A 72,089-nucleotide genomic window follows, 5' to 3' on the forward strand; every position below is an offset into this window, starting at 1 on the left:
AACACTACATGTGTTTGGGGGGGGGCAAGTCATGTTATAGGTACACATAAATAATTACAAACAAAAATATATAAACATAAACATGGACATATTACAAGAAATTATGATCGATGAACAAAACAATTTTAGACATACCACGAGATAGAAACAACCTAGAAAACGTCCTTGTACAAGAAGGCTTGACGAAATCAAGAACAACTGGGGAATAACCTGAAAAAGAATTACTCAAGATAAATAGTTGTATTGAAGACTTGCAAGGATCTTCATCCAGCAGTGGGTTATTTATGATTATAGTCATGATTTTATTATATCTGGACCTCAGAGATAAACTAAACCAAGTCATAATTCCGTAATTTTACAGGAGAAGCGGAAAACCAGTTCCTTAAGTAAGACCTATAGTACTATTTTTCAAACTATACGAAGTAGTTACAAAGTAATAGGATGCTTTTAGACTTACTACTACACCACTAGAAAGAACATAGTCTATTAAAAATATATTGTTAACTCAATTTCGACCAAAAAGTGACTTAGCATAGTCTATCTCTAAAGTTCATATATATATATATATATATATATATATATATATATATATATATATATATATATATATATATATATATATATATATAAATTTACTTGGTAAGGTAGGGTAAAAACGGATCCAAAATTTAACGAAATTCGTACAGGGAAAAAATATTTTTGATTCTTCATATTGCAGCAAAACTACGAAAATTAATAGAAAAGAAAACTAGAAAGTTAAGAATCACTTGTTTTGCCGGGACAGAGAAAATAGATACATATAGCTCGAATTACCTATATACTTATATATTTCCATGTTTCGCAAGTAATTTTCAATCAATATAAAATTTCAACATAATGAACGCACGATTTGTTTTCTCGAATAAATACCACATGCACGGCTGAGAGCTCAGGAATAAACTTAATCTATGTTACGACACTGCATATATGTTTATGTAATACATTACGACATTATGAACTTGTATAAGAAACAGAATGTACTTAAAGTGAGACGCGTACTATACGAAGCATCGGACTTTGAATATATCTTGTTTGTTGATCCAACCAGAGACCACAGACAGCAAAGATGAGTACCGTAGCTTCCACCACAAGGTTAAGGAAGTGCCTGTTTTAAAGTGTCAATTAAACACTGATGTGTGAAACGATAGTAAAGCATTTGGTCAATTTGAAACAAAATATAATGTAGTAATAATTTACTCTATTTGTTAAGATAATGAACGTTATATTCTGTTTTTAAAATGACAGTCAAAGCAGAATGTATTGGATAACAACTGAGAAATTGTAATTTTCAATTTCGGCGCTATTAAATACATTCGTGCTTCTTTGTGTTGCGTTATCCGTTAGGAAGTATTGAACAATTTTGATTCAAAGGAAGGAAATAAACTACTGTATAGTACTGGAGTTAATTTAATAGAGTTTAATTGTATAGGCAGTACTGAGGCTATTTGAGACAAAATCTATTGCTAAAAGTGAAATATGGGTTACTATTATTGCTTTATCCCAGGTATGTTATACCCTCTGATGATTGAAGCTGGAACACACACATGGAAAGCATTAGTGCTAACAAATTAGCTACGAAGAGGTACATCATACCACAATTCTAAGTCAAGAATAAAGGCAAAAAATAAGAAGCGGAAACGACAGACTGTACGATAATAATACTTTCACAATTTTAATTTCACACTATTTATTTCGAGACTTTCGAGACGAGACCGAGACTTGGCCTTCGAGACCGAGACCGAGACCGAGATCAAGACAAGCATCTGTTGACCGAGACGAGACCGAGACGGCGATTTTTGACTCGAGACGAGACCGAGACCGCTACTTATCAACCGAGACTGTATAAAGTCTCGTCTCGTCTCGTCTCGATACCATCCCTATATTAGTAGCAAAATTTAGTCATAAGGACCACAATACACTTGTTTGCTCTGGATCATAATACGCTGTTAAAACGACACTAAAGAGTACATTAGACTGAAGACTGGATAGTAGAGTAGACGTTACTACCGCGGGGCACCCTTAGGCGCAGGGTCCGATTGGGAGCAATCCGTCCAATCGGCTTAAAGCCGGTCCTGTAGTGTAGGCCATATGACAAAGAATCATGCAAGCGGCTACTGTATTAACCTTATTCAGTCCATCCTGTTAATTACTCATCGATTCGATTGACATCGTCAAAAGCGTTCAATCAGTCAGAGATTCTGCAGCTATCTACGTGAGTTATTTGGTTTGATCACTCCGAACGGCTACATTTTGCACAGCGAATTCCCGTACTGTAGATGTCATCTATCAGGGATGTGGGCCGAAAAAGTGCAATTTGTTTTTACAAGTCATATTACGGTGCAAAAGTTGCAAATTGGGAGACTAAAATTAAGTAAACAATGAAATAAAATCTGTTTATATTTTCGGGTCACACATGTGCTCTAAAATTTGTCAAATTTGAAGAAAAAAAATCATATTTCTACTATACTTCTTATCTTACTTAACATGTCAATATTTAAATGTAATAGCCACAGTCGAATCTTACTCAAACGGATAATGATTCGAAAAAAAAAAGAATTGTTCAAATCGGTAGAGATCGCTCGCGATTTTTAGTCTCCCCAAGTTGCAACTTTTTCACGGTATTACGTCTTATGGAATGAAACACAGGGGCGGATCCAGGGGGAGAATCGCCACCCCCCGGAAGAGGAAACTTTCTTATTTTATATATATAAATAAAACCCATCCCAAAGTTTGGAGCCCTTAAAAGTAGCAGTATGACAACCCACCGCGCAATGTCCTTTATGTATTTCCAGAGTTATCTAACGTTGTCAAGTGCAAGCTTCTTGCAGGTCATTTCATGAGCACCGGGAATGTTTCAGAATGGCAGCTTGAAGGATGTGAACAGTCTCCTTCTGTTACGAAGTGTCATTCAGGTAACCGTGCACGCAGAGGTCATAATAAGTCGGAACTCTATCCTGTTCTATCAAAACCAAATCTTCTCTCTAATTATTCTAAGTTCATCGAGTTTCAATATAAACCATTGTTGTAATATATTGAGAAATGACAGATTGTTTAATGACCCACCAAAGAAGTATACACCCGAGTATAAAGTGCTACCCGAATAAGCATTTGCAATAGCACACAGATACACTCGATACATAAAATGTATAATAAGAATGGATATGACCAGTGGTACAACTAGCTATGAGCTTGGGAAGCCCAGCCCCCTCCCCAAACTGACCTGGGCTATCTTATACAGCAGCACTGCAGACAAATTTTGGTGAAATTTCCAAATATATATATATATATATATAATTGTTTGTCATTTGTCCAATCTTTTTGAAATGAAATGAAATCTTTTAAGTTTTACGTCCCTCGGTTATGCCGGTTAGGCCAAAGGAGACGGTGATGATGAGAGATGAGTAAAATGGTGGAATGAAGAAAGTGGAAGGAAACGCGAGAACCCCGAGAAAACCCACAAGCACGGTGTTTGCTCACCACAAAGTCCACACGGCCCGAGTTGGGATCAAACCAGGGACCCCAAGCACCGGAGGTGAACGCTCTACCACTGAGCCACCGCGCCTCCTCTTGTCATTTGTCCAATGTCTTTAAAAAATTGCGTCGTTCGTGAAGAGGGCTCTTAATCTGCATTGAGGCGTGAAACATCATGTGCAAAATGTCGTCTTACGAGAGTTTACTGTTGTCCTTTTCGAATAATTGGACTTCCAAAGAAGCCAATGAGATTTGATATCAAACTGTAAATACGGAAAACTTCTTAAATTGTAAATTAATTGTAGACTGTACTGAACACCTTTAGTGATCATTTAATAAGAAATATATTTCATTGATTAACAAGAATGTGCTATGTATAAAATTGTTAATCTGTCGAGGTTTATATGCCAAATGATAATATCCTTTTTAACCTTTGTTACGTAATTTTCTGATGTTATATACGCGAACAATAATTAAAATTGATAGCCTATATGTTCTACATTGTATCATTTAACTGTATTTTCATAGCTATTAAAGTGTTTGATCTTGGGTTTGAGATTTTGCACTTGTATCATAGAGTTTGAACATTTCGATTGGTTCATGACTACATTTAAAAGTTCGGCGTTATAAATTGAAGTTGTTTTTTTTTTTTTTTTTTTTTTTTTTTGCATATACATTTTGTTGAATAGTATTGCAAAGTTTATAACATACCAATAAACCTAAAATAGATCAATGTATAAATGAACATTGAATTAAATCAAAGCACTTGTACAAACAGGGGCGTCATTTAGGGGGGACAGGGAGGGGCATTTGCCCCGCTGAGTTTCAGATTTATATAGATTTTATCAATAGAATAGAAGTAACTCAGTGAAAAACGCGAAATTTTACTTATTTTAAAGGGTCTTGCCCCCCGCCCCCAAGCTAAATCTGAAATGACGCTACTGTGTACAAAAGGAAACGCTCAGTGAAAACCATGAATTAATTTCTTAGAACAATAAATGTTAGTAAGGAGTGCGTGATAACATGGAAAACTAAAGATGTACAAAATAATAATTAGAGTACAAATTTTGAAAATTATAACTGTTAATAATGGGGAATTTCTGAATTTGAATTTTTATTTTAAGGCCTTTTAGCATGTTAATAATAGGGATAATTAAATTTCTTGTAGTGGAGAGAATTCAAACTTTCAATTCAAGGTGTCCACTCTCAAAGCGTTTTGAAATTCCCGGGTAATTCCCGGTTTTCCCGGCTTTACTAGATAAATTCCCGGTTATAACGGGCACTAAAAAACTATTATTTTGCGAAAGAGGCGGAAGGATTATTATTTAGTTCCCACCCGAACAATATAAAATTATGCTATCGAAAGAAATTATATTTTCTTACCTGTTTTCATTACTTCCCGATAAGTGCATTGATTTTTTTTCTTCCAGAAGAGCAGCTTTTTTTTTTTTTTTTTTTTTTTTTTTTTTTTTTTTTTTTTTTTTTGCCTCAGCAATTACTTTTGCCTTTACAGCTTCCAATTCCAGTCTTTCTCGCGTTACACGTTTTCTCTCTTTCCATTTTTTTTTCCTTTTCACTCAAATCCTTCGCCTTTTTCTTCAAATGTTCAGTGTACCGAGCATGTGCATTTCTGTCCGCATGTATCATATCTTTGCTGATTTTAATTGACTCCAATCCACCTAATGCACTCACACCATCATACACTTATCTCATGACGATAAGCTTCTTCTGTTTGATTCTCAAAAATACATTCAGAATTCACAGAAAATCCTCTCTCTACTGATGCATTTCTGTGTGACAGTATCAAAATACATGGTATAAAATCATTGAGTTCTCGTACACTGTCTTCACTGAATACGCTAAAAAGTTCAACATAAAATGCATCCAGACGATTCTACTTTCTTTTAAACGTTTTGCACTGATTAATAGATTCAGGTGACGGTCCCATCATTTTATCTGCTTTGCTTCCCTTAAACCATCGTTTAGCTACCATCTCCTCCAAAGATAATGTCAAACGCTTCTCCGCTAGTGTCAGGTTGTGACCAATAAGCACAGGATAAAGAGACGAAATAGCTCGAGTAGGTTTGTATTTCAATGGTGACCTATCCATTATTTTGCTAATCATCGCTGCGATAGCTTCTCTGCACGTTCGTCGCAGTGTTAGCTTGTCTAGATCCGTTATTTCCTTGATTCCACGCATGGCATCCCTAGTTGCAAAGCTTATGTCCACATCTTTAGTAGGAAGAAGATTGTTTGGATCTGATATATCTATTTTTTGAACAGATATATCTATTTTTTGCGTTTTTAACTTTCCGCCTTCTTCGACTATTATCGCTGTGTTTCCCGGTTCTTTGGAGAAATTCACTGCTTATTCCCGGTATTTCCCGGTTCACGAAATTCCAGGCTATTTCCCGGTTTTCCGGTTTTTCCCGGTGGGTGGACACCCTGCAATTTTATACAAATCAGATGGTGCAGTACGTCGTGTGAGACTATTGTACTAGGTGGTCATTTATCCCCCCCCCCGAAATAAAATCATAGTTGTGCCACTGGGTATGGCACATTTATTTATTTATTTATTTATTATTTAAAATGGCGGAGTTAAGGCATAACCTTTTCTTCCACTCAACCATTTACATTTTTCTTGTACAGTCGGAACTCGCAATAGTTTTTCTTTTTTTTCTTTTTTACGACGAGAATAAAAAGGATATACACTTAGGTACGTTAAAGAGTTACCGACATACAGAACAATACAGAAAATAAAACATGAAAAGTGAAAATGAAACTTATTACATATAAAATAAACACTAAAATAAACAAGCGACAGTGCTGAAGACATGTTAAACTATACAAGGAGAAACAAAGAAATCAATCCTGATTATATATAACATAAAATACATTCCTATGATTGACTATGTATAGATAAAATGATGCACATACTTAAGTGATTGTGTATAATGTATACGTTCATACACATGTATGAGAAGGGAATAGAAAAGAAAATAAGAAGAAATAGAGAGAAAAAAAGAAAAACGAACAACTGCATGGTAACGCAAGGAATAGTTTCGTGTGTAACTTTTAAAAAAATACTGAAGACCTTCATTAGAAAGATATTCTTTAAGCCGACGTTTAAAAGTCAACACTGAACCAGAGTTTCTGATACTTTCAGGGGTGTCATTCCAAGCTTTGTTGGCAAATAGTGTGAAAGATTTGAAAAAAAAAAAAAAAAGAAAATAGATTTGTGCGTTTGAACGGCGAGTGTTTAATCGTTTCAAAATTAAATCGTTCAAATAATATTATGATTTTTTTCTGATATTTGTCCCTTCTTTCGGGTGTATACTATAAATATTGCATTTTTTTAATGTTTTGTCAAGTCATTGATTAACTTTGTTTTGGAAGAATCGTACGGGATCTAAGTTCAACATAATCTATTCTTCACATCTAGTTATTTAAGAAGAATCAATAAATCATGGCGCCGTTTGTAGATAACTGTTACCTACAGAGTTTACAATATGACGAGTAAATAAACATCTACTAGAAGGAAGGAAATTCCGTTCATTCAAAAAAAGAAAAACATTAGTATTCGAAATGTCGTATTTACTTTTTTTTTTTTTTTTTTTTTTTTTGCAACGTATACGTCATACAATTTCTTCGTATTGCAGATTTTGAGATGACGACTTCCGTCTTATTATGTACTCAAGTAAGTACAAGAATTGAAGAGGTGTATTAATACTATTTTCTTTCTTTCTTTCCTAAAGAAGGTCAAACTGTGAAGACGCAATTATCAAGTAGACATTCGTTCAATACTTTTGTCTTATCTCTCGTGCTATTTGTCCCACTTCGCGCTGCCATTATCAGCGCAAAGTCTACGTTCGCCATCTGAATGTAAATACAACAGGTATTCACTCACATCAGCTACCGCAGTGTTTGACAGCGATGAAGACGAAAGTGGAGCTTCTAGTGTTTAAGGACGGATTTCTTTAAATTGTGTCATACACGTTCATTCAAATATAATTGTAAGTATAATTGTCTATTTTGTAAAAATTAGGAATATGAGCGCCACTATATTACGACTAAAATTAAATTTATTATACTTGTTTATTTTTATCTTTTCTTTGAATTCTGTCAACCTTCAAAAGTTATCTTTTACTGGGGCATGTAAACTTTTATCATATTAAGCGCCTCATTCCATAATAGTCTTCGCAAAATTTAGGTATTGCAACTCGAAGTAAAAATACAAGAAATTATAACTCCCGTGTCGATTGTCGCAAACTTAAATGTAAATTTTGCGTTAAGTTGACGCAAATCTTCTCGGAATGAGACTCCCTACTACCCACGTGCAGATTACTAACGATAGCTCGCATGGACGTAATGACCAGTGTGACCATCGCTAGTACTTTCGTACTAGATCTAGTACATTTTATAATGTTTTAGTGTTTAGTACGTTCACAAACAGATCTAGTACTTTTCTTCTCCTCTTTTTTTTTCGTAAATACATTTGGGAGACAAAAAGGAATTTCATGTAAATTTGGCATTGTATAAAAACTTTACTGTTCTCTTCCTGTTTTTTTTTTTTTTTTTCCTTCAACAGTGGTATTTACAAGAGTGGACTTGAAATATAGGTGCCGCCCAGTCGCTTCCTCCAACGAGAAGGAATTCTGGCAGTGGTTAGTTGTTCCTTGCTTGATAATTCATAGGACTCGGGAAGCGGGATGATAGACCTAGTGCTTCTTTATGAATCGCGGCATATGCTTTTGGGACAAGTGTAAGGGTGGGAGAAAGGAGTTCTAATACGGCAATTAAGCAGGGTTTCTGCCAAGATTTTAGTTTTGGGGGCGTAAAGTCAAAATTGGGAGAGTCTAAGTTGTTTGCACAGTTTGTATCGAATTTTGACCGAAAAAAATTAAAATTTGGGGATTCTTTCAAGGAAGTAGGCATGAACAACACCGCATGAACAGGGACAGGGGAAGGGAGCTGCCGGAAACCTTCCAGAAAGATATTTATATTGTAAAATATCATAAATAAGAGTGAAACGGGAGCAGATAAAATTTTAGTACTTTTCCCCCAGATCTAGTACTTTTTTCTGCATACGTTAGCACGAAATATTTTTGGTGGGTGGTCACACTGGTAATGACTAATATATTTCATTTTTGAATTGGAGAAAATATCACTTGCTACCTCATTCCGTATCGGTCTTCTTAAAATTTGCAGACCTCAAGGCAACATTATACTTTACTTTAATTTTGGGAGATAAGAGTGTGAAATAATTTGTTGGTGAAAAATCAATCCAAAATTTAAAATTTGGGTCACGTTCATGATATCTCGAAATCAATGTACGAAATCGAATACCGCAAGCTTAAAAAAAAAAAAAAATCCTTTGTGTTGTGTTGATGTCTATTGACCCTAAATGAGGTCTGTTGGACATGAATATATTCCATTCATAAACAAATCCTAGTTTATTTTACCAGCATGTTTATTTTCTTTTGCATAAAATCGTCTTCTAATTCTCTATAACTCTGTTTTAGTAGCAATTTCCGTTTTGGCTTGTTGAAGTTCAGCGTTCTTTTACAGTGGGATGCTACATGAAACGGAAACCTACAATTTAAGATGGAATCCGAATCATTGTAACGCGTTCAAAATTTTCAATACTGTTCAACCAAAGGTGCGCACAATACCTACTAAACTAGCGTGAAGGATCCAGTTTATATTAGATAAGCGTGCACAAGGAAATATAGTATATATTCTAAGAAATTTCGTCAAACGATCATATTGTCAAACACTCAAAGCAAGAACACATAGTCAAATGATCAAGATAGTTCCTCACACTGGCGTCTCTGGCACGTAAAATTTGGGGAGGACATCAAAGAAAGTGATTTAAATGGTACTACCCAGCCGAACCTGTTTATTGACTTCGATTCCATTTGTTACCTTTCTGCTTACCTTCACGGACCCCTAAGGTATATCAAGAACTCGATTACAATCGTTTCACAGCCTGAATATTATATTCCAAATAAATGTAATTATTATTATTTACCTGATATTCTGTCGGTAGTAAATAAATTAAATTAGAATAAAATATTGAATATTTTGCACTTCAAAATATTGGGGGGACGTGTCCCCCTCGTCCCCTCCCCCGCCAGAGACGCCCGTGGTTCCTCAAATACTCTCGCAGTTTAATGTCTTTTTTTCTTTTAAAGAAATGACTATTTCTTCTGACAAAGTGATCATTTTTGTTTTTGATTATAGAATTCATTCTGTAACAGTTTGCGGCATTGCGAAAGATAACACAGCAGTCATAAATGCTTACAGCACTTTTGCGTTGTGATCCAGAAATTTTGCCAAGATCCACACAGAATTTGGCCCGATGTACCAATTGACATTTGAAGATTACCATTTCCAAACTATGTGAGAGTAAAGGACCCTACGAGAGCGAAAGCAGGTTAATAAAACAGTGTTAGGGCGCGAAACCGCTCTTACCAGGCGTTGTCATTTAAAATACGTTGGAGAAATGCACAGAACCATAAGTGTGTGTGTATACACTGCGTGAAAGAATTTTTCTTGCAAGGTATTACATTGTAGTGTTCCTTACATTAATTATTGTCCATGTCCACGTTACTACTTTAGTTAGAGGTAATATGATCCTTAGATCTGATTCCTATTCTTCCTTGACGAATCAATTCAAGATAAGTGTTTTGAAAATTTCGTATCCATATTCTTAATCCACGACGTTTATTTACTAACAAAAGTTCTTACCCCTCAAATATGTAGGGTGTTCGGAAACATCAACTAAAAATCTTGAGGAAATGAATCTCTCACAAAAATATTTTTTAAAAACTATAGGCCATTATAGGTGCACATATTTGTTATTTCAATTTTACGTTTACAAAAATAGTACATATGCATCATATGACCATGGAAAAATGAAATGAAATGAAACCTTTAAGTTCTACGTTATGCCGGCTTAGCTAGAAGAGATTATGATGGTGATGAGAAATGAATGAAATGGTGGAATGAAAGTGGGAAGACCCCGAGAAAACCCACGCACACGATGTTTGTCCATCACAAAACATAAAACCATGGACTTTCATATTGCTACTTCAGATAACTTGGGTGTCATACAGTTAGTATTTATGTATATGATTCGATTATTTAAAAAATAATAAAGTCAAATAAATTTGAAAGAATTCAATACGAAGTTCATACGTACAAAAATTATATCCATAACGAAGAGTCATTTCCCCTTCAACTTACTGATATTGCCATAACATATTTTACAGAACATATTTTCATAGTCAGAACCAAAGATCTTTTTAATTTATTACTTAGAGAATTTGCGAGATAGGAATAAAGCCGTACTTTCTATGTACACCAAGTTACGGTAAAAATACGTACATATAATTTTAATAGGTGTATAATCTTAAACTTTAAATGATAAAATGACGTCACACGTATGCGATGACGGTCATAACACCGTCTTTACTGCCTCATTTAAAACACAAATTACACACTTTAAATGTTAAAAATACCGTATTTATAAATATTTAAAATAAATATATTATTCCAAGATATATAATATGGTGTTATTGTGTTTCTGAGAATGTTACCCTAGAAATCCCAGGGTAACCCATCAAGTAGTCTTTGTTTAAAATTTCTATCAAAATATTATCAGCCAGTTATTCTGTTTTGGTTATATGTTAGTTACGATTACTTAGACAATTTACCATAGTGATATAAATAATTAGTTCATAATTAACTTAGAAAATAGGGGAGTAGGTCCGAACACAACCCCTTCTTAGAACTACTTAGAACCGACCAATTTGAAGATCATAGGCCTTATGCAGAGTCGTTCTGAAGCGTGATTAGAGCCATACTAAAGAGTTCGACTTACATATGTTTCCTGTAGTAGTCAGGCTTTTAGTATGACATTAATCATACCTCAAAACGACTCTGCATAAGGCTCCATGAATGTAAGTACTAGATTATTATCTAGCCAGCATATCAAAGTCAATTTTATCTCCCATGTCTTCGACTTAATAAAGTATGTATCTGGCCACACTGGACAAGCAGACAACAGTTTTGTACTATAATTAAATAAAATAAATAAATTATAAAAAAAGATGAAGCCTCTATAAAACAAATCTTTTTAGATATATGAGATAAAAGTACATTCATTTATTCTGCAGAGACTCTTTTTAGTACAGTATAAAGCTCGTCCAGCGTTTAGTCTGTACTGTGGCTGCTTATGGGCTTTTACTTCTGCGTACTTACCCCCTTAAAGAGAACAGATTTCACTACTGTAGTTTATCTTTAAAAATGTTAAATATTTACCGACGATACAAAAATAATTTTCATAACTTCTCTTTTCCTTATAAAGTATGTAATTAGCTTTTAATAGCTAGTTTTTGTTTTTCAAACTTGAAGGGGGAAGACACGATAAGCGTAATGGCTGCTAGAACGTTGCCGATCCATTTGTACGTGACTAAAACTGTCTGCTCCAAGATAGCGTTTCCAACTGCCGAAAAATTTCACCGTAGTGTCAACCTACATTCGTGAGCTCATTAGTATTGTCACTTCCACTGATTTCATGTAGCTAAAAAGACATAAAAGTACAGCCAGAAAGAATTGAATGAAATCTTTCTGATTTTTGGAAAAAAGTAAAATTTCTTTCCATCTCCTTTTCTTTCTTTCTTTCTTTTTTTCTATCTCAACCAAAGAGAAATATTTTAATCAAAAAGGAAAGAGAGCAGAAAAGGAGTTGCAGCTTAACATGAGATTCGAACAATTTGTGTCCGCACCTGGAATCGAACCCGTGACCCTTTACTTACATGGCGACGAGCGTAACCCTCACCCACGGGGGACACTGAATAAAAAGGCAGTAATAATTTCAGGGGATGATCTGCAGGATGATTTTTCAAGTACGAAATTACCATCTCAGGTAGTTCAGTTTTATTAGGTCATTATTATTATTATTATTATTATTATTATTATTATTATTATTATTATTATTATTATTATTATTATTTAACAAAGCTACAGCCATAATCCATATTTTTCCAAAACTATTAACTTGCTTTGTATTAAAAATAAACGCTAAATATAAAACTTCTTAAGGCCTAGCACTGATCCATGAAATTTTTCTCGGTACATCTGAGTTCGATTATTTAGATATATTCCTCGTTAGGAAGGAAATTTTTAGCGAGCATTACTGTAGGACACATTTCATATTTCTTCTTTCATCTTTCTTGTATTGAAATTTCTTTGGGAGTTCGAAACTGACCGATTTTTGTTGGGTTTTATAATAGTATTGGTTTCAGAAACTACACCAGGAAATAGGGAGACGGTTGTTGGGTGGGTAGGACTAATGGCTTACCTACTGTATCATCTATTGTAGCGCTAGATGACTCATCTGACTCCAGACAAAATTCTTCCCTGTTGTGTCTGCTATTGTGCAGTGTGTGGCGGAGTGTGGTCTCTGAACATTCGGCATTTTGTTGATTGTGTTTATTTACGTACTGTGCTGTTCTGGGAACAAAATCGGGTGTGTCTGTGTGTGTAAGAAGTTACAGCCAGCACCTCTTTTAAGCGTAACAGTGGCCAAGTGTTGAAGAGCAAAGAAAGGGCTATTGTTATGAACGTGTTTAATTACTTAAAGCAGAAAAAAACGGGTAAAAGTATAAGCTGGTTCGCGAGTGAAACAGCTGAAGCCACGAAAACTTCCAGGACAACTGTTTTCAAAATTCGAAGCGAGTTATAACGTGGACCTTTAGTAACACCGAACAAGAAGCGATTAAGAAAGAAAATTGCAAAGAACAGTCGATTTGTAAAATATAATAAATTTGTTAACAGTGTGATCAGACAAAAGGTCCATAAGTTATTCTTTAGAAATTTGCCACCAACACTCAATTCCGTTCTCAAACAGGTGAATTCGGATCAGGGGCGGATCCAGGACCGACTTCTGGAGGGCGGTGGGTTGTCATACTGCTACTTTTAAGGGCTCCAAACTTTGGGATGGGTTTTATTTATATATAAAAAATAAGAGAGTTTTCTCTTCTGGGTAGGGGGGCAATCGCCCCCCTGGATCCGCCCCTGATTCAGATCCCGATTGGCCGAACTTTAAAAGATCCATGTTCCACGTACGTTTAAAAGAGCTTGAATTTGTTCATGAGAAAAGACAAAGTAAGGCCATGCAGAGAGAATATTGTGTCGTTGCGTCACAAATATCTACGGCAAATAAGAAAATTTCGAAACCAAAATAGAAACATAGTATACATGGGCAAATCGTGGGTAAATATTGGGATAGCCGTGGATAAAGAGTGGAAAGACAAAACATATGGAAGGAATTGATCCTTTGGAGTGCAATTGATTCAATGTGATAAGTTGTTTATTATTATTATTATTATTATTATTATTATTATTATTATTATTATTATTATTATTATTATTATTATTATTTATTAATCGTCGTGGTGGTGGATATTTTACTACGTGAGTTGGCAACATCAGCCGGCAGTATAATAGAAGCGCGATCTGTTCTGCATTTGTTTTTAAATCTCAACTTGGCATCGCTGTTCCCATAAGACCAACAGTCCACTCTTAACTCTGGATAAGCTATAGGAACATTATTGCATGTTCTATTATTTTGTTGTGTATAGTATTTTTTGTGTTTTGTTGTTTTATATTTCTTGTCTACATTATCAAATCGTTATTGAAATGACTGTTTCTGTCGAATTAACGTTCATTCATAGTGAGTATTTCCTGTATACAATTTTGTGATAGAATTTGGTATTATAGAAACAAATATTGCAAATAACTACATATGGTTTTTAATAACAAGTTTACTCAAGTAAATACTGAAAGTTCTGAGTCTAGGTTGCGTCATTTCTCTACGTCTACGCTACGCCTGACAACTTCGTAAATAATATCGGTGTGGAGATTTATATTGAAGGCTTGATTGGTAAGTTTTCGATTACGACCCTAGAGTGTTGTAGTATTAATATTGGTATTCTTATTCAATTTGAGTTCACTGTGTCTTGATACACTTTGTTTTCGGGGCGTGTGCTCCTGCTACCGAGATTCCGGCTAACGGGAGGTTGTTTAAAAAAAAAATCTCGTTCCATTTTTTAACCACTAATAACCTCCACCGTTACCGTTACAATGAAAATAGTTATTGTGTAGTAGGTCATATGTTGTAGATATCATACAGCCGTATCTACGGAGAATAGTGGAAAACCTGATTGTAAAGATCATCCTATAACTTTATGAAATGCAAGTTGCCCATAAAATTAAATGATAAATTTAAAATCCTCTAACACAAATCTACAAGTCTTGGAACATCAAATAAATATATTAATTTCAGACTGCTCTTCGCTTCTAAGACTTTATTATGTAAAGTACAATTGAGGGGGTGAGAGCAACAGTGGTCAAACCCGCATTTTTAAAAATGGAAAAAAATTAAGTTAAACTTCAACACATCTGGTTTTTCGTACAGTATACCAAAAGCAAGCACAAGTGGTTGAATGTGTCATATATTGTAGATACATACATTGTACAAAAACACATGTATTTAAGTCTAACTACATGTATTTAACGCCCTACGGTGGTTCCCTTTAACGAAACAAATGATTACTGAAAGTGAGTGATTATAGAGAATTAGCCTGGTGGGAAGAAATCAAAATGTGGGAGGAAATAGAAGAACTCCCAGAAAATCCACGCATATCGTTTTGTACGAGACACTGTTTGATAACACTTGTTTGAGATATTGCTTTCATAACACTTTTGAGACATTACTTTCATAACACTTTTGAGACATTACTTTCATAACACTTTTGACGCATTACTTTCATAACACTTTTTTCAGACAGTTTCATAACACTTTTTTAAACATTACTTTCATAACACTTTCTTTAGATTACTTTCATAACACTTTTGAGACATTATTTTCATAACACTTTTTTCAGACATTACTTTCATAACTTTTTAAGGCATTACTTTCATAACACTTTTTTAGTCATTACTTTCATAACCCTTTTTTTAGATTACTTTCATAACACTTTTGAGACATTACTTTCATAACACTTTTTTGAGACATTACTTTCATAACACTTTTTAAGACATTACTTTCATAACACTTTTTGAGACTACTTTCATAACACTTTTTTGAGACATTACTTTCATAACACTTTTTTAGACATTTCTTCCATAACACTGTTTAAGACATTACTTTCATAACATTTTTTAAGACATTACTTTCATAACACTTTTTTAAGACATTACTTTCATAACACTTTTTTAGACATTACTTTCATAACACTTTTTTAAGACATTACTTTAATAACACATTTTAAGACATTACTTTCATAACTCTTTTTTAGATTACTTTCATAACACTTTTTTGAGACTACTTTTATAACACTTTTTAAAGACATTACTTTCATAACACTTTTTTAGACATTACTTTCATAACACTTTTTTTAGACATTACTTTCATAACACTTTTTTGAGACATTACTTTCATAACACTTTTTTTAGACATTACTTTCATAACACTTTTTTGAGACATTACTTTCATAACATTTTTGAGACATTACTTTCATAACACTTTTTTAAGACATTACTTTCATAACACTTTTTTTTTTAGACAAGACAACCTCAATGTCTCGGAAGCATTCTTAAAACACGGAAACGATGCTGCCCTCCACAAACGTACGTGTCCTGGGATAAACTGGAGTTGGTCGCACACCTCCTGGGTTTATGCTCCGAGGTTAAGGAAGATGGTAGTGATGATACTGAACAGTATCAGGTCTAGCCTGGTGCCGGGAGTCTACTCCCCCAGTTTTTTGAGCAACACAAATGAAGCTATTCTTCATATATTTTTGAAAGTTTATCGTAACCGTTGCCTTTTTTCTTTATTTGAACATTTTGAAAACATTATATCTAGCTTCAGTTTCAGTTTTTCGGTCGTGCAATATGTAAAACAATACTTGAGGTGCACAATGTCAACGTCCAACCTAGGTATACTATCCATCGGGAGAGAGTTAAGTTGGAAAATTCTGCAGGATCCATGAAATATTGTAAACTCACGATATCCTACCTATCATACTCTAGGATCTGGCTGCCCTCAGTTTCCGCCACTGAAAATGAACGAAATGATGGAATGAAAAAGTGGAAGGAAGTAGGAATATCCCTAGAGAACCTATGCTAGGGAGCGTATTTGTCAACCAAAATGACCACGTGGTGTCAGGTGGTTTAAAGTAATAAATACCTGTCATTGTAATCGATTAACAAAATGATTTAATTTGACAAGAGGATCCACAGGTACAGTTATATTTTGTGCTGAAATAGACGATCTGATACTTTTAGTACGCATAGTTAATGCATATCTTGTATTGGGATTATTTCCGTACACATGTCCTTGCTTCTTTGACACGTTATTAAGTTCTTCCTGAAAACAGTGTTATCTCCGTTTCGTATCTGTTAGATTAATTACTAATCCCTAAAAATGATTATGAATAATTCTTGCCCAAAACAATAATAAGTTGCGTAATAAATAGTAATTAATACTTCTTTTACGCTGAAATGAAATTTTACGTGGAAAAAGAAAACAAAAAATACCTTAACACATGCCAAATAATCTATCATGATACATTTTCAGTGTAAATAAACTCCTTTTCGTTTTATCACGAGGCGATGTATTATGTTAATCTGATTTATTAAAACGTTAATTCTTATCGAAACTATCAATCATTGATACTAGTACATATATAGGGTGGACTATTTATCATGATACGCCCTTGTAACGTTTTCCACTAATAGATAAAAATCGCATGAAATTTTGTAAGATGCAAATATCGACAATGATGTCACAGATAAGGAGTTGAATGAGAAAATGAATGTAACCAGTGGCGTTTAGACAGATTCCGGGTTTAACCCTACATCTTTGAATAAGAAGGCAAAACAAGACATTTACTATATTAAGTTATGTACACAGAAACAATATGAACCTGGAAACAAGAACTTCTCTCTTGATAAAATTCTGCATACGCTACTGAATGTAACTGATTGCAATCTTGATGAACTTAGTATATCAAATTTTACGAAAACCTGTTTACGTGCTTTTTCATTTTATTCTTGAACATTAGTTGCTTTCTAAAACTGGTAAGTATTATTAGCAAGGAAAAAATACTCTAGGTGAAATACATTGTAAAGCATACACTTACTAGTTCCCACGTATTCTTTATTTCTTCCCAGCACATGTCCAAACCATCTCAATCTCGATTCCTGTATCTTCATTTCCAATTACGTAATCTTTGTTGATCCTCAAATGCGTTCGTTCCTGATGCGATTCTTCCTTGTTAGCCCAGACATCCACCTCAGAATTGTCGTTTGCGTGTCTTCCATCCGAGTATATTCTTCTTCAATGCCATTGTTTGTAGTGAGTACATCATGGTCAATCTCACTGTTCACTTATATACTTTTTTTCTGAGCTTGATCGAGAGTATCTTGCCGCATAATACTCTTGAAACTTCTATCCAGTTTAATCATCCCGTCGGAATCCTGTGCGCTATATCCTTTTCCCGTCTGTATCCTGCGTGCTATCTCCATTTCCAGTCTGAATCCTGCGCGCTAGTCCCTTTTCAGCGCCTCTTTGCTCATCCACTTTTGATCCTTCGCCCATCTTTAGGTCGTCTTTATCACCTCCTCCTTCCTTGCTATACATATATTCTGTCTTGCTCCGGATCCATTTCATCCCTCATTCTTCCGAAGTCCTTCCCCATTTTTCCATTCCACGTCCTATCCTTTGTTTTCTCACATATGACAATGTAATTTGCATATAGCATGTTTCATGGTGCCTTTTCCTTCGAATTTCCCGTCCTCTGATGAAGGTAATTTGGCTACCCTAAAATAGTCGTTTTAAGGGAGAATGTTTGGTTTGGAGAATGTTTTCGAATTTAAAAAAAAAAAACGGTATTGATTTGAGAGTAAGAAATGATAAGAAAATTTAGTGGAGTGTATATCAATGTATGAACCACAGAGGTTTTGCATTGTGGTGAAACTTTATTTGTATATTATGTAGATCTATACTATAGTGAATAAAAAAAGTTTGCACTCACTTTCAGATGTTGATCATATTTTTCTATCTGTTCCTTTGTTATCCTCCATAGTGTACAACAAACGATCTTTAATTTTTCCTGATTCGCCCATCCCACCCACTTCCCAAAATATTAATGAATTCCTCAACATTGTGTACAATGATGAGAATCGGTTCTGACTCGGTGCTAGTGATGGCCATTTGGGGGTACGGTGCGGAACGGGTAGGAAAAACCACCCATGTTGTGTACGGAAGTGACACACAGGACTTATGAAACCATCTGGCGTGGGTAGCCATAGCCTACGGTAACTATTCATCTCTTCCGTTCATACAGTGTACGTCCAGAACTTCGTTCAACTGTTCTGTAGCTGCTCCTGCACCATCAGACACGGCAATGCTACGCACACACCGAATACTGTTAACGTTACCCAACGCGCTTGCAATTGCATGCGGCAACTCGTCGATGCTGCATCTGTGAGACTCGATTGCACGTGTCTATATTCCAGTATACAACGGTGGCGACAAACTTTGACAACTGTGTCACCAGACGAAAGAAATGTAGAATTCAATTTCTTCGACATCAACAATCATATTGTTTGCTAGAGTGCAGGACTTCATTAAAGCCAGAAGAGGGTGTATAATATACTGACAAGATTTTTGACACATCCTGTGCATTTTCTCTTAGTAGCAGGCCCGTATCCATGGGGGCTTAGGGGACCGCCCCCTCTAAATTTTTGCTGCTCCCCTAAAATTTTGACGGTAGACTTGCAAATGAACTATAATATCGTGTTGAACTATAATATGGTTGGATCGGGCCCCCTAACTTCTTCCGAATCCCCCTACATTTTGGCTACGGGCTCCTTTAGTAGGTGTGGGACACTGTATTCATAATTGTGTATAGTATTATACAGTAGACCAGGGTATCCTAGTGATCATTTTCCGACTCTAACCAACATATTTTAACCACCCATTATATGCTGAAAAGAGATGTTAATTACAAGAAACGCACATTGTCTGTGCCCAATGTTTCTTCCAGATATACATAAATAGATCCAGGGTGGCAAAAGGTCGTTCTCCCGTCCTCCCAGTGGGACAGACACCAGTGCTGCAAAAGACTGGTGAGAGGGTAAAGAATCTTTCACCGGACCCCTCAGAAATCCTTTCTGGATCCGCCTCTGCAGGTATACTTCTGGAGAATCAGCAGCCTCGGAGGTAGCCAATCGTCCCACAGAGTGCGATTACATGCTACTTTTGTACAGGGCACATCCTCTTTTCTTGTTTCAGTGCACTCCCTCACATTCTGATTTTCCTTCCCTCCAGACAAACTTTTCTGGAGGAAAGATTACCCGAGGCTATAAGTCATTAAGTCTATTAAGTCACTCAATTGAAATGTTACATTTTCTTTCCATTTTTGGAGTTCGGGTTGGTTCGAGTTTAACATCCCTTTTCGGCACCAGGGTTATATGAGATGAGAACCTACAATTTAAGGTGGAATTTGAACGATCCGGAAATCGAACCCGGCACACCGTGTTCCAAACCCGCGTGTGCTAGCCACTAGACTGAGTGCAGAAGGGGTTCTCTCCATTTTTGTAGACACTCTACCTGAAGAGTTCTTTCGGGGACTACTAGAATAAAGAAAACACCTATTGATCAAACATTATAATGCGAAGTTCTGTTAAAGCAAACATACGTTTAGAGTGGGCTCTATGACGAAGATTGCTTTTAAAAAGAATCGCAATAGGCTGATATCGGTTCTATAGTGGCTATTGTTGTTGCTTCTTCTTTTCAAATACATTTTTTTTCGTCCAAACACTTGTGTAACCTACGCAAAACTAATCGTAAGTTCATTAATCTTTCGCCTTTTTCTACATTTCAAGATGGCGACTTCCTTCACGTTGTCACGTAGAGAAAAGAAAAATGTTAAATATGCTTTCTGTACAGATTCATGATTAAGATGACCGGGTACGTGATGTTAAGATAAAAAAAAACTACATGCAAAACTGATAAGATAAATGCATATAGTGGCTGTTCAGAACAGTAAGTTAGTAACTTAAAATGTGTTTTGCTTGACCCAAGGAAGGAATATTTTATCCACAAGCACAATACAGTATCTACGAAATCTTAGTAGGGTTGCAAACTGGCCGGTATTTCACCGGCCTCGTCGAAAATATTGCTTTTATTTTGATTACGACCGGTGACTGGTACATACTTCTTACCAGCCCCTTTATGAGCTGTATTTTGAAATCTGCAGTTTTTTCGTTTATTTAACACTAGCTAAAGCACCCATTCTTTGCTTTAGCATGGGTCAGATAAAATATCTATGTAAGCAAACTGAACGACGAAAGGAATACATATTCCGGCAAACGCCCCCTGAGAATTTTGGAATTTTAACGCCTCTGGCCTCAGCCGATGGGGGCTGTATTTGGAAGTCAACGCCTGTGAGGATATCACTATTCATCTCAGCGACTGCGGAAACTATGGATTTGATACTACTATCGGTCATTTCGAATTATTTTTACATGTCTCGGTAACCCGCAGGTGACCCCCGGCCCGTGTACAATGATAGCTGAATTTGAAAGTCATTGCTAATGGAAATGTCACCATTGATCTTAGCGACCGCAAAAACTATGGATTTGACACTAATATCGATCATTTTGGATTTTTTTTTTACATGTCTCGGTATCCCGCCTCGGTAACCCCGGCCCGCAGCTGAATGGGGTGAATTTGAAAGTTAATGCGATCGAAGTTTAATCCCCATTCATCTCGGTAACCACGAAAACTTAGAACTTGACATTAATATCGGTCATTTTCTACTACTTTTACATCTCCCGTTAAACACTCTCGGGACCAGGCCCGTATCCAGGGGGGATCTAGGGGGCCGGCCCTAAATTTTGACTGCCCCCCCTAAAATTTTCACGCCAGGCTGGCAAATGAACTATAATATGGTGATTAACTATAATATGGTTGGATCGGGCCCCCCTAAAATTTTCACGGCAGGCTGGCAAATTAACTACAACATGGTGATTAACTATAATATGGTTGGATCGGGCCCCCCTAACTTCAGCCGGGCCCCCCTACATTTTTGGGCTGGCTCAAACCTGCTCGGGACCCTCCTGGTTCTTTTTTTTTTTAAAGCGCTTTGTCTTGGTCTGGGACCTGGGCCGGTTGACCAAAATTTGTTAACTCTCGTCTGGTTCTCAGGCCGCACACAGACACATAGACATTCAAACACTCAAACAGACTCTATTTTATTTATATGAGAGATAAGAACTTTGATAATAATTAGATTTTGTGAATCAACAATAGAGACAGAAGTGAATAATTTATCATAATTGTAGGGCATAAATATAACAATACATGTAAATTATAATCGATTATTTGCAAATAACCTTAGGCATTTCGTTAGTACAATGTTTCTTAGGTTGTTTAGTTTAACGTCCATAGCTGCTGCATATGATAATTTTCCTTAAACTTCCCACTTTTTTGAGGACTTCTTAAAGCAATATCCTGTAGCTAAAATCAGCAGCGCAAATCTGTCTTCTACATTGAGAGGACGAGGAAAACCGTCCTCATAATTTTTTTTTTTTTTTTTTTTTAAGCGGTGTCCAAAATATTTATGAAGTTGAAAACAATGTTGTGGAGGATCAGGGGAGCAGAGTTGTCTTCAACATTGGGAGGCGAGCAGATTTGAGGCTTATTCTGAGGGAATGTCAATTTCATCTCACTTTCCTTTGTTGCAATCAGACACAAATCATCACATTTCTCCCCCCCCCCAAAAAAAAACACATTTCAAATCGGATTATTGGTGGGACAATCTCCCTAGTTCCAAGATTGGAGGAGACATGTCCTCCTCATCCCCACGGGATTTGCGTCAGTGGCTAAAGTAAGAAGTTTAAGGAGTAAATTACATTTTGTAAATCCAAAAATTGTTACGTAAGGATTCATATAAAACACTTTTGTTTATCTGATTCGATAATTGTAAAGAAATTACTGGTAAATACAATGAAAAAAAGATCAATACCGACTTCAGTTTCTCATTTTTAAGCACAATGTATTATTAGGGTTATTAGTGAATATACTAAGAATACAGGTGCAAATGCACTTCTGTCCACGATAGTACATTCGCTTCTCATGAATGGGTCCTAACAGATATACTTCACACTTAGACCTATATCATCATGGAGAATTTTGAAGGAAGTGCCGGTAATTTTATTTTCCAGAGTTGGCAACCTTAAATAACAGCATCTACGAAACCTTAGTAGCAGTTACTTTTGCAATGACTGTCTATTTTCGTCAAGGAGAATTCTTCTTATCTTTTGTTCCTTATCTTATGTATGAACCTTGCTTGCTTGTTCACACCAGAGGTAACACTCGACGTTTCCCCCCCCCCCCTATTAATTCCTACTGCTGATACATCACGCTCAAGTACTTTTTGAGATTTCTCCTCCCGTGATACTTTTACGTAACCGCATATTTCTTAAATAGGGTTAAACCACATCTGAAGTTAGGTCCAAAGTTAATGAATACCATGGCTGACTGTGAGACGCGTAAAAGTACTTAAATTTTGTGTTAATTTTCTGATATGTTGTCAAACTATATTTCAGTAAACGTTAACTTATCCTGCCCTAAACATGTTTCCCAGTTTCTTGTTCATAATCATATTTAGCAGGCTTGATATCGGACTAAGGAAGAATTTGGTGTTATCTATCTATCTATCTATCTATCTATCTATCTATCTATATATATATATATATATATATATATATATATATATATATATATATATATATATATATATACAGGGGCGGATCCAGGATATGATCAAGGGGGGGCTAAACCATATTTTGCCGTTTTATCCAGTGTAAAGCAAAATTGAGTCCCATTTTATCCAGTGTATATCTGAGCGTCAAGGGGGAGGGCTATAGCCCTTATAGCCCCCCTGGATCCGCCACTGTATATATATAGAAGATTGGACTGTATGGTTCAGACAGTTAGACACTAAAAAAGTTAGAGAAAATATTTAGAGAGCTTTGAAATGTGTGTTAGAGGAAGATGGAGAAGATCAGAGAAGGTAACAATCGAAGATGTTTTAAAACGGGTAGGAGAGAAGAGGACACTTTTAGCCTGCATCCTTCGTAGGAAGGCCAATTGTATTGGACGGATCTCGCGAAGAAATTGTCTTCTTCATATCGCGATAGAAGGAAAGATGGTAGGAAAGCGAGGAGTAGCAACTGATCGATGATTGGAAAATCAGAAGAAAATTTTGGGAGTTAAAAGAGGAAGCTGAAGATCTCGAGAAACGTGGAAGAATCATCTCCAGGCCAAACCAAAATTAAAAAAGAAAAGAAAACTAATTAATCCCAGGACGTGCCAAAAGGCAGAATATAGACTTAATAATAATAATAATAATAATAATAATAATAATAATAATAATAATAATAATAATAATAATAATAATAATAATAATAATAATAATAATAATGCCTTTTTATCACAGATTTATGTAGACTTTAGTTCAGTGGACTCTAAGAGTAGAGTAGAAACTGAGATTGGAAGCTTTCGAAATATGGTACAATAGGAAGATAGTAAGACTATCCATGGCTTTGGATTGATTATTTTAACCAAAGAAACACTGACCAAAGCTTAATACACACTTTATTTTAAATTATTACAGCAAGAAGGAGTTAGAGAAGGAAGAAGAACGCAGAAGGGGCAAGAGAGGGAGAAAGAAGAATGAAGAGGATGAGAGTGGAAATTGGCATGGTATAGAAAGTATGGGAGAAGAAACGGAGAAACTGAAGAATTTATTGAAGAATGGAGGGGTCAGAACTTATAGAAAGAGTGGAGAAAGTTTATTAAGATCAATAAAGAAGAAAAATAGAAAAGGAACTAAAAAGATTAACGAAGAGGAAGAAGGAATCACTACTGGGTATGGTGTAAGGACTGAGATATATCATATATAGGAGAGACAAGAAAGAGAGTGAAAGAAAGATTAAAACAACATGAAGATGATGTTAGGAGGAAGAAAGATACCAATGCCATATATAAACATTTTAAGGAGACGAATCACGGAATTAATTGGGATAACACGGAAGTATTGGAGATGGAGAAAAGAATGATAATAAGGAAGTGGAAAGAAGCAGATTGGGTAAAGAAGGTAGGAAGAGATAAACTGATGAACTGGACAGGAAGCTTACTTATTAATGAATTATGGTAAGGAAGTTTGCATAGCATAGACAAAAAGAAAATAAAACAGGCCCTTATTAGAAACAAAAATGGCGGAACGTGATAGTTAGAGAGTGAACAAGAAGACTTAGGGATTGGCTGAAGGTCTCAGCAAATAGGAGGAAAAAGAGTACAACAATAACTATATTTGTCTCTGTAGTCTGTTAAAAGAATTTAAATGTTTTGATAACAATGACTATATATATGACTGTTAAAGGATTTAAACTTTGTCATAACCATAACTATATATATGTCTGTATTTTCATTTATTTTCGATATTGTCTGAAGAAGAACATGTTAGATATCCGAAACCGTTATTATAATTTAAAATAAAGTGTGTTTTAAGCTTTGGTCAGTGTTTCTTTTGTTAAAATAGAAAGATGTTGTAAACTAGATGGATGCAGTGGTATACGCAGGTTTTCATTGAAAGGAAGGGCTCAAACTCCCAAGTTCATACCATTTCAGGTGTTTATGCATCTAAATATGGTAAATGTTTGTGTTTGCACAATATCTTGCTCAAGAAGGGAAGTAAACCCGGAAAGTATTCCTCCTGAGTACGCGGCACGATGGGACAAAATATCAAATAAAAGTGTGTTAGAAATGGTAGGAAAAAAAAGAAGTTAGAAATGGTAGGAGAAAAAGAAGTTAGAAATGGTAGGAGAAAAAATTAGAAATGGTAGGAGAAAAAGAAGTTAGAAATGGTAGGAGAAAAAGAAGTTAGAAATGGTAGGAGAAAAAGAAGTTAGAAATAGTAGGAGAAAAAGAAGTTAGAAATAGTAGGAGAAAAAGAAGTTAGAAATGGTAGGAGAAAAAGAAGTTAGAATGGTAGGAGAAAAAGAAGTTAGAAATGGTAGGAGAAAAAGAAGTTAGAAATGGTAGGAGAAAAAATAGAAATGGTAGGAGAAAAAGAAGTTAGAAATGGTAGAAGACGATGATTAAGGCAAATGAATGATAATGGAAGAATTGAGGAATAAGAATGTGGGAAGACGTGAGAGTACCCCGAGAAAATTCACGGATAATGTCCACCGCAAACTTACTTGGTCAGGGATCGAACCAAGGACTCAACGCACGAAAAGTAAGCGCTCAACCACTAAGCCACACAGAGGAATCACGCTATTAGCTATAGAGGGAATGACAAAAGAAAAAATACGTAAAAGAATGCTGTAATTAAAAAAAATAGAGACGAAATAATAGGAGATGTAGCGAAGAGAAACTACTTGGAAATGAAATGCCTGTCTCACAATAGGAAAGTGTGGAACTCTGCGTCACGCCAATTGAAAGATTATTGACCTTCAAGAGAGGAAGATGTTAGCTCAATCAGGCACGTAGCCAGGATTTCATAATAGGCTGGGTCCGGGACGAAATACTGTGGTTATCACACCAGGGGCTCGATCATTCTAAACTATTTTACTGACAACTTATATTTGTTCGTTTAGCCAGGATTTCGTAATGGGGGGGGGGATTAAATACTGTAGTTACACACAATGCAAACCATTTTACTGGCATCATACCGATATTGATTTGTTAGAACAATAAAATGAAGATATGTTAGCCAGTATTTTAATAACAAAATATGAAGAATTCTTGAGTAAAATAATATTTTTAAAAGTATTGAAAAAGTCTTCCGAAATCATTAGAATTCGATTCTCTTTGTCTTCTTTTTCTTATCTTCGTTTAACGCCGTCAAGGATAGTAACGAGATCTGTTTTGGCAGTAAAGACATCCTATAAAATGAATTAGTGTTGCCACAAAATTGAAAATTTCTTTAACAAGTGTAGCTGGAATCTATGTTGCCAGGTTCATATTATTGGTGATTGGGGGAGTTTCTTAAGTTCTACCTGAGAGTCTCTCTAATCGAACCCATTTATCGATCGTCATTTGTAGTCCATAGGATTAGCATGGAGCTAGATGGAATTCGAAATGCTCCGTTACAATAATATCCATTTTTAACTTGAACGCCCCCCCCCTGTTTCCTCCACACAAAGCTCCTTATAAGAAAGAGTAACAAAACGATTGCTGTGTGTTTTTTTTTTAACGATTCTTTTTCTCGTTTCTTTTTGTTTCATCCTTCCTTAATTTGTTTTTATTTCTGGTTTCGAAGGGGGGTCCGTACCCGCCGGACCCACCTCTTGGCTACGTGCCTGGCTCAATGACTTTATTCATCTGTTCATTGCTTTTCGCCAGGTAGGTTCGCTGGGCAAAATTCAAGTCAAACGCTTAAATAGTTTTTTTTTCCTTCCTTCCTTCGTGTGAATCTAAATATTTGTCCTTGTGTTTTGTTAATTGTCATTGCAAACAGAATTTCAATAGCAAACAATGATCGCTTGAAAGAGTTGCTAGAATCTAAGGCTAGTTTTAGACAGAAGCATTTCTCATAGCAGATGTGCTGCCAAAAATCTCATATAATATTCTATGGCATCAAAAGTATATTGTGCTTTTACACGGTAGCAGCTAATCGCTGACAGATGGCGTTGGAGCAGGCTCAGGACCTCAAATGGGTTGTAACGGCAAATGGTTTATTTTAGTTGGTATATGACTAAAAGCATACTAAAATATAAGCCAGTGTCACTAAGTATATATATTTTTTAAAAAGTAACGATGAATTTTCAGTCAAACGTTTAGAAAGTCACTATTAGCTCATACCAGAAGTGTCTACCCGATGATGCTTACGAAAGCTCCAAAGCTCCTGATATGTAATGTATGTTTCAAACAAAGAGACAGTATAATCGTTTAAGTGATTTAAGAACCGAAAAGAATAAACAAGACTCCTCAATTATACGCAAGAATTAATTTTAGCATTTAATGATTTAAAAAAAAGAATGTTTAAATATCAAACACAGATCAATCGATATATCTCATTGAGCTAAACTAAATACTATGTGTTGATTCCAATCCTCATGAGTAGTTTTCGAGAAAAAAACATTTTTATAAACCTAATAATTTATGCTTTACAATAATCCACCAACAACAAAGAGGATTAGGATTAGAATTTAGATTTCTGTGCTTTAGGCATTTATAGTCATGTTAGCCCCTTGCCCATTAGGACTGAGGTCCCTCGGCAATTCCATTATCCGAGGAAAGGGAAGGAAGAAAGGACTGGACCTATATTTAGGTAGCATCCCGGGATTTCTCTGGTGTGAATGAGTAAAACGCTGGGAAACCTCACTCAGGATGGCTTGGTGAAGAAAGCTTTTACACTTTTTCAACCAAATGTTCCCACTGGGACTCGAACTCAGGATCGCTCGCACCAAAGACAAGACTACGCTACGCGAGGCCATGCCACCAACAAAGATGAAACTAATACTGTTGTATTTCCTCATAAGCTTTTCAATATAACACTATCAAGACGGCAATATACACTACGCTTATACAAAGCCAAACTATGAATAACTCTAAAGCTTACCATTTTTGTCTAACTATAATATACAAAGATAACAAATATCAAGAGATTGCGCTGAACAAATTGCCATGCTTCAAGATTAATTCTCATGTGTAGTTTACGGAATTAAAAAGTACGTTGTTTCTTCCTAATCTGATACAGCTGATAGCTTATATTCTGCTGGAAAAGATTTTATTTATTTATTTATTTTTGTACTTAATATGACAAATACACACTGTTAAGAAGAAAATCATTTTTAGTGTGGTTCGGCTTCTCCTAACAGTGGCATACACGCTCTGTCCAATAAAATAATAATAATAATAATAATAATAATAATAATAATAATAATAATAATAATAATAATAATAATAATAATAATAATAATAATAATAATAATAATAATAATAATAATAATAAATATGTATGTATGTCGTTTGCGTTTCGCATAGAAAAAAGTGATCTAGATACACCAACATTTGATATACTAATTGCCTACGAAGCCCCTTTCTCAATTTTCATTCCAGGACGGATGAAAATTTATCCCCAATTTTTGGTTGTTTTCTAAAGAACGCCTCGTCTGTATGCAACCAGCAATATATTTCATGTTGCGGGCTGACGTAACAGCAAAGGATAAGCACACGGGTAATGAAACGGCGTTGTGGAAAATATTATTCTTCCTCCTATTTATCCACGTTCTCAATTAAAACCTGGCAATGACAGGTGCCTATAGCTAGTAACTAGGTATGTGTTAATTGCAAATTTGGAACGAAGCGATTATTCATATTTTTTTTAGTGCATAAATTGTATTCATGAACGAACACGACATGCAGATAGTTGCATTTGGGATATCAGCGAAAAGCATAATGGAGTTGAAAAAAATTGTGTCGCAGAACAAAACGAAAAGGGCTTCGCCTTATTTCTAATACTGAAAATTCTATTTTCCATTGTTTAACATGATAATTCACGCGCCAAATGCTTTTCCAAGGTTTAGTCTGTGAGTATTCTGTTTTCCGTGATTATTCCTCAATGATATGTCCATGCTCTCAAATCACCATGTCAAATTTGGTTAATAATGGTTCATGCAACTCGGAAATCTAGTTTTTCGGTGATTATTCCTCTATGATATATCCAATCGGGACGTACTACCCTTAGGGTTCAGACATCTCGGACATGTTTTTTCGGTGATTATTCCTCTATGATATATCACATCGGGACGTACTACCCTTAGGGTTCAGGCATCTCGAACATCGTTTTTCGGTGATTATTCCTCTATGATATATCCGATCGGGACGTACTACCCTTACGGTTCAGGCATCTCGGACATCGTTTTTCGGTGATTATTCCTCTATAATATATATCCGATCGGGACGTACTACCCTTAGGGTTCAGGCATCTCGGACATCGTTTTTCGGTGATTATTCCTCTATAATATATATCCGATCGGGACGTACTACCCTTAGGGTTCAGGCATCTCGGACATCGTTTTTCGGTGATTATTCCTCTATAATATATATCCGGTCGGGACGTACTACCCTTAGGGTTCAGGCATCTCGGACATCGTTTTTCGGTGATTATTCCTCTATAATATATATCCGATCGGGACGTACTACCCTTAGGATTCAGGCATCTCGGACATCGTTTTTCGGTGATTATTCCTCTATAATATATATCCGATCGGGACGTACTACCCTTAGGGTTCAGGCATCTCGGACATCGTTTTTCGGTGATTATTCCTCTATAATATATATCCGATCGGGACGTACTACCCTTAGGGTTCAGGTATTTCGGACATCGTTTTTCGGTGGTTATTCCTCTATAATATATATCCGATCGGGACGTACTACCCTTACGGTTCAGGCATCTCGGACATCAAGTTTTTCGGTGATTATTCCTCTATGATATATCCGATCGGGACGTACTACCCTTACGGTTCAGGTCATCTCGGACATCAAGTTTTTCGGTGATTATTCCTCTATGATATATCCGATCGGAACGTACTACCCTTACGGTTCAGGTCATCTCGGACATCAAGTTTTTCGGTGATTATTCCTCTATGATATATCCGATCGGGACGTACTACCCTTACGGTTCAGGCATCTCGGACATCGTTTTTCGGTGATTATTCCTCTATGATATATCCGATCGGGACGTACTACCCTTACGATACTCAACGCACGCCCCGAAACCACCATGTCAAATTTGGTTAAAAATTCTTCAGGTATCTCAGAGGAATATCCGGATAAACGAACGGTTGAGTTAAATAACCAGTAGATTCGTTCCAATTAATGTCAGAAAACTGACTCAAGGAAAATGTCTGCTACGTGACTGTTTAAATTAGCAATAAAATTGACGCGCTAATATCTATTTATAAGCTGCCCCCTGCTCTCTCTCTCTCTCTCTCTCTCTCTCCAACTTGCTTCAAACAACTCTACTTGAGGTTGATATGTCATGGCTCTTGAGTACAAAAATGACTTTTCTCAAGCCTTTGAACAGTTTTCAAGCTTATGACATGATAACAATCTCTTCCAAGGATTATTTTTGCGAATTTTTCTTTTCAAACGAGTTGGTGGACAAAAGCAAGGAAGTTCGCAACGAAATAGTATTTTGAAGGTTATATGTTATTTTTTTTATCTGTCAAGATAGTTGTTACCGAGATGATAAATGTTGTAACATGTGTTGAATATGGTAAAACTACTTCGAATTCACTTACGACAATCACTTTTCATAATAGAGTTATTGAAAAAAAATTTTAATATTAGCACAACGATTGACGTAAAGGCGAAAGGTGATCACTCAGGAGACACAAAGTGCAATTAGATAAAAATTCTCGCTCTCTCTCTCTCTCTTTTATTGTAAATGAAGTGATTAGATATTTATTATAGGTTCATTTCATTGAACAAACAATGACCAGTGACTGAAAGTTGAGGGCAGTTTTTTTTTTTTTTTTTTTTTTTTTTAAGAAAATTCATATCCGCATCTTACTCACGAGCTTATTGTAGGTTATTAGAAAGTTAAAAAATAAACACTTCAAAAATGCTGACGTCTTTCATGCTGCATTGTTTAATTTCACTTTACATGTCACAAGAAAGGTAATCTACAGATATCTAAGAACTGGAATACTTTTAAATATTAATGCTGTCCGACTCCTTATTGTTTACCTTTTTCTGGGACTTTTTTTACGTTATACGTTCTTATTTTCCTTGTAAAGGGTTCTATCGGTTTTGTTTTTCAATAAATAAAAGAAACGTTAATCCTGGACACTTTCAAAATGTTTTTATAAAAAATCATAGTTCTGGATACTTTTAAAATGTTTTTATAAGAAATGATAGTCCTGGACATTTTAAAAATATTTTTATAAGAAATTATAGTTCTGGACATTTTTAAAATATTTTTTTAAGATATGATAGTCCTGGACATTTTAAAAATATTTTTATAAGAAGAAGCTTTGCTTTGTTATAATTAAATATAAACTAATTATTTGCTGAGCAAAACTATATATTTTCATTAAAATTACACACGTGTACGTGTTGAATTTTAATGAAAATATATAGTTTTGCTCAGCAAATAATTAGTTTATATTTAATTTTATAAGAAATGATAGTCCTGAATATTTTAAAAATATTTTTATAAGAAATGATAGTTCTGGACATTTTAAAAATATTTTTATAAGAAATGATAGTTCTGGACATTTTAAAAATATTTTTATAAGAAGAAGCTTTGCTTTGTTATAATTAAATATAAACTAACTATTTGAAACTTTAACACGTGTTGAATTTTAATGAAAATACATAGTTTTGTTCAGCAAATAATTAGTTTATATTTAATTTTATAAGAAATGATAGTCCTGGAGATTTTTAAAATATTTTAATAAGAAATGATAGTCCTGGACATTTTAAAAATATTTTTATAAGAAATGATAGTCCTGGTCACTTTCAAAATGTTTCTATAAGTGTTGATAACCTGAATACTTTTAAAATGTTTTTTACAAGAAATGATAGTCCTGGAAACTTTAAAAATGTTTTTATAAGAAATGATAGTCCTGGACACTTTTGAAATATTTTTATAAGAAATGATAGTTCTGGACACTTTTGAATGTTTTAATATATATTTTTGGCATCATTAAGTATATCATTTCGAGGTAGTCTTGGAACTTATTGAAAACAACTATGTATCCTCCTTCCCTCCCCCTAAAATTGAATAATCTTCCTTTTTTCTCTAAAAAAAATTCTGGCAACACTACACGAAGAAAGACTGTATATTGTGAGAAACTAGTCAATTCTTCAACTCATCACATTACAAACTTCAATGTTGGAGAGATTAAAAAAAAAAAAAATTAACAGATTGTTCTTAAACTGAAATAAATAGTTTTCTAGAATGAGAGTGTCATGGTTTAAAAGGGAAACAATTTTCCAAAATAATAATAATAATAATAATAATAATAATAATAATAATAATAATAATAATAATAATAATAATAATAATAATAATAATAATAATAATTCGCGGAACTGAGCTGATGATCGTACACTGAATTGCAAATTAGACGTAACGATTTGATTAGGTAATAAATTAATCACTGAACAAAGCAAAGTGATTTTTATTATAAAACTAATATCATCAGTGGCGTATTTAGGAGGGGCTTCCAGGCTTCGAAAGTTAGCAAAACCCCTCCCGAAACAAAATCGTAAATACGCCACTGAATATCATGTAACAGTTTCGCCAACTAAAAATACTTTGGCTTCATCAGACACTAAAATCTACGGGAACATTAACCTAGGTCTAAATAATCTACACGAGAATGTCTTCGTAAAGTTTCGTCTCTTTAGACTATGTTTGTTTTATTTTGGCAGACTTCCCGCCAGTGCTCTTGGTTGACCTTTAAAGGGTTTTCTGCTAGCACTCACGTGAACGTTTTAATCTTATTGGTTTTGTCGTATAGGTGGTGTCGTCCCACTTGCGACAGTCCTCTTAGCGACAGGAACTGTTAACTGTCCTATGAGCGACCGATTCGATCTGTTAACTGCCCTATAAGTCACCAATTCGTTCATACTAAGATAATGTAAGAAGATAAGGTTCTCTCTGCTTTAACTTGTTTCATGCTAATGTGATTTAGAACCTATCAAAATGTACTCTGAAAAATTTCGCTCTACCTGAATTTAATACGTGATAATGCTCTCATTACATTAACAATATTTTTACTAATATTATATTTTTGAATTAATTTCTATGAATACACTGACTATATCAAGGGGAAAACTAACTAAATATTTAGAGTACCTCCGCCTTTGTCTGATCCTAATATAATTAAAAATTTCATGTTAAAATGATACGGAGCATAAGTTTAGATTGAATATGTTTATGGTATAAGAAAGAAATCAGAAAGAGTATCATGCCTTAGGAAGTCTGAAAAGTAGATAGTTGGCGAAAGTTTTTGAAAATAAAATATATTACTGTACTTAGTGAGTAATTAGATTTGAATCAAATTAAGTACCGAAAACAGAGGTTTTGAAGAAAGGGGATATTACAACTGGATTTTCAATAATTACATAGGAATATACTTTTCATGGAAATATCTCTGTTGTCTCGTTAAATTATTTGATGTGTTTTATGTCAAATCTAACTCAAAATTAAAATAAGTTTTATTTGCACTCACAGTAGAGGGAAAAAATATTTTACAAACAGTATCACTGGCACGTACATATTTCATACCAAGATTGTTGAGGCGCTAATAACGCCAGAGGCAAACATATTTTATGAGGGAATCATATAATCTTCCATCATCTCAATGTAAATGAATCGGTCGCTCATAGAACAGATAACAGTTCCTGTCGCTAATAGGACTGTCGCTTGTGGGACTAACTCGTATAGGTGACGTTAGTTGTCAGCGAGCTCATCAAATGAAGACATTGCTATTTGGCGCGTATTTGAAGTGTTTAGTTGCCACAGTGTGTTACAGTGATTTGTGAGCAGTGTGACGTTTTGCTATGCCACCTAGGGTATTCTAACTCTCAACTTAACCGTGGCGTGGCAACAATGCGTTGCAGATAGATCCATCCTTTAGGCGGAAGTATGCCAAGTAAAAACAAACATACTCTAATAAACTTCTTCTTCTTCTTCTTAAAATTTAAACACAGGTAGATTTAAGCAACATTTATTAATCATTTAAAGCTTATGAATTAAGTATTTTACATTTACGAATTATATATCATGTAACTAATATTTGGTTTCTTTTTCTTACAGAATCGAATGATCTGCAAAATGTATCACACACTTAGCTGGATGCTTCGTAACTCCTCAAGAGGAAACAACATGGCCCGTGTGATATTATTTCTGTTGCTAATGTTAGCACAAAGTTCCATTTGTACAAGGACAATGGACGAGTGCTGTTGTGAATCAAGTGCTACAACAAACATAGTGACATTCAAGTGTAATTATTCTCATCTGACTGAAGTGCCTAGAAACATCAGTGCGAATGTAACAGTAATGGACTTATCTCACAATAGAATAATCAAGCTAGAAAGTAGGATTTTTATTTCTTCTGGTGCTCAAGGACTGCAAACACTAAATATATCTTCGAATGGTTTGCAAGTGTTACACCAAGAATCTTTTATTGGATTGAAACAGTTAACAGTGCTTGATCTGTCTAAGAACTCTATTAAACATTTTGCCCCAAGTACCTTTGTAGACAATGAAAACCTTACGGAATTGTATTTGTCTGATAATCCTTTGTTAGGTATTTCAGACGATTTGTTCTCCTATGTTGCATCATTACGCATTTTAGATTTGTCTGGTTGTCAATTAGAACACATCAAACCTAAGCATCTTCAACACATCACTCGCTTGAAAAGTCTTGATCTCAGCAGAAACCATTTGCGTTATATGAGTGTGGATACGGTGAAACATCTTCACTACTTAAATAAGATTAATCTTAAGGACAATCCTTGGCGATGTGACTGCCATCTACTTCCGCTGTGGGCTTGGTTTCTAGGTTGGAGCATGAGAGGTGAGGAAGCTCCGCTCAATTCAATGCATTGTTCGGAGCCACCTCGACTTAGAGAAGTTTCTTGGGCAAATCTGGTAGCAAATAAACATTTCGTTTGTGGACTCCATGTTGAAGTGTTGGAAGACAGTGTTCTAAATGTAGAGTCCGAAAATGTTACCTTGCACTGTAAAGTAACGTCTAACGTTCAGGCTCCGGAAATAATCTGGTTCTTTCATGGTAAACCAGTTACGAATGCTACCAAAGTGTTGCCAGGTAAAGAATCCTTTACAATATCTTCAAGTTTCAGTGATCCTTCATGGTCCAACTTAACTATTTCAAGAGTTAGCCGTTTTTGTTCTGGCGAATATTCCTGCGTTGCAACCGATGGTTCAACTCGTGTGTTCAAAAATGTAACAATTGTTGTTGAACGGGAGGACAATGAAACTCAGGTCAACAATCAGAAAGGAAGAGTATTTCCTTGGCTAATGTCTGCTTGCATTGTTATCGGTACTTTGATTCTTATTGGTGGAAGTATAACTTATTGTTTGTTGCAAATTAGACGAAGACGTCGACGAAGGATGAAAAAGCGACAAGCAAAAGACGATTTAAAGCCCAAAAGTAGAAGCCATTCGCCAAGTCCGTCAAAACATCGACGTTTCGATAATGTGACGTATGACGTCATTGACGTTTCACGCTCTCCAACTCTTTACCAGCGGTATCCATCAATCAATTCAATCCGATACGTTGTCCCTGATATGACAGTAAACAGCAATACTCAGGAAGTGAAAGTTCATGTGTCACCAAGTGGGAAGAAATTTATTTGCACCAACTTCGGTGATGTTAACAATGCAGAATGTATCCCAAGAAATAACACAATGCCAATATTATCAGAAAGTACAGAGAAGTTGCTCCCAAGAAGTCCTGCATCACCTCAATTGCAGGGTGGATACGCGCTATATCCTGCTCTTCCAATGGGTTGTCATACACGGCACCATTATTGTGTGTCCAGACATGATAAAACAAGAAAAATATCCATGCCTTGAGGATAATTAGTGTATATTTCAAAACTTCTAGAGTAGGCTGTAGGTAGCCTTCCAGCAACATAACCTAGAGGTAGGATGCCATCCTTTGTGTAGATAATTCTGAATGTTCTAAGTCAATCAGGCAAATGTAGGAATTGACCGAAAGAAGTCACGCAATCTAATTATATAAACGCCTTAAGATCAGGTAACTATAGCATGCACGTTTGGTGCATTTGCTCCCAGGTCCGATTCCGGTGAGAAAGCATTGAACGCATTACGATGTTTGGATTCCACTTCAACTACAGGTTCATGTCTCTTACCGTCTTGGTGTTGAAAAGAAACGCAAAACTACTACAACACTAGGAACCATTAATGTTAGTGTTATTACAGGCCCCAGTAATACAATCGGTACATTGCCTTTGAAACATGTAGTTCTAAATTTGAATCCTAGTTTAAAGGTACAGTTCCATTCGTTTTTAGAGTAGACCAGTGACTCATAAAAGAAGGATTCGGGGTTTAAACCCCGCTCCTTCAGTAAAATATTATGGAAAATAAACATTTATTACTAAGACTATATTGTTCCTACTATAAGACTTTGTTCCTATATATAAAAATTCATGCTCGTCCTGAAGAGCTGTCAGATTGAGTCCCTGAACCTCTCCCGTGATGAAATTCTGTGTAAACCACTGACGTACACAGGGCATTCAAAATTAACTCCATATATATATATATATCCAAAATTAACTTTTCTGATAGTGTATTGAAGGATACAAGGTATTATATCTGATTGAGAACTGAATTCGAATTGAAGAAATACCTAGGTACTTAGAATATTTTCATAAACCCTCTCGGGATGTCCTTTTCTCCTATGGTTATGATAAATCGACTTTTAGTATTTTGCATAGATGTATACAATAACGTACAAAGAATTTGTATATACGTGTAGATATTGTATAGTTACACTTTAATTCCTCTTTCAATTACTTGTATATACATTGTAAATACTTTACTTTGTACTTATGATATAGGGTGGTATATATTATATTTTTTGTAAGAATTAATATATGAAAATAACTTTTAATTCTCTTTATTTGTAAATATGTATATATTTATTTTCGATCAAGTTTAGAAGAAAATACAGAAATAAAATTGAATTACAAAAGAAATTCTTTGATTAGCATGTTCATGGAATTCTCTACAAACCATCTTCAGAAACTTTAAATTTTGTTGATAAAATTCATCTGCATACATAGGGTATTTGGAATGTTTTATTAAGAATTCTAAGTCATTAATATACAATAGAAAAAATAATGTACCCAGATTTGATCCTTGAGGTGCTCCCGACGTAGCAACATATTCTGATGATTTTCATTGTATGTATTGGGCATAACATTTCCTTCTGGATAACTACCATTTAATTAAGTTTTTTAAAAAACGTTTAGTTAATCCATATGATGATAATTTATTTAAAAGTATACTATGATTTATTTTGTCAAAAGCTTTATTAAAATCCAAGTAAATCGTATGTGTACTAGTTTTATAGGATAATCTTAAGTATTCATTAAGGACATAGATAAATTAGCCAAATATCAAATAATTCCATATTTTAATATTGTACTGAGATTGGGTAGTTGTTAAGAATGCTCATCTGAAGAAGTGACGAATATCGTGGATCAGCTCTCGTATGCATACTACTTTTTTTCTTGCCACATCTATCAGCCGTGAATCTATGTCATTCCTTATAATATCTGTACCTGTCCCTTTACAGACACAAGTGAAAGACATCTTGGTAAAAATCGGTAAGGGTAACTATAAAGGAAACATTTTTCCGATTATTTTTTCAATATCTCGCAAGATCTAAACTTTCTTCCGGTTGGAGTTTCTAATTCATGTTTTCTTTCCTCTTGCATGCAGTATGTAATAAGCAAATATATTACACACACAATTAATTATGATGTCAGTGATATATGGTGTTCATTGGGCAAAATACTCCAAGTAATAAAGATTCATGTCAGACTGAGAAATTGTTATCTTTCGTTTCTCGTTATCATTTGGCAATGAAACAAACGTAGGAGAGATATACTAGCCCCGTATACAAAAGTGTGGTGTTGGAATGTACAACTCCCAGAATACGATGATTTTAAAAAAAATCAACACTTTCAGTGTACCCCTAAAAACGTAATAAAGAAATAACGGCCATTTTTAAATATTTAACTAGAACTGAACAATGTACACAAAATTTGGAATCGACCAGCGAAAAATGGCGCGTTTCTAGCACTTATGGTTTTCGAGATCTCATTGTCGAAAGGATTGGAGACAAACATACAAACTTTTCTTGACCACAAACATATAAACCTGGCATTTTAATATATAGATTATAAAATATCTATAGTGAAATAATAGTGAAATAATAGAACTATGATTCTAAATTACAATTATAACTAGTTCAAGTTGTTTTTTATGCTTCATCGGTGTCTTAATTTTGTTTTCATCAAATTATCTGCTTTACAAAATCGTTACACTGTAACACTAAAACGAGAAAGACTCAATAGGCACCAAACAAACTTCGATAATAACAGAAATATCTAATAGTTGGAATGGAGGTACGTCTTTTTCTTCCTACTTCGCACACACGAAACACGTTTGAATTACAGTTTTACTGGAGAACTAACTTAGAGAAGTTATGGCAGTGGATCCTATTACACAATTAAAAGCAGAGTTGTTTTGTTTAAAACAAATAATTAAAACTTGTTTTAAACAATTGATTTTGTTTAAAACAAATTTTGTATGCGTTTCAAACATTTTGTTTCAAACACGAGTATTTTTTATGACTTCTTTTAAGCATATGTTCATTTTTATTTTATTTTATTTTTGTAAAATAAAATCTGCCAGAGAAAGAAAATTGTCAAAAAGTCCTCCCTATTTAGACCTCTATTTTCTTTCCATGTGAATGTTTTGACTTCTCGTGGCTACAGCAGGTCAATGTGCTGATCTTCAATTTATTTTGTCTCTTTTTCTCCCTTGTTTTTAACGTATATTGTATTGTTTAAATGCTTCTCAGTTAACTTGCGAGACAGTGTTGGTCGAAGGTTGGATTACTTGCAGAACTTATATTAAAAATAAATGAAATAATTATCATGGAAACAAATTTTTATGTTGTATTCAGAAAACAAATAAATTATTATTATTATTTGCTAAATTGCAGTTCTGAAGTTGAAATATCGCAGGCATTCGTTGATACAGTACCAGGGGCGGATCCAGGGGGCGATCTCCCCCCCCCAGGAGAGGAAACTTTCTTATTTTATATACATATATAAAACCCATCTCAAAGTTTGGAGCCCTTAAAAGTAGCAGTATGACAACCCACCGCCCCCCCCCAGAAGTCGGTCCTGGATCCGCCCCTGTACAGTACATGTTGGTTCTCAGTCTCCGTACAACTTGGAATCGTTTAACGTGAGTTTTAACAGGAAGAAAAAAGGACATCATTTGGAGCAAATTTATTAAAGTAACTCAAACTCCATCAGATAAGTAAACGACCATACGAGCTCGTTGCAAAACGTGTAGAAAATAAATAGTTGGTTTACTTCAAAGAATGAAGAATCATTACAAAAAATGCAATGCTGTAAAAAAAAAAAAAATATGGAAACCCAAGCAAATGGTAAAAGTGTTGATCAGAAAATTGCTTCAGGTGATTCGAACGTCAGTGATGTGGCTGAGGTGCAACTGGGAACTTCAGATAAGAATTATTTTTGTGCTCTAACAATTCGGCTAAGCAGATGAATATTAAAAAAGAAAAAAGAAAGAAAAAAAGAACAATCTCTTTCTTTCTTAATACTCTTACTCGCACCCACAGACAGTAAATTTTGATGCTATTGCTGACAAGAAAGAGGCCCTTCTCGCAAAAGAAGAATTAAATACATAGCCAATTTGTGACATTTTATATAGGATTAAAGTAGCTTCGAGGAAGTAAGTTTTTTTTAACATAATTGTACAATACTTCTGACAATTTATCAGAAAATTCGTATTATCGAGGATCACAAATGAAATAAACTGCATATTAGCAGAATCATTTTTTATATCACTATAGACGAGCTTGCTCTAGTATCAGACTGTTCCCAGCACCGGACATTAGTAGTTCTAGCATTCCGGTGCTAGAGAGCAGTAGATGTTCTACATGCATCTCTAGCATTCATAGGCGGAGTTAGGAACTGGTTACTGGGGGGCAAACGTTTTGTCTGCTGGGGGAAATCGATTAATACAAATCATAATTGAAGGATCTTATAAGTAGTATTTTTGTTTTTTGTCAAAAAGTTAGGGGGAACAATGCCCCCCATAGCTCCGCCCATGGTAGCATTTATCAACAGGGGTAATTGTTTGGCGCCACTTGTCTGTCCTGCACGCCAGTCTCAAGTAAATCGCTGAAAGTTGATCCTCGCTGCTGTCTTGCCATACGCATGTAAAATTTACAGAATATTTTTACCCTGACACTCTCTTCAGGTAAATGAAGTAAATTTATTTTACTCTCACAATGTTTTCTAATAATTAAAGAAGAGTACAATGTGGAAGCATTAACTAAAATTTTCATAAACTTTACTTGGTAATATTTTTTTTCTAATAGATCATGTGATCTCAGTATCGAACACTCCATATGTTCCCAGTACCGGACAGAAAAAATTACCTAATTAGTTTCAGTTGAGAAGATATTTAGGATGGAATTTATTTTCAGGGATTTGGTATAAGGATGGCTACATACAAGAAAGGGAAATGAGATGAAGAAAGTATGAAGAATGCTGTCGATAGTGTGTTAACGGGAAACTGTAGTGTTCGAAGAGCTGCTGGGCAATTTGAACTGAAAGTACCAATATAACTCATCCTGTCAGCCAATATTGTAAGAACTGGATAACGCAATACTATTATCATGGCAAATAAGTTGTATTTGACAACTACAACATAACATTTGCTTGCATATTCACAACCATTCCTCGGTTTGATATTTATAGTAATCTTGTAACCAATCGGTTACAGTGAACCTACCGCCTTAATATCTATACCAATAACTTTTGGGACGTACTGTATACTATTGGAAGATATAATTAGTTTTTACTGTATAATTTTTCTCAAATACACATATAATATCCACTTTCTGACATTAATAATAATAATGTGAAAGTTTTAGGATTATTAGGTGTGTAGATTCACAGGAAATATTTTTTTTATTTATTCATAATTTCTTTATAATTTTTCCCATGTATGAGCATCTCATTTGTGAGTTATAAAGTATGCATTATTATTTCAAGGTAACTCATATTTTAGCAATTGGATAAAATTTCTTCCAAATAATCACTAATCCCAAATCAGATAGGACATATAAGACCTCCCTCAGCCCGATATGTGATACCCATATGCTGGCCAAAATAAGTTTTATCCGGTTTTAACAACTTCTTAATAAATTTGTAGTACCGCCGCGCGAAAATTCTCTGCCGTGATTGGAAATTGCACAAAACTTCAGTGCTTGGCGCACTTCTACACCGCCTCTTTTCGTATGCCGTCGTCGAGACAACATCGAAAAGAAAAGCTAAGAAAGAATGTAAGTAAAATTGGAGGAACTATTGTTACATAAACTAACACACATCCATAATATGCCTTAGGAACAGATATTCAAATCATATCAGGACAGAATTGTTAAAAAATATAATAAACCACTGCAGGAGAACTATGAAATATGGAATCTTGTACCGTAGTCACCATGTTTAGGAAGACGTTTATCAAGGACAGGTGTTGAATGACAAGTGAATTCATTTTCGTTTTCATTAACCAGTTTAAGATAAGGAATCCGGAGATTCGAAATCTCTTCAATATTTTCCCTTCCCGTTTATTATAAAGTTAGGTCCGGTAACTTGTCCATAACATAGTTTAGTAGATTTACGTAATGATATTGTGATTTTAATAACTTCGTGTTGTATTTAATTGAAGATAATAATACTTGTTTTACAGAACGAAATATGTCTAAAATACTCAACTCGACTTGTTAGACTAAATATCCACTGATATATTCCAATGTTTATCATAAACTACTGTAAATGTAAAAATGTATTTAATTTTTTTGGCTCTTTTCTCTTTATCTTTCGTTATTGAATGTAATAAAAGTGTATAAAATGTAGTTAGACGAATTTTCCTTTCTGAAATAATAATTAACCTAGCCTATGTGCAGTGGCGTATTTACGATTTTGTTCGGGGGGATTTGCTAACTTTCGGGGTGCTTTGCCTGAAAATGTGAAAATTCTGCAATATATTTAATATACTTTACTGTAGTAAGTAAGACTTCGGGGGGGGGGGGCTTAAGCCCGGAACCCCCTTAAATACGCCACTGCCTATATGTATCTACTTGATATAATATGGTAGGAATGTGTGAGCGAGTGAGTGATTACTTTAGTTATAAGTAGAGAAACATATGACATAAGGTAAAGTATTGATAACTATCTCATTGCATGTATATTTTTGGGAAAATGTGGTTGTCTCATGCATCACATAAGCCATGAAGGTTATAAATTTTTCAGTTAAATCAACTATCACTCTACGAAGCAAGCAAAAGCAATGGAACAAAACTAGTGATAGTAACCACTACGTTTGGAACCTTCCAGAATTTCAAAACATGAATAATGCAACGTTCTAGTTGATATATTTTTTTCTTTTCTTTCGTAAGCTTAAAAATGATTTAAATGCTAAGTAAACAAATCCTCTTTGACTGAAACCAATAATTACAGTAATCAAACTCAACATTTTCCACCATCTGGGCTGGGTTTGAGTAACTCCGACTTATGCTTTTACTTGGATCCAGGTCAGAGCTGTGTGGACTAACGTGTTTTACAGTAAACCGTTTAACTTTGATTCTCAGGAAATATAACGAGAATACAAAGTACATATCACATTCATATAGGTTCTCGACTTTATTTTGACTATAATCCCGTACTCTCTTTCTTCTATACATCTTCTTCTCCTTCTTTTACCTTCTTCTATCTTTACCATACATTGTTGAATAACCTTTTCCCGTATTACCTTCCTCTTGCCTTCTACTATTCTGAGACAACATACTTTCTAGATAAAAAACATTCTAATCCGCTTTTCTTCTTCCTACCCTCCTTCTTCTTCCTCCTCTCCTTCCTTTACCTTCCCCTGAAATACGTATTGTTCTCTCTTCGTCTTTCTCTATTTTAATAAAATTGAACGACGTCATAACTGGGAGTTATCGCCTGGTATGCGGTCAATCAATTTAGATTCAAATAAATCTTCGGAAGTCTAGTGAAAGTCAAAAGAACAGTAGACCTATATAACATTTAATTATTAATAATACTTTTAATTAGTCATGACATTCAATTGTCTTTCTTTCGAATTTCAAATGGCGCTCACTCATTCTTTTCTATAGCCCTTTGGGGATCCCATGGTACTTTTTGTACCATACGGGGTGTTTCATGGTACATTGCGTTATAACTCTCCTATTTGAGCTTTTTCGTCCGTTTTTTTTTTTTCAAGTCCAGAGGCATTGTAGAAGACCTTACGTATGGTTTCACATTTTCCTACGTCGAGACATAGGAGGTGATGACGTCATAATTCTAAAATCTATATTTTCGTGTAATATTTTTTTTTGGGGGGGGTGTATGTAAAGTATTTATTTCGGGCTTATTTTTGCACGTAGAAGATTGAAATTTTGCACAAACATTCAGTCCACCGAGTAGTATTTACCAGATTTTTTTCAGATTACTGCGTTAAAACATGGGGGGATCCAGAGGGGCAAAAAGCTGAAAAAAGGATTATTTTTACCAAAAAATCCCTTTTTTCGCGATTTTCCCGCCTTAGATACATGATGGAGACAAATAAATGGTAACGTCTGAAAGGCAGTTCTATTCTGAAGAGAATGATGTGCGACACATGGCCCTAGGGTAATTAGGGAAGTGTCAGGGAATTTTTATCAAAATATACTTCTGTATAGGGGAATTTTGGACATTTTCGGTATTATTTTTTGCGGGCTTATTTTTGCACCTAGAAGATTGAAACTGTGCACAAACATTCAGTCCACCGAGTAGTATTTAACAGATTTTTTTTTAGATTTCTGCGTTAAAACAGGGGGTACAGAGCGGCTAAACGTTGAAAAATGGAAATTTTTACCAAAAAATCCCTTTCACGGGATTTTCCCCTCTTAGATACATGATGGGGACAAGTGAATGGTACCGTCTGAAAGACAGCTCTATTCTAAAGAGAATGATGTGCGACACATGACCCTAGGGTAATTAGGGATGTCTCAGGGAATGTTTAAAAATTTCCCTCTGTATACGGGAATATGGGACATTGTCGGTATATATACACTCATGCTCAAAAATTAAGGATAATTACAGATTATGGTACTACACAACGTGGGACTACACAAAACTGGCGCTAATAGCATAGGCACATAGTGAACACAACATGCGAACAAACGAAACATATCGATACCACGGTATTGGTGATATCCACGGTATCCACGGTATCCACGGTGTTGGTGATAAGTTGAGAAACACATGTGCTATACAACGCCAGTGTTTCCTGCGCATGTACCTCGACATCAATATGGTATATGATCACCATGCACACGTACACAGGCCGCACAACAGGTTGGCATACCCTGGATCAGGTGGTCGAGCAGCTGCTGAGGTATAGCCTCCCATTCTTGCACCAGTGTCTGTCGGAGTTCCTGAAGTGTCCTAGGGGTTTGAAGACGTGCAGCGATACGTCGACCGAGAGCATCCCAAACATGCTCGATGGGGTTTAGATCTGGAGAACAGGCAGGCCACTCCATTCGCCTGATATCTTCTGTTTCACGGTAGTCCTCCACGATGGCAGCTCGGTGGGGCCGTGCGTTATCATCCATCAGGAGGAAGGTGGGACCCCTGAAAAGGCGAATATACTGATGCAAAATGACGTCCCGATACACCTGACCTGTTACAGCTCTTCTGTCAAAGACATGCAGGGGTGTACGTGAACCAATCATAATCCCACCCCACACCATCAAACCACTACCTCCATACAGGTCCCTTTCAAGGACATTATGGGGTTGGTATCTGGTTCCTGGTTCACGCCAGATGATAACCCGGCGAGAATCACTGTTCAGACTATACCTGGACTCGTCCGTGAACATAAACTGGGATCACTGTTCCATTGACCATGTACTGTGTTTTTGACACTAGGCTTTACGGGCTCTCCTGTGAACAGGAGTCAGTGGAATGCACCTTGCAGGTCTCCGGGCGAATAAACCATGTCTGTTCAGTCGTCTGTAGACTGTGTGTCGGGAGACAACTGTTCCAGTGGCTGTGGTAAGGTCCCGAGCAAGACTACCTGCTGTACTCCGTGGCCGTCTGCGGGCACTGATGGTGAGATATCGGTCTTCTTGTGGTGTTGTACACTGTGGACGTCCCGTACTGTAGCGCCTGGACACGTTTCCTGTCTGCTGGAATCGTTGCCACAATCTTGAGATCACACTTTGTGGTACACGGAGGACCCGTGCTACGACCTGCTGTATTTGACCAGCCTCCAGTCGCCCTATTATTCTACCCCTCATAACGTTATCAATATGTGTTCTTTGAGCCATTTTCAACACACAGTCACCATTAGCATGTCTGACAACATCTGCACACTTACACGCTGCACCGTACTCTGACATGCACCATCACACCTCTGCGTATTTGGACTGCTGCCAGTGCCACCGTGCGACGACTGCACCTCATGCACCTCATGCACCTCACCGAATGGTCAAATGCACCACATGGTCATACTCCGAGGTGATTTCCAACCGAAAACCGCCCACCAGTGCGTTGTTTCACCATGTATCCGCATTATCCTTAATTTATGAGCACGAGTATATATATATATATATATATATATATATATATATATATATATATATATATATATATATATTTGGCAGGTTTACTTTTGCATCTGGAAAATTGGAATTGTGCATAAACATTCAGCCCACCGAGTAGTATTTACCAGAATTTTTTTCAGATCTCTGCGTTAAAACAGGGGGGTCCAGGGGGCTAAAAGTTGAAAAAAGGATATTTAGACCTTAAAAATCCCTTTTTTCGGGATTTTCCCGCCTTAGATACATGATGGAGACACGTGAGTCATACCGCCTGAAAGGCAGTTCTATTCTGAAGAGAATGATGGGCGAAACATGACCTAGGGTAATTAGGGATGTCTCAGGAAATTTTTTACCTGAGATCATGGTGTTTTACGGTAATTTGGGGCATGGTGGGAATTCCTGATAAAATTTCTCTTCGCCCTTAGTATTCAACATAGAAACTTGAAACTTGAAACAAAAAGCCGGGTACCGGAAAGGGATAGTTATAATGGCCGGTACTGGGAACAGTTTTTTGACCAACGCCATTTCGAGCATTTTAGCAAATCAAAAAATTTCATGTTAAAAACAGAATAAAAATGTTCTTGTTATACTATATTTTATCAATGCTGTGATTATTGTCAGTGTGTTTTCTTGTATCGATTTGTTGATTGTTTTTTTAAGCAAATAGAGAAATGTTTAGGCGTATGGTACTGGGGCAAACTTCCCTACTAAAAGAGGACAGGCTTAGGCGCATCAGCCCCTTCTTACGGCACTGGTCTATAGTGTTGCTTTATTTGAAGAAAATATACCAGTTTAATAACAGTTCTCACACTTTTCTACCTCAGAAGCAGCTGTTTCTGTTTTTTTTTTTTTTAAATACTATATGGGTCTATTTTTCTTTGATTTCTACAAAGCTTTAACACTTTATACTAATGCCTCAAATATCAAAATGCATTGTTTGTGTTGGGATTTTTTTTTTTTTGTCATTTCTATTTTCCATTTAAAATAGCAATTACTTTAACAATATTATAACACAATAAACCGAGACTGTGTGTATTGACTTTTAGTGTGCTTATGTTCTGGCCAGCCTGAAAAGTAATGCAGTAAAACACTCATAGCCATAGGCGGTACCACAGTGGTGCAGTGGGTGCAACTTCACGCACATTAACTTTGACCTTCAGATTTCCTACAATAATCCTTACTATTTTCATTTATAATTTCTTATGTTTGTATATATTTGAGTGGCTTCTTAAGTCTCTCTTAAGTTATTTGCTATCATACAGTATTTTTCTAGTTTTTAGTTCTTTTTAGTGAAACTTAGGGATTATTTTGGAGAGGCTCAATAGTGCTGAGCGTTCTGGCAACAATGTTAGGATGTGTTGTCTCATCCGAGCCTGCACCCACATTACCAAAATCCTGGCACCGCCTATGCTCATAGCTCCCTTTTCGAGGACACCTTCAACCAATAACATCATATAAACACACAACAGCGACTCCACAAAACAAACGCAATGACTCGTCAGATAGGTAATAATAAATTATTTGTTAAATGGTAAAAGAAACGTTTCATCATTACTTGTATCTCATGCTATTTTGTTATGTCTCATCATACCTGTCTCGTAACATGAAGGAAGTGACATGAAGACTAAGTTGAGAGGTAGTGGTCTTGCTCTGCATTTAGAATCTGATCTCATACTCAGTGTTTCTGTCAGAGGGTGATCGGAGTATTATCCCCAAAGACGCTGGGATTTATCTCAAGATAATTTTAAAAGGTCAGAAATAAACATGTGTAACACAGATAAGTCCTTCCACGAATATACAAATACTCACTCCCCTAAAAGAATTTTCTGAAAGAGACTCTAATGGTATTTTCACCTGATGTGGAAAAATTTAAAGAGAAGTTTGGTACCGATATGGTTGTCCTACCAGGGCAGTGACGTGGAAAATCAGCGCCCGGGACGAGAGTATACGACAGCGCCTCCATACATATATTCCAAGCATTTTTTCCATTCTTTTTTCTCCCGAATTTTTCGCCCCTCTTACTTCGGCGCCAAGGGCCGTCGCCCTGCTCGCCCCCCTCACGGCACGGCCCTGTGTACCACCAACAATTAAACAGGAGATTGCAGAACAAAACACAAGAACACGTGTACTGCAATTAGAGATGACATTATTGTACTTTGCTATGTTCATTAGATCGAAACAAGACTACTACAAAAACTACTTTGGGGCATCAGACGTTCGGTAAAACGATTCTTATAATACCTCATTTCCAAATGCCTTAACGAAGAAGCAAAAAGCTTTTGATAGAAAACCGAAACAACTTTATAAAACAAAAAGAACCGAAACTGATTTGATAGAATATTGAACCCGGTTTGATAGAAAAAATAATCAGCTTTGAAATAGAAACAAGTTTGATAGAAATCGAACCGGTTTGATAGGAAACCGAACTGGTTTTGAATAACCGAAAATCAATTTGATAAAAGCGAAGGAGTTTGATTAAAAAGAAAACTTTTTTTTAACTTTTAAAAACCTGTTTGTTCTTCTACAAACACGGAAACCCACTAGTTAATAGCCGGTAAACCCCCTGTATATGTCAATGTTCTTCGGTCAAAATCGGTAACATTCAGGACTCAGGTCTTATTGACTAAACGCTAAAAAGTTTGAAGGAAATCAGTCCATTAGGAGAGCACTCATTAAAACGCTGAACCAGTGATGGCAACCTAAAACGTTATAAAATCCCATCCTCGAGAGGCAGAAATTCCCATTTTGCTCTTAAATTTCCCACGATATAGTAATACCAAAATTTTCAAAACTTAGAAAACAATTAATATATATATCAGTTATTTTCTTCAATATAAATGAATTACTCAAGAATTACAATCGTCTGCGTTAACTAACAGTTTACAAACAAATATTTTCTTTAATTGAAAGAGACAATTGAAAATGTCGATGAAAATAAGTACATTTAGGTATGAATTTAGTATCTCCATCACGCTTTTGTGCCATGATGTTCTACTGAACGAAATAAAACTAGATAAACTTTATTCTCAAGTCATTTCGTATGAAAGGATTTTAAAGTTGGACGTTTCTCGTTCTATTTTCTTCCGTTAATTCTGTTCCTTGTTTCATTTTCCCCCTTCTTTTTTTAATACCAGAGTACAATTAACGTACAGTTTTTTTTGAAATTCACATTCACTGCATAAATTACTTTCACATTAGCATGCATTTTAGAGTAACAAAACTTGACAATTAGTAATAATTTCAAGTTTTTGAAGACTCATTTGTCTACTCCTTGGTCATAGACAGTTTTACTAGCGCCAATAGAATAGATATATGAAAAATCCCATAAATGCTGCGAATTTTGGTAACCGTATTGTGTAATTTTTAAATAATAACTTGTATTTACGGGCAAAATGTGCTTTTAAAATATGCAAAAGCTGTTCAAAAGGAAGAAGAAGAAAAAAGAGAAAGAGCTGTAATTTCTTTTCTGTTATTACGATTGATGTTCTCTTGTGATAGTGATATGACATGTTTTGTAAGTCGTCATAGCAACGGAAAACATAAAATAATATATAGAGAATCCATCTTGTGATATATACATGTACAATATTTAAAAGTGTGTAAATGTTTAATTTGTTAGTACTACAATAAAAAGGTAATATCTAAATGAAGTGTTTAGATCGATTTTGATAAAACAGTAACCTAGATAGATTATATAAATATACGGACTGAGGGCTATAACGACATACAAAATATGCAAAACAAGCATTAAGCTAATTACAAACTGGTGTTTTGATAGTAATACACATTTAGTGGTCGTTATGTTTTTACGAAAATTCCCTTTATCCTATTTCGAGAAATAAAGTGTCAAAAAAATCCCACAACGTGGAATTTTACCCAAGGGTTGGCATCACTACGGTGTACAGAACTTTTTTCTCGTTGTTTTCATTTGTAATGCAATCTTATTACAAACTCTGTAATGCTTCATATAAAAGATAACTTTTTTTGACCTATCCGTATTATAATTTGCAATAATGAGAATTTATTTTTTAACTCGGAGAATAATATTAATACTGATATTAATTTTAATGTACCGTTGTGTTGTTTGTCAGTTCCAATGAATAATCACATTATTATTATTATTATTATTATTATTATTATTATTATTATTATTATTATTATTATTATTATTATTATTATTATTATTAATTCATAGCTTTTAAGATCCCTAAGCCACCGCACGATATTCTCACGTTTAAAAATTTCCAACCCTACTTCTGTACTCGACACAGCAAAGCAAGCAGAACCAGCGGAAGCATCGTTCGATATTGTGAAAGAAATGTCTGCAAAAGGAAGGGTTCTAGATCTTCTTCGAGTAATTTCAAGCACATCGTAAGTAAAAGCAGCATCAATCAAATTGATATTTATGTTAATATGTGCTGTCGTAGTGTGTAAGTTAGAATCATAGTATTAAAAATATAACTTGTTGCTACTACAAGTGCAAGGTTAGCAAACGATATTATAACCGTATGACGTCGATGACTGTTTCACAGGGTAGGACAACAAGCGACTATCATTCCGTTCCGTTTTGTATCAATAAAATGCAAAATTTGCATTCTACTTAGCGATAGCGATATACATACATAATTACTTATTAGATTATTTACATTGCATTGCATTGCGATTTGCAAATTTTGCGAGCTCCGTTAGGAGAGGAAAATCAGATTAGTGAAAATAAACGGAAAGCGTGATTAGTACCATACTAAAGAGTTCGACTAATGATTCCTTTAGTTAGGCGTTTAGTATGACTCTTATCATATTTCAAAACGACTCTGTCACTAAGCTAAAGAAACAACATGCCCATTCCTAACGGTTTGCGTCAACGCAACGTGAAATTCACGATTTACTTTGCAATAAAATCAGAATAGCAGTTACAATGACATTTTGCGTTACTGTACGCAAACCCTTAGGAAAATGTACGGAATAACCCACTTAATATACTACACCTAGTAGGATCTGTACAAATTTAAGATTTATTCCCTTAGCTTCTAGCGAGCGATAAAACTTCAAATTTTTAAACTGTGATTTCCGTCAAGAATCACCACTTAGGTTGAAAAGGGTAAACATATCCCGCCTTACGCAAAGTCGTTTTGAGGTATGATTAGCGTCATACTAAAGGCCTGAGTACTGTAGGAAACGTTAGTCGAACTCTTTAGTATGGCACTAATCACGTGTCACAACGACTCTGCATAAGGCCCATCGTATATTAAATCTTAAACAGAGCATTAATATTTTAAAGAAGCAGATGAAAGAATTATTGGACAGTAATTATAATTCTTACAAAAATGCTCCTGTTAAGCAGTAAAGCACGCATACTTTGAGATAGATTGATTCTTGTAGTAAAATAAAAATCCAGAACTTTTGCGTTGGCCCAGCATTGTGTCGGGTTGCCAAATCACTTGAATGAATAGCAGGAACGTAATGGGACACATACGTCATATATCTAGGCTTAAGTTTAGAGTTGCCCCTCCAGTCAGAAGGTGCCCTTGGACTTTGCAACATACAAAAAACAGTGCTCAAAGTATTAAAAATTTTTACATTTCACTTGACTTCAGTACTCCGTGGGCTTCACAAAAATTTAAAAGGTTTTCTTCATTATTCTTGCGCATCCGTTACACCTGTTCGCCATATTTTACAAGCACCATGCTGTTGAAACCTCCCGCGAGCGCTTCCGCATCCGGCAAATAGTACTAACTTCCACATATCTTTTCTCGTATTAAACATAACTATCCTGCCGAACTTACATTCCTAAACATCAAATAAAAACTTCAAATTATCATTTCTTACCTCATTTCTCTTGTAAATTTTCCTGATTTTTATAAAAAGCGGAGGGATAACTCTAAACTTAACCCTATATCTATGTAATATATTCATGCGAGATGTGCACCAGGTCCAGACCTCCCCACCTTTCAGGAAAAAAAAAAAAAAAAAAGCTTCCCAACTCGGCATACATTTTTATACTTTCTCAATAAAACCAGTGGAGCTATTCCGCCAGTTCGTTAGAACCGGTTCTTAAAATATTTCGAGTTTGCAGTACCGTTTGTTAAGGGTCTTCACTACAGCGAAATTAAACTACCGCTAATTTTAGAGTTTTTCTGTAATATCTTCAAAACAAATAAAAATATTCGAAAAGCAGAAACGTAGCGAACTAGACAATATGATTTTGCATGTGATACCGTTATCACAACTCATCTACCTGCTTTTGATTTACAACTGTAGAAAGATTTAACATTTTTTCCGGGTTCTGTAAATAGCGGCATACTAAAAGCAGATAGGTGAATTGTGGTAAAAGTATCACATGCAAAATCGTATTGTCTAATTCACTACGTTTCTCCTTTTCGAATATTTTTATTTGTTTTGAAGATATTGCAGAAAAACTCTAAAATTAGCGGTAGTTTAATTTCGCTGTAGTGAAGACCCTTAATACCGAGCTGTAAAATCTCTCTCTCTCACACACACAGGCAGCTAAAAGAGAGAGCTTGTTGTATACACATTTTACACAGTCAAAAACGAATGACCTATTTAAAGAACCTTGCTTACATATCAGAAGATTTCTGACAGGGTGGTGAAACGGTAACTTTTATCTTATTGCTTTTAGAAATTCTTATAGCCATAAGGTTAAGCATGTAATGTCTCAGAACAAGGTATAATCGTTTATTCCTAATATATCAAGAATGAGAACTGGGGGTATATGAGTGATGTGGTGAGGGTTATTTATATTTAAAACACATACCTACTATTAACGTAAATTACCGATCCATTGCTGGATGAAGGTCTTTCCAATACTTTTTGACAACTATCTATCTTGGACAATTCGTTTTCAATGTATTCGCAGCGCAACTGAATTTCCTCACATTACCTTATATCAGAATGCTGTATTTGTCGCTGTTTGTCACTTGTGGTATCCAGTATTTTTTCCCTAAGAGAATCATATCTATCTACCTACCCATCTTCTTTCTCATATATATATATCCCTTTCAGCCCTGATTTTTTGTTTACTCTTCAATTTTTATTTTATCTTATTATTCTTTTTGAAGAGTTATGGACGAACCATTTTGCGTGCACTAGGGTTGAAATACGTATGTAAAATACAAAATGGCATTAATCGAAAACATCATTGTGATCTACATAGACTACGTAGTTTACAAACTTAGAACACATCACTAAAACAGGAGAATTTATTCCAAATAGTTCGTTTCGCCAAGAATAAAGCAGCCTACGTGGCTGGGCATTGTCCATTGGGATAGCCCCTGCAAGTACTTTACAAGAAATATGCGTTATTTCCTGATAACAGATGAAAGCACCAGAAAAATAGCAGGAAGTAATTTAGACATGTTCAAATAATACTAACTTGAAAACCCAGCTATTTTGAATTCTCCAGAGTAATTATATTAATCTTAAAATATAATTTACACAAATGTTACCACCAAGTCCGAAAACGATATATATATATATATATATATATATATATATATATATATATATATATATATATATATATATATATATATATATATATATATGGTGTCTCAGGAGGAAGAGGCAATTTTGAGAAATGGTAGTATGAGTGATTCTAAGCAAAAAAAAAAAAGTTCACATGAACATAGGTCCTAATCTCAACGGTTTGTGAACCATTTTTTTTTTTTTTTTACCTTATCTTGCGTATTGCTCACCCTGTAGTTATTCTATAGAGGTGCCACATAGCGGATTTGAAAGGTGATGGGCAATATATGACAGTGGTATCTTTAGAAGAGATGTTATTGAAGGATATTTGAAATCAGCGTTGCCATCCAATTTCTTTAAATACACTTAAGTTTCTCACATTTCCATCAATAACTTCCCTTCCAAAGACATTACCACTTGCTACATACTGTTGGAAAGGTCATTCCATCACCTTTCAAATCCGCTATGTCTTACCTATGTAAAATTGTTACAGGGTGAACAATACGCAACAAAGTCAAAAATGGTTCACAACCTGTAGCTCTCAAACCGTTGAGATTAGGACCTATGTTCATATGAACTCTTTTGCTTAGAATCACTCATACTACCATTTTTCAAAATATTGCCTCTTTCTCCTGGGACCCCCAGTCTCTTAAATAAAGTAATTTCGTATTACGATACGCACACCCGTTAAGTGTATTCTATGTGGCCGTAAACACGCATTAGTGAAATAGCAGCTCCCTATGAGAATGTTGACGGTGCCGACTACACGACAGTCATAAAATGACGTTTCCATAGTATAATATACGTCCAACCGTGATAACGGAGAAATCAAAAGAGACAGAGAAACGAAACTTTGCACGAATCAACTAGAAAAAGGAAGACACCTGCCCTTGTATTGACGAACACCACCGGATGAACAGTGTTGCCGCCCCAGTATAAAGTTACGTTTTTGTAAATCGAATGATAAATGAAACACGAAGGATAGGCCTAACCATTTCTCCAGTCTAAGATGAATCTTTATTGTTTGCAGTGTTTTGCCCAATTAACACCATATATCACTGACATTATAATTAATTGTGTGTGTAATGTATTTGTTTATTACATACTGCATTCAAGAAGAAAGAAAACACTGATCATACATGAATTAGAAACTCCAACCGGAAGAAGGTTCAAATCTTGCAAACGGTGCGAGATATTGAAAAAAAATAATCGAAAAAATCTCGCCTTTATGGTATCTCTTGTTGATTTTTATCAACGCATCTTTCACTTGTGTCTGTAAAGGGACATGTACAGATGTTATGAGGAATGACAAGGAGATTCATGCTCATATGTGAATGATGCGCTGTGTAGAGAGCGCAGGTTCAGCTAGTAATTTAATAATTGTACTTGGTCTCACGTGCGCGCATATGAAATATTCGTAGCATTACTTCTTTACAGTGCACGTTTCTCGAAAGTTTTTCTCTTGTGTGCGTAATGTTGTGTATAATTTAAAATAGTAAGACTATTCGTGACTTTGGATTGACTAGTTGGAAAGTGAACAAGAAGTCTTACGGGATTGGCTAAGGCCTCAGCAAATAGAAGAAAAAATAAAAAAGTACAACAATGACTATATATATATCTGTTAAAAGAATTTAAACTTTTTCATAACAATGACTATATATATATATATCTGTATTTTCATTTATTTTCGATAGTGTCTAAAGAAGGATATGTTAGATATCCGAAACCGTTACAAATTATAATTTAAAATAAAGTGGGTTTTAAGCTTTGATCAGTGTATCTTTTGTTGAAATAATTTAAAAGTTCTGTTAATACATTTCTAATACAGCTAGTACATTTCTATCCATTTTCTTTGTTCTAGATGTAGATGTCCCGCACATTCAAATGGATTTGCTGCACCAGCATCTGTTAGATCTCGCGTTGTCTCTACAAAAGATGGCAAACCATCAACAGAGTATGCTTTTGAGGTGTGTGGATATTTTATTTTATGTATTTATTTTTATTTTTTATTTTTTGTTAATTTTAATTTTATTTATTTATTTATTTATTTGGTGTGTATTAACCAAGTTCCTAAAACACTATATGAAAATTAAAAATGATATATTCAAATGAGAAAGATATTTTCCCGGCAAAATGAATTTAAAAAGGCAGACCTAAAAAATCAATTTATCTTATTTTCTTAGTGTCCTATTTTTAAATCAAATTACTGAATTTTCAGTCATCTTGTGATATCATGCAAGCCTATAAGTAGGAGTCCATTAGGGTTTGATGAGTTGACTAGAGGTACTGATTATTATTAATTTGTAAATCGGTATTATTGTACTGATTTACAAATTAGGTGATCGCAAAAACATTGAAACCTATAGGCCTATAATTCTAGTGAATGTGTTTTCTAAAATTTTTTAGTTAATTATACAGAAAGATTTATATTTAATGTAAAAATTATTTTAACTGAAGCAGAACATGGATTCTACAAAGGCAGATCGATTGTAATTAATTTTACTTATTTTACCGACTTCACATACCTTCTATTAGAAGTAATTTACAGGTTGATGCTGTATATATCGATATGTCAAAAACTTACGAATGCACAGATCATAAATTACTCCTAAATAATCTATCAAATGTCGGATTATCATTAGCATATATTAGATAGTTTAAAGCTATTTGTCATCTACTGGAATGGATTTATGTTTATATTGTATATTTTTATAAGTGATTTCCTATCCCTGTAGCTTACCTTATTAATTCGAAAAACGACACTAAAGTGTGACAAATCAATAAGACGAGACAAATAAGTAATCAAGATTTTGAATTTTATAGGGAACAGCATGGTCAGTATATTGCAGGGCGCAAAATTTCAGTCAGACGCACTCGCCAATCCAAAAATGATGGTCACTAGTTTCTCTCACATACAAATTATGACTAGGGATGGCCTTTTTCGAAAAATTTGTTTTTCGATTTTCGGAAATTTCATTTTTCGTTTTTCGCTTTTTCGAAATTTTTTTCATTTTTTTCGAAAAATTTTTCGTTTTTCGAAAAATTTTTCGTTTTCCGAAAAATTTTACGTTTTTTGTTTTTCAAAAAAAGTTCGTTTTTCGTTTTTCGAAAAATTTTTCGTTTTTCGAATAAAATTTCGTTTTTCGTTTTCGAAAAAGCCATTTTTCGAAAAAGTTTTTTTCGAAAAAATGTGGCCATCCCTAATTATGACGCCTTTGGTTTGACAAAGAAAGACTTCACATTCCGTATTTTCTCTCACTGAGTGATAATTATTTTCGTGCGAAACAGAAACTGCGCAGCTCTGTGAGTTTAGGCAGAAACCATTCCTACTAAACATCGGTCGCCAGATTTAAATTTCTAGTCGCCAATGGCGACCTGGCGACTGGAAATTTTGCGCCCTGGTATATTAGATATTCTTAAAGTGTTTAGAATCATATCTTTTGGAATCATTATGCCTAGAGTACAAACTTCTTGAAATAAGGTACTTCAAATTCTTATTTTCTCGTAGTTTTCTCAGTGATAGTTCTAGTTCTGAAAGGGTTTTCTCTCCAACTAAATATTGTATTGACTGCAATACAAACCTAGGGTTACCTGGTAAGCTTCTACAGTTAGAAAGACCTAGTTAAACAAGTGAGCTTTGTTTCACATTGTAAATCTACAGTGGACTTCCAAACTACATGAGCTCAGTACTGAAATTTGTTGTAGCTCACTTGTATTACAAGAATAAGGTCAGAGATGGACGGGGCGATGAAGCTATATGAGAACAAAAGCCATTCCTTTATTGTCTCTTATCGTTTTTGATATATTCAAACCGAAAGTGTTTGGAGATTTCTATAACTTCCATCTGCATTAGAGGAGTAAAGAGTAGATTTCTATAACGTCCGTTTGTATTAGAGGAGTAAAGAGTAGATTCGAGTAGTATTAGAGCAGAAGAGTAATGTCCCAAAATGTTTATGGAAATTCCATTGACAGTTAAGGGCAGACCATTGGATTTAACCAACCATCCGTTTCATCCTCTCCACCCATCTTCTTCTTGCTGTGGTTTGTTCTTTTTTTTAATTTCTATTTATTTATGTAGCTATAATTATTTTTGCTGTACAAATCATGTTTATCACTGTAGGATGTCAACCGTTTTATTCGATTTTCTACGAATATTTGTTAGGAAATATTTTACTTATTTTTAAGACTTCCATTTATGCGAACCTGACGTTTACATATTATGTACGGCATATAATGATCTTCAATTTATTATTATCATTAGCATTATTATTATTTTACAGATGGCTTGTTCAACTGTCCGTTATGGAATTGGCGTTACCCAAGAAATTGGAATGGACATGGCTAATATGAATGCAAAGAATGTGTGTGTGATGACGGATTCTAACTTAGCTAAGTTGCAGCCAGTGAAAACGACTCTGGATTCTCTGACCAAGTATGGTGTGAAATTTCAAGTTTATGATGGTGTTCGTGTAGAACCAACGGATGAAAGGTAAACAAATTATTCCGGTAAAATTACATTGGAATAAAAATTCTCTATTAATTAAACTGTGAAAAACACACAAAAAAGGTTTCCTGTATTTCACATTATTCATCGATATTTTATAACCCTGTATCTCATGACAGTTATTGGAAGCAATCTAGTATAATATTTTAATTAAGAAAATTATAATAAGCGGTATATATAAAATATTTACTAGAAATTATTTGTAATATTGATAAAATCCAGTCTGAATTTGAAACACCTTAATATAAAAACTCCTTCCTGGCTGTTGCATTCTTTCGAATCTCATTCACGTCTTGAGATGCATGCACGTTTCACTCTTTTGTGTTGATGAAACCTAATTCCTCGATTATCTGCATCAACAGTCACTGATATTTCTGCAACATTCGGATTCTCCATTTACATGTCCCGAAATACGCATCTGCAACTCTCAGATTCTCCATTTATCTCTTCAGAGCACAGACCTACAACGTTCTGATTCTTCACTTACCTGAACCAGAACAGACAACTGTAACGCTCAAATTATTCACTTATATGACTCAGAACAGACAGCTGCAACGCTCAGATTCTCCATTTACCTGTTCCAGAATATATAGCTGCAACTCCTAGATCTCCATTTACTTGTTCCAAACTATATAGCTGCAACTCTTAAATCTCCACTTACCTGTTCCAGAATATATAGCTGCAACTCTTAGATCTTCGCTTCCCTGTCCCAGAACACACAATTGCAACTTTCAGATTTTCCACTTACCTGTCCTAAAACACACAACTGCAACTCTTAGATCTCCACGTACCTGTCCCAGAACACACAATTGCAACTTTCAAATTTTCAACCCTGAAACACACAACTGGAACTCTTAGATCTCCACTTACCTGTCCCAAAACACAGAATTGCAACTTTCAAATTTTCCACTTATCTGTCCTAAAACACACAGCTGTAACTATCAGATTTTCCACTTACCTGTTCCAGAACATACAGCTGCAACTCTCACATCTCCACTTCCCTGTCCCTGAACACAGCTACAACTCTTACTTCCTTGATTGATCCGAATAAGCAGTTATCATTACGTATCACAGATCGTACAGCTCATCACAGCACTACTGTTATCGGCTGTATAATAAGATTCAAAGTTCTGTTAACTTAAATTTCCACGCTGCTTTTCTAATGTTATAGACATATAAGAAACATACATAGGAAATGTCTAGTACTAGCTCCTATTACATAAGCGTACAGTTTCTTCGATTCGCCTCAAACTTCCAAGCATACAAATAAAAACTTCCCATGTCTTATAGTATAAAGTATACATTTATTCTGAATGTCTAATCAAGTTTCTGGAATAATTCTACGTTTCAAATACAACTCAGATCACTTCAATTGGTTTCGTCATAACAAGGAACGCCAAGTTATAACTTTTCTTTTCATTATACTTTTATTTGTAGAACACCACAAGTACGTTCGACTGTGTGTTCTGCATAAGTATTCTCAAAATTCTTCAGCACATTCTTCTACGTCCATTAGAAATAGTCAGCAAGACAATTCTTATCCACTAACACACTCCTAGTCTGAATTGTCTGTAACGACCGCTCTCTGTTTCTCATATGCTTATTTTTATTTTTGTAATAAACATGTGTTTATTTTTATTTAGCAATTTTATTTCACATATTTTATATTTTACACATTTTTATTTGTTTTAATATTTTATGTGGCGTTTTAAAAAATCTTACTCATGTTATGTATTTTTATTTTCTTTATATTTTGTATTTCATAATTTTATTCCTTTTGATTTACTTCTGTTGTAAGTTTATATATATATATATATATATATATATATATATATATATATATATATATATATCCCCAGAGTTAAAGGTCTAAATTGTTCCTTCTCGCTGTCATACTGTTATCGACCTATCCGCCCGTACTGAGTTTGACTTTGTTTCCATTCAATTCTCTAGACTTACAATTGATAACACTTGTCACCTGACTGGATGCCACTATGGTGCCGAATCTGATGTTTACAAGTTACTGCTCTTTAGTATTTCTTTTTATCCCCTTCTTGTCTATTTCTTTTCTTCCCCTTGTCTATTTCTTTTTTTTCTCCTTGTCTATTTCTTTCCTCCCCCTTCTTGTTAATTTCTTTTCTTCCCCTTGTCTATTTCTTTTCTTCCCCTTTTGTCTATTTCTTTTCTTCCCCTTGTCTATTTCTTTTCTCCCCTTCTTGTCTACTTCTTTTCTTCCTCTTGTCTATTTCTTTTCCTCCCCTTGTCTATTTCTTTTCTCTCCTTCTTGTCTATTTCTTTCCTTCCCGTCTTGTCTATTTCTTTTCTTCCCGTCGTCTATTTCTTTTCTTCCCGTCTTGTCTATTTCTTTTCTTTCCATTGTCTATTTCTTTTCTTCCCTTTGTTTATTTCTTTTCTTCCCCTCGTCTATTTCTTTTCTTCCCGTCGTCTATTTCTTTTCTCCTTGTCTATTTCTTTTCTCCTCTTGTCTATTTCTTTTCTTCCACTTCTTGTCTGATGAAGCATTAGCGAAAGGGCTTCCAGAGTGGTTATTTATGTTTCCAGATAATATTAAGGTGCTGTTGAAATCATTCAGATAATTATTGAAATATTCGTTACTCAATTATTTTTCTCCTATTCCTCGAATATCCAAATATTCGTTTTCGATATCGGAACAATTTATCCGTTATTCGAATAGTGAATTATTAAAATTTTAACAGCACTAGTATTTACAACTAATATCTAGTAGGGAATTTGTTTTCCGTGCTTTCTTCAGGATTTCTTCATTTCAACCAAAACAACGATATTGCTGTGCGAATTTTCGTGTTCCAATTATTTATATGTGCTTTTATAGTAGGTAGAGAACTACAAATTAAAATATAACGATTGACCTATCAAAATAAGACGACAGGCCTCTTAATGAATTCAATATGTTCAGTTAGTTGGCGAAACTCTTATACAGTTATTATTTTTTTAAAATACGGTGTAAATCTTGTTTTGTTCAGTTTTTTGTATTTCTAGTTTCTTACATAAGTTTTGTAAACTTATTGCAGCTTCAAAAAAGCAATATCTGTTGCGAAGGCTGGCAATTTTGATGCTTTCATAGCTGTTGGCGGAGGCTCTGTGATGGACACTTGTAAAGCAGCCAATCTCTACTCATGTGACCCAGACGCTGACTTTTTGGATTATGTGAACGCGCCCATTGGTAAAGGGAAACCTGTGGTAGTGAATTTGAAACCTCTTGTTGCAGGTCAGGTGAGAAAGTGTTCGTAAGGCTTAAAGTTACGTGTTATAACTTGTTTTATTAGTAATATTGTTCGTGCATATATTTGTGGGAGAGGCTGAATATACACGTAAAATTACAACACATACCTTTACTTAGCGAAGAGCTTCTTGTTGTTTATATGTTAAATGTTGTTAGGTTTTTAAGTAGAAAAATTGTCGAAAACATTTTTTTGGTTAGCTTTTAGGATTTCATAGCAAGAACGCTCTGTGCACTGTAATGGGAATAATTATGGTTTGGAAAATTAACCAGATATAATTAAATTAAATGGTGACTTACTTTTAATGAGTTTTTCTTTATACAGGGTGTTTTAAAACAACGCCGACGTTTGGAGGTGATTCGTGACACCAAGATAAGACAAAAAGTATAGACCAACCTGGATGCACAAAAGCTTCCTTTCGGAGTTATAGGCTGTCGAAAACATGAAAAAAAGAACTTTAAAGGTCCATACCTCCAATACGATGGGACCTACCGTAGTCGGCTCAAGACTTCACTTAGAAAATAATGTTTGCTATCCAAAAATGCATGTTTCTGCGGTACTCACGCAAAAATTTTTATAGAGACAGTTTGACTACGGGCATAAGTACTCACCAACTACCTCTATAAAAATTGTTGCGAAAGTACGCAGGATTCTGAAACATGGGTATTTGGATAGGGCACATTCTAGTTCCTAAGTGAAGTCTTGACCCGACTACGGTAGGTCCTATAGCATTGGAGCTGTGGACTTTCAAAGTTTATTTTTTCACAATTTCCGCCGGCTATAACTCCGAAATGATGAATTTCTGTACCCAGGTTGGTCTATACTTTTTGTTTTATCTTTGTGTCAGGATAACCTATCAAACGTTGTCGGTGTAGTTTTGAAACACCCTGTATTAAGTGATTTAATACTGGTAGCATTTAACAGTCTTATGTAAATACATACCTTAATCGTCTATAAGCTGTAGCTACTTACAGAAACAAATTATTTGCATCACTGCATAAGCCTAATTTAAAACTAATATAATTGCGAGTATAAACATCCCAAAGCGAGGTAGGAATGTAAAATGAATTACTTCTCAGAGAATAGTGAAGATATTACTGCAAAATAGTTATAAAAGAACACTACAAAGGCTTTCGCTAAATACTTCATAACTTCCTCGCTAGTCTAGTGACTAGCGACTAGCGTGACTAGACAAGGGAAGGATTTTAGACAAAGTTCTTAACTAGCTGAATGAGGTGAGCTAGGATTTCAGTGCTCCACTGCAAGTAAATAGGGGTAGGAGTCCCGCAAAGCTCCACAGCAAACTAGACGGAAAGGAATACAATGAAACTCCAAAGCAAGTTGAGTAGTATGCGGTAAGGAAACTCTCAGAACTCCACAGCAAGCTAAGTGGGCAGGAGACCTCAGAGCTCTAGGCATGCTAGAAGGCTTGGGTTAGGTTAGGAGCTCTCAGAACTCCAAAGTAAGCTAAGAGAGGAGTGTTGACCAGCCGAAACTGATTTCAGTTGTGGCGATGCTTACAATTTTATACCTCCTTCTGGGTAGTGGTAGCGCTGGTGTTCTTCTTCCATCACATGATTAAGATTCCTGTCTTCTGCTTCGTGTGAAACGCATGTGGTGTTGTTTACAAATAAAAGCATATGATGATGTTTATAAATAGATTCATGTGCGGGATATTCCAAAACGCAGTAAGTAAGCCAGGTAGTATCTGAAAAATAGTAATAAACAAACTAACAACCGTTTCCAGACATTTCCTTGTAGAGCAGAAATTTTGATGCGCAGTTTATGATATCAAAATTTAAACAGTGGGGAGAGTCGGGTGCTTAGCGAAAAGCCTTAAGAAAATTATTTAAAATATTAAGTATGTTAACATTGGCTTCCTTGCATTTGCAGTATGCCTATGAGCTACTAGTATTTGTTAGAACGAATAACAATAATACTAAAAATAGACTCATAATCTAGAATAAGTGAAAATAGACTTATATTCTAGAATGAGTCCAAAACTACTCATAATCTGGAATGAGTCTAAAAATAATCATAATCAAGAATGAGTCTACAAGTACTCATAATCTGGAATGAGTGTAAAAATACTCATAATCTAGAAAGATCTAAAAGCACTCATAATCTAGAATGAGTCTAAAAGTACTCATAATCTGGAATGAGTGTAAAAAATACTCATAATCTAGAAAAAATCTAAAAGTACTCATAATCTAGAATGAGTCTAAAAGTACTCATAATTTGAAATGAGTGTGAAAATAGTCATAATCTAGAATAAGTCTAAAAGTACCCATAATCTATAATAAGTGAAAATAGACTCATATTCTAGAATGAATCCAAAACTACTCATAATCTGGAATGAGTGTAAAAATACTCATAATCTAAAATGAATCTAAAAGTACTCATAATCTAGAATGAGTCTAAAAGTACTCGTAATCTAGAATGAATCTAGAAATGCTTATAATCTAGGATGAGTCTAAAAGTACTCATAATATAGAACGAGTGTAAAATACTCATAATCTAAAATGAATCTAAAAGTACTCATAATCTAGAATGAATCTAAAAGTACTCATAATCTGAAATGAATCTAAAAATACTCATAATCTGGAATGAGTGTAAAAATATTCATAATCTAGAATGGATCTAAATGTTCTCATAATCTAGAATAAGCCTAAACATAGACTCATAATCTAGAGTTAACCTAAAAATAGATTCATAACCTAGAATTTGTCTAAAAATAAATTCATCTCCTAGTATTAGTTTAGAACTAAATTCATAAACTAGAATTAGTCTAAAAATAAACTCATAGTAAAAATAGACTAAAATTTGATCTTAAGTTATACGTATTACGTATTATTAGAAAATGGAACAAAATACAATGATATAATATTACTAATCCAACTTAATTTAAAATGAACAACTAATCTATTTAAAAAAACAAGAAGAGAAAAAATAAAAAATGTTAATACTAGAACATTGCTTTTATATCTATGGATATTTAAATATGTAGTACTACAAAAAATGCGTTGTATATAGAAATGATAAGAATATTTTAAGGTCAGGTGTTACATATATATATATATACATAGATAGATAGATATCGGATGCTCCAAAAATGGCGCCCACGAACCACAGAACACTATTTTACAGGTCAAAATAAAGCAAAAGTGTTATATGATGGAATGCCCTCCGGGACCTCCTTCAGCCGCTATGGGGCATCAAAACTTCACTATATGGCAACATCATATATCAACCTGGAACCATTAGTATTGCTGTACGAATCCATCAGAGTTACATCGAATTTTTAAGGTAATAAGTGGTGCTAGTGTTAACGTCTTTTGACTTTAACTGTCATCTGGCAAGAATCAATGTAACTATTTGATGAACTAGAGATCTAATCTATGGTTCTTTATCTGTGACGTTGCCACATAGTGCAATTCGTGTCTCCAGGGAAGGACATAAAAGGTATACAAATGTTTATATTTTTCCCTTTATTTTGACTTGTTGAATAGATAATGCTCTGTGGTCCGTGGGCGCTATTTTAAAACACCCGAAATATATACATAAGCAATAACATTAGCTATATATATATATATATATATATATATATATATAAGCATAATTTTGGTTTTCTTAGGAGAGGGGAATTTTATGAATTTATGTATTTCATCACGAGATTGATAAATATGTTCCGTGCACGCAAAGAAACCTCTATATATAGCAGTGTTTAATACTGTTATCCAAAATTGGCGTGTCAATTCACATAGTGTATTCTAACTTTCAAAGTCACATATCGTAATAATACAAAGGAAAAACAAAGTAGTGAGAAGCACACCAGGAAATAGAAATTAAACAGAAAATAATATTAGAAGAAGTATTGTATTACAAATACCAAACGGAAGCCTATCAGAAACAGACGAACTTAACGGAGACAGAACAATGGTAACCGACAAAGGAAAAAATAAAATGAAATCTTTGAGTTTTATGTCCCACGGTTATGCCAGCTAAGCTAAAGGATACTGTGATGATGAGAAATGAATGAAATGGTGGAATGAATAAAGTGGAAAGAAACGGGAGAACCCGAGAAAATCTACGTACATGATGTTTGTCCACCACAAAGTCCACGTGGCGCGAGCTAAAATCGAACCAGTGACATCGTGAACCAGAGGTGAACGCTCTACCACTGAGCCACCGCGGCCCTGCTAACCGACAAAGGAATATATCGTATCAGGCTGAACATCATAGTAATAAACAAAGAAAAAAGTAATGAAAAAATAGAAAAATGAAGCAACTACCCCAAACTTGATCAATCATTAGTAGGTAAAAGCCAATATTTGGATTAATAGGTATTTGAAAGCCTATAGATTAGTGGCATCACCTACAAACCTGCTTGAAGAATTAAATAATATAACTAATACTGATTTGGTTCAATAAATTATTATGAAAAGAATTCCTGGTAAAGTAGCAGGGGTACGCACAGATCATTTTTCAAGGATGCAAAAACTATAAAATTAGTTGAGTCTGGAAATACAAATGGAAAAACTTTCAAATAGGTTTCATTTCCATTATTCCCTGTTTTTGATATCTAGGATTCATAAAACTTTCTAGGAAACATAACTTGAATACATGATGAAAAGCACTTCTAGGGTTCGTAAAACTTTCTAGAAAGCATAACTTGAAAACATGTTGAAAAGCACTTCTAGGGTTCGTAAAACTATCTAGAAAACATAACTTGAATACATGTTGAAAAACACTTCTAGGGTTCGTAAAACTTTCTAGACAACATAAGTTGAATACATGTTGAAAAGTACCTCTAGGGTTCATAAAACATAATAGAAAACATAACTTGAATACATGTTGAAAAGCACCTCTAGGGTTCATAAAACATAATAGAAAACATAACTTGAATACATGTTGAAAAGCACCTCTAGGGTTCATAAAACATAATAGAAAACATAACTTGAATACATGTTGAAAAGTACCTCTAGGGTTCATAAAACATAATAGAAAACATAACTTGAATACATGTTGAAAAGCACCTCTTAACTTAGAAAGGATCCTAAGTCAGTATAGGAGTTATTTTCTTGACTATCTTTCCTTAATTATCATTAACCAAATATTTTGTGTTTGTAATGAATCATCGTACATTGGTATGACAAAAATAAATATTATCACCAGTGTGAAAGAACATATCAGGAAATCTAGGTAAGAGAAAGAAGTTATTTTTAGGACTTGTCTAAACATCTTCCAAAAATCAAAACACATTCTCCAGGAGATCGATATTTTACATTGTGGCAACTCTCAAATTGAAAGAAATATTTCTGAGGCCTACTACACCAGAGACAAGAACCCGATTCTTTATACCGAGAAAGGAAACATAGACAAAGACTGGGATGTTATTATTAAAAATTTTATTACCAAATATTAAATCAGCAAAAATTAAATTAACAAACACATGATGATTAGCTTTTTATATAGTGATACATTTTAATATTTTGTAAATACATGGTTAATACACATTCTCTGCATATTAGATTATAGAAAATAGTGCAAATTTCACCATTATGGATAAATAAGTTTCGGAAAAAGAAATGTATTATACTAAAATACATTATGAAGTTTGGAGGGAAAAAAAGTGGATACAAAATTTTTAAAAAAATTACCGAACTGGATAGAAACTTGTTCTGGCAACAATACATTATCAAGAAGATAACATTTTTAATTTCATACAATTTTCTAATGTGGTGGTCTTCTCGAAGAAGCAAATTTTTAATGAATATTTTATAATATCTATAAGTTTGGTAAAATTCGCCCGTCAGTATAGAGAATATTAATTAAAATTGACTTAAATAGTGCACTTTAAGTCATTTATAACTTAATTAGTACTAGAAAGACTGTATATAAGGCAGTTTCTATAGAGACTTTCGTTATTAATTTGATTACTGGAATACAAAGATTCTAATATTTAATTGATCCTTCGCCATTGAAATACATGCTATATAACAGTTATGGGTCCAATTTCATACGTTCCTGTGAAGGGCAAGATATTTTATAACGTATTTTAGGTTCTAATCCTGTTAGTTCTTATTTGGGAATTACCAGTTGTCTCATGATAGGTTAGTCATAGCGTTGGCTTGGAAATACCAAAAAGGCCACTGGACTAAGCGATTTGGAGCACAGAGTTCAGGTTAAAAGTTAGAATATACGCTAAAGACAGATTTTAATTATGCTGTTAGTCAGGGTTGGCAAAAACCATTTTTTTTTAAAGAAAACAAAAAACCCGGTTTTCCAGTTCAAACACGGTTTTTTGTGTAAACCTTTTTTTTTTTTTTGTTTAAATAATTTGCTCTATATATTTATATTACATATGGACGGAAATAAGTTTGTTTCGCCTTGGTGTTATTATGCAACAACGGGATTATGCTGGAAGGGGTCACATAAGCTTAAAGCGGAAGCCGAACCGCTTCTCGGCTTACATCCGAGAGAAATTATTCTCCGTTTGGACTCGAAACCGGGACTAATTGGCGACAAATGCGATGACTCACTCACGGACTTCTGATGAAAATACGTTGTACTGATATTTACATATTTGTTAATATAATTGTCAAAAGTCATTTCAGGGCAGAAAGATAAACAGTTGCACAGGTGAACCCATTATACAGAATTATATTTAAAGCAGGAAACTCCCGCCTTAGCCATCGGTAAAATCCTGTTATTACTTTAAACGCAAAGTAATAACTGGAAAATCCAGTTATTGCTTTGCATGTAAAAATTTTAAGGACAACGTATCATAGTCAGTACGCTAAAACTGAGGTATTAAATTACAAATTTAGTACGTAGATATCATTCAATTAAATTAAAATAAAATCCAATTGAAGCTAATGTTAGAAGCTACGTAGGCAGTCGATAAATTTTGCCAATTTCTATCAATAGATTTAAGCAACCTTGGTTTCTTTATAAAACAACAGGCATTCACGCATACAATTTGGTTTCGTTTCGTGTGTTTAGGCTTAACATCCTTATATATAGTAAAATCGGTCGAACCGTCCCCAGGCGGCTACAAAGGAAGCGGAACACAATTGAAGGAAACCGCGCGTTTCTTTGATACATGGGAGGGATAATTGAACATGTCCTTCCAGTTCAGGATGGCCTGCCAGTTGACCTGCTGAAAAAGAAAGCGATATTGCAATTTTCACCCTCTTGCTTACTGATTCTTCAGTAATCTTCGCAGAAAGACAGATTTATCTAGTTTTTTCGTTACTTTTGTTTTCATTGCATCCTCCTCCTTCCGTCTCCTTTAGCTTGAGTGGCATAATTCTGGGTCGTTAAACTGAAATATTTCATTTAATTTGAATTCAATTTGGATATGTTGTAATGAAGAGAAAAAAGAAATCAATCATTAGTTTCATGAAATGTGCTTATATTACTCTTAAATATAGCATATTGTTAATATTATGTAACTTCCATAACGATAACGCTTGTACGAACCAAACACCGGTTGTTAAGTGGTTTGCCCCTGTCCTTCACCCCTCCCCCCCCGCAAGGCAGTGCCGCAAAAGCCCGATTAAAAAAAAACAATCTTTCTTTGCCACTCCCAGAAATCCATCCTTGACCGCCCCTGTCCATACTATTATACTGAATTCATTTAATAATTATTGTGTTTTATTATTATTATTATTATTATTATTATTATTATTATTATTATTATTATTATTATTATTATTATTATTATTATATAATGTATCCATCGATAATAAAAGTTTAGCGATGGCAACAACGTATTACTTCGACACCGAACACGTGCCGTTTATGGCTTATTTGAAGTGTTATTTATGAGGGCGGTTAGGGTAAATTTTCTGCTTGAGTACAAAGGAAACCGGTTGGGGACCAATAGAACGTCTCGACTATAATACTGAGGTTATCATGGAAAAGACTTAAATTGACATCCGAACCGCTAATTGGTTTACACTTGAAAGAAGAATTGTAGTTTGACGGAGTATTGAACAAGGGACGCCTTGATTAAAAGATGAAAAGCTGATAAACTTGATGCAGATGGTTTGATATGTGGAAACGTCACCATGAAGTTCACAAGATTTAAAGCATTTTCCTTCTTTTTTTTTTGGGGGGGAGGTTAACCTTTTTTTTTAGTAAAAAAAAATCAGCTGGTTTAAACCAGCCAACCCTGCTGCTAGTGCTGATATAGCTCAATAATATGAATATTGTTAAATTGTATGAGCACTAATTTGTATGAGCACTATGCTGAATTGGAAAGAACAAGTTAAATATTACATTTTTATGCCTTAAAATTTAAATTTATACTATCATGTTATATTGCGTAAGTATATGATTTTGAAAGGATACGTAAAACCTTAATTTTTATATTTGAATTCACATCACTTGAAAATCATTACACAAAACACTTCACACTTTAAATTACAAATTGGAATATATATAGCGGCGGCTGCCGAGGGGGAGCCAATGTGCGATGGCACTGCCACAAATAATACAAAAATAATATAAATAATATTTGCATCTTATTAAATAACAAACTTTTTAATTTTATGCACAATACTTTCCTTGCAACGTCATCATTGCTCACGAGAAGCTGGTTTGAGTCTCGCTCAGTGATTGAATGCGCTCAGAATTACTCGCGCGCTAGCAGTACATGGGCCTACATGTATTTCTAGTCTGTTCGTGCCAAGTTCTCCCGTGCTCTCCCGATTGTTCTAAAAATGGTTTATGCACATGCTCGTTAGTTGGAGACCAGGAGGAAAGTACGGAGAAATAACTAGCGTTTTGTGCCACGATCGAAGGTGGCTCGAAACGGGAGAGCACTACACTTTCGTTTTATATTTTGATGTTCTAAGAAAGGGGGCTTTGGCTTGGAGTTAAAGTTGCCTGGAATTCTAACACGTGTCTCGTGATTCACTTGTTCCCATTGCAGTGTTTTCAAACTAGTTACTTATTTGATATCAATATGTACCATCTAGATTTGACCCTCCCAAAACTCGATTTGGAGTTTATTTCATTATTGTGTTGTCAACGCAAGTATGATTCCCCCTTGATTGAAACATAAACACATTGTGCGCCTGAGTGTTTGTGGTGTTGAATGTAGTGTGTGTATGTGCTTGTCAATATATATTTTTGCGAAGTTTTGATGCTGTTTTCTTCTTTCTCTATATTTGTAACTACTTTTCGTGAAACCAGGACAATACATTACGATGAATGCGGAAAGTAATTTACTGAAATATCCGTTTTCGTCCCTATCATATGACGACAAACTAACTGTTAAAAATTTAGGAAAGTCAATGCCTAATTTAAAATTGTGTGTTAAGCAAGTGATCCATAATAAGAAAAGATTGCATCAATTTAACATAAACATATATTTGAAAAACAGTTTGAATTTGTGGTTGTGATGTAGCTAATGCCTTATTTTGTTTTCCGTGTGTGTTGTTTGGGGGGGGGGAGACGCAAGCTGGACAAAATCTGCTTTATGTTTATAATAAGTTCACTGTAGGCACAAACAACTTTATTTTAAGTAACTATATATATATATATATATATATATATATATATATATATATATATATATATATATATATATAAGTGTGGGGGTGGGTGTTACTGTAATAAAATAATATTATTTACGCCTTTACATGTACTTATTTTTACGGATATGCGCTTTTTTATTGTGTACGTTTTGGCACTACCATATCATATACTTGTATATATATGTGTATTTTTTAAGCATTGTTTTTACTATTTATTTCCAATTTGTTATTTATTATTTTAGCTTACACCAGAAACACAAATCACTGAGCAAAACAAACGTTTATTTAAAAATAATACATGTGTGACAGTTTTGCCAACTCACTGAACATATTGGCTCCATCAGAGACTATTAGACAGTGTCTGATAAAGTCAATATGTTCAGTTGGCAACGTTGCTTTGCTCAGTGATTTATGTTTTAGTGAAAGTTATTTAAGGTAGCAAAGCTAGCATGAACCAGTTAGTTATTTTTAGCTTTTTCACGGTTTCTCTCTTAATTATTAAATTATCTCCCTAAGTGTCTATTTCGTTTTCTTCTATATATTTATCTTTTATTTCCTTTTCTCTGCTTTTAGAAGCCATGCTGTTACATTATTATTATTATCAGCAAAATGTCATATTAACAGACGAAAACCATATTCACGAAGAAATTAAATGTCGACTAAAAGCAGGGAATTCGTGTTATTATTCAGTTCAAAATCTCTTGTCGTCGCTAATTTTGTCGAGGAATTTGAAGCTTAAATTATATAAAACAATAATCACGCTCGTTGTGATATATGGTTGCAAAACATGGTCGCTTACTCTGAGGGAAGAACATAGACTGAAAGTATTTGAGAACAAGATCCTGAGACGAATATTCGGACCCAAGAGGAACGGGAATGGGGAATGGCGAAAACTTCATAACGAGGAACTACATAATTTATACGATTTACCAAACATTGTTAGGGTCATTAAATCTAGGAGGCTCAGGTGAGCAGGTCATGTAGCGAGAATGAAAGAAAGTAGGAACACTTTCAAAGTCTTAACTGGAAGATCAATCAGAAAACGACCATTAGGAAGACCTAGGCGCAGTTGGGAGAACAATATTAAGATGGGTCTCGAAGAAATAGGAATACAAAGTATAAACTGGATCCAGTTGGCTAAGGACAGAAGTCAATGGAGAGCTTTTGTGAACGCGGCTTTGAACCTCCGGGTTCCATAGG

The 72,089-nt window shown here is 34.8% G+C and overlaps 2 protein-coding genes across 2 annotated transcripts in view; both read left to right on the plus strand.

Annotated features, from left to right (window-relative positions):
* Positions 1–7,385: 7,385 nt before the first annotated feature.
* Positions 7,386–37,350, plus strand: LOC145683764 (uncharacterized). Its single transcript, XM_081755325.1, has 2 exons — positions 7,386–7,523; positions 34,440–37,350. The coding sequence occupies exon 2, from the start codon at positions 34,446–34,448 to the stop codon at positions 36,222–36,224; it is 1,779 nt and encodes a 592-aa protein (XP_081611451.1). The 5' UTR covers positions 7,386–7,523; positions 34,440–34,445; the 3' UTR covers positions 36,225–37,350.
* Positions 37,351–50,313: 12,963 nt separating this feature from the next.
* T3dh (Type III alcohol dehydrogenase) overlaps positions 50,314–72,089 on the plus strand; it is a 59,137-nt gene continuing 37,361 nt past the window's right edge. The window contains exons 1-4 of the mRNA XM_081755326.1: positions 50,314–50,466; positions 55,439–55,544; positions 57,858–58,066; positions 61,132–61,328. Coding sequence (XP_081611452.1) covers positions 50,414–50,466; positions 55,439–55,544; positions 57,858–58,066; positions 61,132–61,328 — 565 coding nt within the window. The 5' untranslated portion in view covers positions 50,314–50,413. The remainder of the gene's footprint in view (positions 50,467–55,438; positions 55,545–57,857; positions 58,067–61,131; positions 61,329–72,089) is intronic.

This window comes from Thermobia domestica, chromosome 4, assembly GCF_964235325.1.
Source record: "Thermobia domestica chromosome 4, izTheDome1.hap1.1, whole genome shotgun sequence".
In the NCBI taxonomy this organism is placed as follows: Eukaryota; Metazoa; Arthropoda; class Insecta; order Zygentoma; family Lepismatidae; genus Thermobia; species Thermobia domestica.

What these genes read in the sequence shown, in the direction of transcription:
- LOC145683764 (XM_081755325.1), top strand. Translation starts at nt 34,446, where the DNA reads ATGATCTGCAAAATGTATCACACACTTAGCTGGATGCTTCGTAACTCC.